The 62390-nt window shown below is 44.2% G+C and overlaps 1 protein-coding gene and 2 pseudogenes across 1 annotated transcript; all 3 read left to right on the forward strand.

Annotated features, from left to right (window-relative positions):
- Positions 1 to 15346: 15346 nt before the first annotated feature.
- Positions 15347 to 22605, forward strand: LOC146347546 (protocadherin alpha-3 pseudogene; annotated as a pseudogene).
- A 20705-nt stretch (positions 22606 to 43310) lies between these two features.
- Positions 43311 to 48905, forward strand: LOC146347547 (protocadherin alpha-3-like). Its single transcript, XM_084851542.1, has 2 exons — positions 43311 to 45686; positions 48828 to 48905. The coding sequence occupies exons 1-2, from the start codon at positions 43311 to 43313 to the stop codon at positions 48903 to 48905; spliced, it is 2454 nt and encodes an 817-aa protein (XP_084707668.1).
- Positions 48906 to 51497: 2592 nt separating this feature from the next.
- Positions 51498 to 60508, forward strand: LOC146347548 (protocadherin alpha-3 pseudogene; annotated as a pseudogene).
- The last annotated feature ends 1882 nt before the right edge of the window (positions 60509 to 62390 follow it).

Consider the following 62390-nt stretch of genomic DNA (forward strand, 5'->3'; position numbering starts at 1 on the left):
GTGTTGCTGTTGTCCATGACTAGAAAGGAATAATAATAACTAAGTAGCTCTAGCAAATTGAATCTTCCAGTGGCTCAGAATTCAAGTGGAAAGAAAAGCAAAATAATTGTATTTTTGTGGAATTTGACTACGGATTCAGTCTTCTTATGTTATGCCAGAGTGCAGTGCTAGTGAACAAAAGCTGCAACAGAAGGAAATGATTTTGCTGCAAAGCTTTTTACTGCTGCTATGAAGAAACAAGCAACCTAATATGTCAGGCTCAGGGCTGTCATACTACAATCCTGAGTTCTTTCTCTTGCCTTTAGCCAGAGAAGCTTCCTGGTTGATCCCAGAAGTTTTGGAACCTGATATTGGTACTGAGTCCATTGTACAGGATAGACCTCAGAAACCTGACAGCTCACAGCCTGTCTATTGTGTTGCTAAATGCAAGAAAATGTCTGGATTTACAGCATAGTGCATGATAGCGGACAATGGAGGAGCTGCATGGGCAGACAGTAAGTTCAGTACTAACATTTGAGTTTGGGATTGAAAATCCCCTTGCATTATGTTAGTTGGATGTAGGAAACCTCAATATTAATGATAATTTACCAATTTTCCCTCTAGAGGAGATACTGTTTCTAAGATCTGAATTGGTAATGGTGAGTCACCTATTTCCAGATGTTGATATAAAAAATTTGCCACTTTGAGTTATCTTTGATAAGATAAAGCAGGATTCAAATTGTTAAACTAATAATAATAAATTTGAAGGTTGAAAACTATGGTGGACAAAGTAAGATACTATGTTTAGCTTTTGAAAAGCAATTAGAGAGAAAGATTACATCCAAATTTCTGATAAACAACGAAGGACAACATGTCTCCTCAGAGGTCTGAGACACTCAGTATCAGCATTATTGTACTGGATTCCAGTGTCAAGGCTCTAGCATTGGATTAGACTATCTGCCTTGTCAGTTTACTTGAGAACTTGGGCAAATACATTTTACTTGGGCAAAGGTCCTTGTCAGGTAAATGCAACAGATATGGACAAAGAATACTGAAGTGATTAGGGGAATAACGCTGCAATGGAGTTTGTACATATTTCCTATAGACCAGAATGCTACAGTTGTAAAGATTGAAGGTGCTCTGGATTTTGAAGAACGTAAGCATTTCAGACTGGAAACAGAGCAAGCGATGCAGTTGGGCTTCCAGTACTGTGCACCTAAAGATGGATGATGTGAATGAGAGTATTCATCAGAGTAAATGTCCTAACAAATTTGTGGAGTTCATCCTTGTTGGGACCACTGTAGGTCTAATAAGGCTGAAAGACTGGGGAGAATAGCAGGCTGAGATGCCACATCCGCAAAGGTACGTTTACTGATAAACTATATTCCACCAATTCTACCCAGGAAGCATCCTTTCAACTTCTTTTGTTGACGTATGGTTATGTTCAGGCTAGTAGCAGAGTGTCTTCCCATTGGTTTCTGAATGTTGCCATTCAGAACTGGGCTGAATGGCAGAACATGGCTACCTCTCTGGAAGGTGAAGATGTACTGTTTCAGATTAAGACAATGGACAAAAAGACTCCTCCAATGCAGGCTCATGGCTCTTTTAGACAGGGAATCCACCACCAAGTGCAATCTCATGGTCAGCACCACTATAAGAATCTGAGTTACAATCTCCACACCAGGGACAACATTCTGACTTTTGATCTGGGCTCCTACAAAGGTCTGGTTTGCATGTACATGTTCATATTTCTATCATATTGTCTTCACATCATCGAAAAAATGTCATCTTCTCCCCATCTCAGATTGAAACTCCTGCCCAGTCGTGAAGCTCATCATATATTGCCACCAGTACAGTTCATTCATATAGTTGTTGGTGTCATTGATCAAGCAACTTGAACACTATGCTCCCAAAGTGAAGAAATGACACCTAAAGTGTATATGGGCCAACTAAGGACAGCGTGTGATTGTGAAATCATTGATTTCCGGAGAAGAAAAAAGCAAAGAGCAAAGAACAGCATCTTGGCTCTACAACTCTCTTCTCTTATTTGCCAACACCCTTTAACTGAGTGCCAAAGAGCATTAGTCCTGAGCTGGTCAGCACTAAGGTCGATGACGCCATCAGGTCGAAAGGTTAGCATAACTTTTCAGTTCTCCTCAAGCTGGTTAGCCTTGAGGGTTGCTTTGACAAGCCTCTTTTCACCACTCCAGTGTTTCAGGATGCTCACAATAGAACTCTTGTGCCTCTTTTCTCCTTTCCATCCTGCAAGGATCACACAGTTTTGATAAAAATGTCGTTGGAAAGTCTGGTGTGACTTATAGCAGAGTTGCCTTAATATAGAGAAAGCATGGCAATACAGCATTTTGATATTGGGGCAATAAATGCAGGCTAGAGCCAGTTTAAAAGAAGTTCAAATCAACTTACTTTATTAGTGCTTTTATACACATAATCAGAGAAGGCTCTCTAACACTGTTTAACTACAAGCACCCCGTAAAACTGGGTGTGGGAATATAAGTGAGCAAAGGCATGATGAGATATCATTACTTGCTCCTTTCCTGGAGAGGCTGCAAGGCACGTGTTGTAGAAGCAAGAGGAGAAGTAGGAAGAAGGAAGTGGAAGGGGAGGGAGCAGGAAACAGGAGCTGCTCAAGCTACAGGACATTCTCTATTGCTCCCTAGTGTCTGGAAGCATGCGGAGTGTTCCTATTATGCAACATTCCCCTTCTCAATTCTGCATGCTTCAGAGTCTATGAGACCTCGTTTCTCTCGCAGACCCTAGTAACTACTTTTGGTAAATAGCTTGGTGAGTATATCTGCAGTCATGTTTTCCGTGGGACAATAGTGTAACTCAACAAGCCCCTCTTGTTGCATATCCTTCATTATATGTTTAACATCATTGTGCTTTGTGTAAGTGCCTTATACAACTTCGATTGTCCCCATAAATCTGTACGGGGCTTATCAACTCCCAAGTCCCCAAGCAGTAGCTTATGCCATAAGACCTCTCTGCACGCTTCTGCAGCTGACACATATTCAGCTTTGGTAGATGAGTGGGTGACCATGATCTGGTTGTGGCTTGCCAAATTCACAGTTCTACCCCCATAAAAAAATATGTGTCCACTACTGGATCTGTGGTCTGAAATGTCTTCAGCCCAATCTGCATCTGTGTATCCCACTAGTTTAGGGCTAATGGTGGCTGGCAGTCTTAGAGCTTCTCCACACAGAGGCCTTTTGTCTCATTATTTTACTGTGGCTTCAGCTTTGGAATCTTTCGGGGATAAAGATAGGCCCTTTACATGTGCTTCCCTTCCCCATCCCTTTCCCCCCTTTATCTGCTAGTTATATATGTTTCATTTCTACTGCCACTAGATGGCGCTGTGGTCTGTTGTTGTTGTTCAGTCATTAAGTCATGTCCGACTCTTCGTGACCCCATGGACCATAGCACGCCAGGCCTTCCTGTCCTCCGCTCTCTCCCGGAGCGTGCTCAAGTTCATATTCATTGCATCGGTGATGCTATCTAGCCATCTCATCCTCTGCCGTCCCCTTCTCCTTTTGCCTTCAGTCTTTCCCAGCATCAGGGTCTTTTCCAGGGAGTTTTCTCTTCGCATTAGGTGGCCAAAATATTTGAGCTTCAGTTGCAGTATCTGTCCTTCCAATGAGCACTCAGGGTTGATTTCCTTTAGGACTGACTGATTTGACCTCCTTGCAGTCCAGGGCACTTGTAAGGGTCTTCTCCAGCACCACAGTTCGAAAGCATCGATTCTTCGGCACTCAGCCTTCCTTATAGTCCAGCTCTCACAGCCATACGTTGCTACTGGGAAAACCATAGCTTTGATTATGCAGACCTTTGTTGGCAAGGTGATGTCTCTGCTTCTTACTATGCTGTCTAGGTTTGCCATAGCTTTCCTCCCAAGGAGCAAGCGTCTTTTAATTTCATGGCTACAGTCACCATCTGTGATGATCTTGGAGCCCAAGAAAATAAAATCTGTCACTGCTTCCATTTCTTCCCCTTCTATATGCCAGGAAGTGATGGGGCCAGATGCCATGATCTTCGTTTTTTTAATGTTGAGTTTCAAACCAGCTTTTGCACTCTCCACTTTCACCCTCAACAAGAGGCTCTTCAGATCCTCTTCGCTTTCTGCCATTAGGGTGGTATCATCTGCGTATCTGAGGTTGTTGATAATTCTCCTGGCAATTTTAATTCCGACCTGTGATTCATCCAACCTGGCATTTCTCATGATGTACTCTGCATATAAGTTAAATAAGCAGGGTGACAATATGCAGCCTTGTCATACTCCTTTCCCAATTTTGAACCAATTGGTTTTTCCATGTCTGGTTCTTCCTGTTGCTTCTTGACCCTCGTACAGGTTTCTCAGGAGATAGGTAAGGTGGTTCTAGTGAACAGCTACCAAATGCAAATGTAACACTCAGAACCACCTCCAAGATTTTTATCTGCTTGATTGGTCATGGGGTGCCCAGGAAACAGGCCACACCTGGCCATGAAGCTGCTTCTCAGCCATTCGTTCCATTACATAGGAGCCCCCAACGATGGGGTGTGTGTATATGCCACTGGCTGTCCTTCCTGAATGGTTAGTGCCCCACTTTTGTCAAGCCCCTTGAATTACAGCTGAAAGTCCTGACTTCGCTCCCATCTGGGTGTGTTTCCTTTCAACTTCAATGTGGTGGTGTACAGAGGCCAACTGCCAAAACAGTTATCCTTGTTCCAATATTTCTGGCCCTGACTGTACAATGGCAAATACTGGGGATGCCTAACTGAACTACCCAATTGCCTGCCAAAGCAAAGCAGGTGAAAAAAAGGACTCTTCCCTCAGCTAATAAGGAATGGGAAGCTAAAATTTGGCCCTAGATGGCCAACAGTTGGGTGGAAAACTTGCTTCAAACAAGGCCCTGGTGAAGGTGCAGCTTCCTTCGATAGGTGTGCGTGCACCTAGGGCTGGGGCTTCTGAGGCCCTTGGCCAAGACACCCTTACGGGGTCCCTCACTCAGTGAGTCCACCTGCTCACCAACATTGCTGCCAGCTGCTGCTGCTGCTCCTTCATCACTGCTACGAACTGCTTGCTTGAGTAGCAGAGAGCCAATGAGCAAGCAGGCAGTGGCATTTACTGCTCCTCCTTCTATTCACTATTCAGAGCAAGAGGCCAATGAACAAGCAGGTGTCTATGTTGAGGAGTCTGCTGCTGATGACACTGCATAAGGCAGTGTTACCAACACCATTCTGCATTTCTCATTAAGCGAAGGAGGCAAGGATCCCCCTCTGCTCCAGCACAAGAGACTGAAGGAGTACAGCTGTCTCCTGACATAGATTTGTCAAAAACAAATCCTGCCAGACGAGTCTGATCTCATTCTTTGATCAAGTAACCTCCCTTGTGGACTGTGGGAATGCTGTAGGCATAATATACCTCGACTTCAGCAAAGCTTTCGACAAAGTGCCCCATGATATTGTTGCAGAACCCAGAGTCAGAGAGACCACGGAGTGAAGGAAAAAGAGATTCTTTATTTAACGCGCGGGCTTAAGGCTGGAATCATTTCCAAAGAGCCAGAAGCCCCGACTTACATCAGCACATTGGTTTTATAGACATTGTGACACATATGAAACGGCTCCTCCACCCCCTCCCGCGTTTCACATATGAAACGGCTCCCCTTTATAATACAAGAACTGGGTTACAGGGTAGCCATGATAAGGAGAGAACAGAAGAGAACAGCAAAGAACAAGATATACAACTGTATGACCTTTGACAAGATAAGGAATTCCTGTGTCTCATCAGCTTACAATATATTCATTACAATATATTCAAGGGAGAAAGAGCTCAGCAAGAACATGAAGCATGAGACTGCATGAGGCTACTTAGTCTGACCCCCGATATGGCTGCTACATTCCCCCCTTAAATGCATAATTTCATTACAATTATAGCCTTTCTGATAACTATACAAAGCTTTTTGTGACATACATATTACTTAGCCTCTTGTTGGGCTATTAGAGCATAGAGGGCAGCAGTTTTACTAGCTGAGACATAGAACAGATTGGTTAAACAGCGCATAAGACAAGGAACGCAGAGACATAACAGAACTTTTATGAACAACACTGGTAGAATTAGGATGAACAATGCTTTTAAGCTAGCTAAGATCTGGAAGCCAAGGGGTTAACTAATTTAGCTAATTGTTTTGTCTTATTGTTTTGTTAGCTACTATATTGTGCAGCTTGTTGATCTGTTTATCTACAGCATTGCCATTATCAGTTAAGTTAAAACAACAGAGCTTTTGGTGTGTCTCACAACTTAAATGATGAAGAAGGAAGAGGTAATCTATACCAGCTCTGTTTTCTAGAACTGCACCACTTAGATCACGCAACTCTTTATTTAACAATGACAATGCTTGTGAGGTGGCATTTATGCTTTTGGCTAAGCTGCAAGCTAACCGGTTGATTTCCAGACCATCAGCCAAGGCTAAACCTGGAACCTTAACCAGTGACATTGCTAAGGCCAATTTTTCTGAGTCAAAATATAACTGCACATGACTATTACAATTTTTAGTTAGTTGGAGTGCTCGAGGCTGCCGTCGACGGATTTTCTCGGGCTACAGGGGAAGAATTGGCACCAATTTAATTGGCGGCTGAGGCAACATGGGTGGTTATTAGACAAGTTGGCAGGAATGAATGACCAAGTGCGGGAACTACATGTCTAAAACCATCCATGAGGCAAAAGTATGTGGGCATTATTAAAAGATATGTTTTGAATTTTATTACAGTGGAAGGGGGCCAGGGATAGCTTTATATTTTCTGGAAAAATTTTGACAATTAAGCATTCGTGCACACGTAGCATTTGTTTCAGCAACGATGGGGGTGCGTAGAGTGAACTCTGTAGGGGGTAGGATCTTTGCAACCACGCCCCAATTAGCATTTTGGGAATAAGTTAAACTTACACCATAAACTCTTAACATGGTATCTTTTTGAATTTTCCCAGGATGTCTACAGACAGGTATTAGGAAAGAGCTAATAAGCCTGTTTGCAGGTATACCTCTTGGCAAACAAAAATGTTTTACTCTCGTGATGTTAGCCAGGTGAAGCCAGTAATTATCAGCAAATCACTGGGACAAACTTCTTTTTCCAGGGGCAGACCCCCCCTTTTGCACCTTATTAAGGAAACACAATGCAACACTACTAACACTACAACACTACAATACGCATGTTTGATCTTCTTTGGGATATGACCATATGCTGGGCAGCTATTCACCTGGCAAGCTGCAGTAGGGTCTAGTCCCCTTCTTCAATTCTCCAGTTGCAGGTCTGACCGTACGCAGGGGGACAGTTTCCTGGTGTGTCCACAGTAAGATCTAGCCTGAGTCTTCTTACTGCTTTTTCAGAATGATTTTTAAAGGATTTTCAGGATTTCTGTTTATAGTCTACTTTCCCCCTCTCGCTCTCTTGACTCGTGTCCAATGTATCCAGGGTTTAATTCTAGCTGCTTTCATAGCTGCGAGGGTGGAAAGTATGACAGTTTTCAGTCCTCTCCATCTGGGAGTCAAAGGGTTATTTTTCCCTCTTTAACTTATAATTCTTGGTTGGAAAGGATGAGCTTCTGTGATGGGAATGGCTTATTTTTTTAAGACAAAGCGACGCTGGGCTTGAAGAACTTTGCTCAGTGTTTGGACTTCTTGTTTAAGGCTAACATTTGCTTGCTTTTGATGCTGCTCCAGTGTCAATTATGAAGTCAATGTCACGGCCCCTCACAGTCAATGTCACGGCCCTTCTCAAGCTGTCTCCCTCTTCGCCCATTCTGGCCCCTTTGGTTTTTTCCTTTGTGTATTTGATTTATTTTATTTGGGCATTCATGCCACTAATGTCCATCTTGTCCACACTGGGCACACTGGTTCTTTTTTAAGAATCTTCTGCCTCTGCCGGGTCTTCTTCTTTTCTTCTTTCATCCATGTCTTCTTGGGCCTCTGGGTTGAGGGAGGTATACTGGCGATAGGCATTTGAAAGACGCTCCAAGTACGCTCTGGGGCCTCGGTGGCACCTTGCAGCACTTTAAACACTTTGGTCATATTAATTGACTTTTTCATACCTGCTTTCATGGCTTCTAACAGCAGGGTTTGATACTGGGTGAGGCGCTCTAGCACACAGGCGTACTTAATGGTTGGATCAGACAGCTTCTTTGAACTACGAGCTATTGGGCTAAATGGGTTTTTATACCATACATGTTACCCATGAGGCAGCACAACACTAGCAAGCATTTTCAGCATAGGCTACAAGTGTTTGGTTCTCAGGCACAGCTTCCTGTAAACAACTTCGCTTCTCAAAGTGCTTGATAACACTTTTATTCATTAGTATGGGAAGACAAATTTTTTCTCTTTCTTTTGCTTTCTTTTTTTTTGCTGATCTGCCTGTATTGCAGATCATGTTTCAAACTTTTTATATAAAACTTTCTGATCCATGCACCAGCCTTGTCTCTTTATTTATCTTTTTCAAGTTAAACTCACTTAGTTAAACCTTTCTGCCTTACACTAGTCCCAATGACACACATTTGGGATAGGCTCTTCTTCTCCTTCTAGTTACATTTTCTTTATCTTAAAGAACTATTACATTATTGTGGCTACTTTACCCAAGGTAATAAGCTCCAGGCACAAACAGCTGTTTTTAATTTACCCTGGGGGCAACTATGGCCATGCTTGTTTTTTATAAATGTTTTTTCTTTGCCTCTTGCCTTTTCTTTCTTTCTTTTTTTTCTCTCTTCTCTATCTGTCTGCTACTTTCTCTATTCCTTTTTTTTCTACTTGCCTTTGTCTTTCTTTTCTTGTCATCCATTGGGAACCACACTTAGTATTATTTGGAGTTGCAACTAACACTAATTTGCAAATATCACATATATTTTATGATATTTAAGAAATCATAAAATATACACAACAAACTTTTTCTGCAATTTAACACAATGAATGGAAAGCACTTTTTGCATGGTAAGGCATGATGGAGCAGATCCAGCAATTATACTGCTCTTCTTGCTGAAAGCTCAGGGCTCATTAAAATCAAGGGACGGGCATACCCACACACGCAGAGTTCTAGGTCACCATTTTTGCATTGGCAACTCTATGCTGCATGAGTTCTGGCAGAAGGAAATTTAAAAGTTATAGATCGAACTCAGCCTGCTGTACACTGAGCTGACTACAAACATAGACACACGGTCCACAGCGATGAGAGTTCAAGTTTATCAAAAGCTTCATAGCACTGTCCATGGCAAGTCTTTGACAATTTAAAATTTTAGTCCATGTGCAGAGTGTCTCTAAAAAGCCCAGACATTAATGGAAGCAAACAGAGACGGCTCTGGGCAATGAAGATGCGATGTTTCCAGCAAAGGCTCTCTACTTTTGCATCAGTTTAAAAAGGGAAAGTGTGGCCCAACACCCCTTCTGACAGACAAGGGCCTTTAACTTTTTAGCAAGGCCTCTGTCTAAACAGAGCGGCACAGCTCAGCTCTAGCCATGACACTTTAACTTGGGCAACTCCTCTGTAAATTTTATTTTACTTCTGTCAGGTTCTCTCACAGACATTTTAAAAACTTAGTCTTTTTTTTTTTTCTTCTAACCTGGTACACGAAAGCACTGAAACACTGAGTGCTGAAACTCAGGACGCTGGGGGGTGATGGGCATCGCCTTATACTTGCATTTTTCAAGCAGCCATTAATCTTCGGGGAGGCGGTGGGGTGATTTGCAGGACTTTAAAGGCAAGCTTCTCAGTTTGTTTGTATTTGTAAATCCCAAGCTTAAAACAGGACACGATGAGGTACAGGGCAGCCAAATTCTTGCTTTGGCACGGGCAACAAATAACTCGGTTCAGCTTTCTTCGCTGGGGTCTCAAACAGGAAAACAGTCTTAATTTAAAGTTGTAACATCACTGACAGCGTCAGCCAGCCAGCTACACAGATCTCATTGTTTTTTAAGACAGTTGCTCCAATATCTTCTTTTCTTCTCAATCAGGTTGGGTCTCCCAGCTTACACAGTTTATTGCAGCTTCCAGGAGCATGGCAGTAGCGTGATTTTGGCTTGGCCAGGAACATGCTGTCTGGTTTCTCGGTCTCTTTAGCACACACACTTAGGCAGTGTAACACTGGACACTCGAATCAGTGAGATTTCTTCATTGCAGGGAATCCCACGGCAAAAGCTTAATGGTTACGCTCTTCAGAAATCATATAGCTGATCGTCAGTAGCTACAGGCTCTATGCAATTTTAACACAGTTCAAAGCTAAACACGGTTACCTTGACAGAGATCTTCAACGTGGTCTCTCCGCTTCATTCTGCTTTGGGACAGTCTTATGGCTCACTTTTCACTCGAAGAGGAGTCTAGCCTGTGCTCTGGGGGCTGATTCTTCACCTTTATTTTTTATTTTGCCTTCATCTTCTGGGTCTTCATTTTCAGTTTCCATTTCTTAGGGATTTCATCTCAATTAGGCGAGGTGATGATGTTGCACAACTCAGAACGTTGTGGGCAATTTTCCTGCCCCCCCTCTCCCGGCGCGCTAGGCTAACAGCTACTTCTTCGGCCTTACACTCTCACGCTCCCACGCTTTGTTAAAAGCCAGACTGTCCTGCAACATTTTTCTAATAAACAGCCTCAGATCTTGTTCTTTTTTTCCTCTCAGCTCGACCTTGAGCTTTTTGCTGTTTTCTCTCTCTATTCTGAATCTTTTTTTAAAAAAAAAAACTTTTTCCTTCTTTGTTTGACATACATCTCAAGGGGGTGCAAGGTTTGCTTCCCCCACCACCCATAGCCTCCCTCCTAAATTGAAGACAGACACAATTAGGGAATGGGAATTGGTCAGTGAGTAAGGGGTCTCACTGGCCGACACAAGAGGATTTTTCACACCACGCACTTTGCTACTGGCCTGGGCACCCGGACGGTCAACGGTATGCGTCAGAAACCGCAGTAGCCACTCACACAATCATTCTCTCCACTGCATCCATATGTCCCTGCCACCCACTTTTCCCACTTTTTACCAGAGCGGAAAACGGCTTCCCCAGCTTCCTCAGCTTCCTACTGAGTACTGGCGTGCTGGGTACTAGCGCCCACTCGGGGGTGTGATCAGGCCCCCCTTCTACCGGCAAGGAGTAGGTTCTTTTGTATACGTATACCACCAACACTGACCTTCTTCATAAGGCGGGGCCCTCTTTTTTTCTGCCCAGTGGCCTTTCTCCCTAAAGGCGGGGCCCTCTTTTTCCCATATAGTTGCCTTTCTCCTGAAGGCTTCCAATGTGGGTTTCAACTCAATTGCAGCTGTGATACAGGCAGGGCTCAAGTTCCTTCCTCTGCTTCCCAAGGTTCTCTTGCCGCTCGCCGCCATTTGGGCGATCCTGGTGCAGGCTTTCTCCCATTCACTAGACAAAAAGGTCGGTGGCGCCAAGAAAGGGAGGCATGCGCCGAGCTCGTCCTCCTGGTGCGGTGATTAAGAGCAGGCAACTGCCACCTCTCTGTCTCAGAGCCTGCCACATCCGAGTCACGGCACCATTTATGTTGCAGAAGTCAGAGTCAGAGAGACCACGGAGTGAAGGAAAAAGAGATTATTTAACGCGCGGGCTTAAGGCTGGAATCATTTCCAAAGAGCCAGAAGCTCCAAAATACATTAGCACATTGGTTTTATAGATATTGTGACACATATGAAACGGCTCCTCCTCCCCCTCCCGCGTGGGGTTGCAGTCCTCAACATTTCTTCTCCTAGCACTATTGTTTATAATACAAGAACTGGGTTATAGGGTAGCCATGATAAGGAGAGAACAGAAGAGAACAGCAGAGAACAAGATATACAACTGTATGACCTTTGACAAGATAAGGAATTCCTGTGTCTCGTCAGCTTACAACAATATATTCAAGGGAGAAAGAGCTCAGCAAGAACATGAAGCATGAGGCTGCATGAGGCTACTTAGTCTGACCCCCAGTATGGCTGCTACAATATCCTGATGAGCAAACTAGCTCAAAGTGGGCTAGATGAAACAATGATCCAGTGGATCCACAGTTGGCTACAGAATCGGACACAAAGAGTGCTGATCAATGGGATCTTCTCAAACTGGGGAGAGGTAACAAGCAGGGTACCGCAGGGCTCAGTCCTGGGCCCAGTGCTCTTCAACATTTTTAGTAATGACTTGGAGGAGGAGGTGCAGAGAATGCTGATCAAGTTTGCAGATGACACAAAATTGGGTGGGATAGCTTATACTTTGGAACACAGAAACAAAATTCAAAGCAATCTTGATAGACTGGAGCGCTGGGCAGAAAACAACAGAATGACATTTAATAGGGATAAATGCCAAGTTCTGCACCTAGGAAAAAGAAACCAAATGCACAGTTACCAGATGGGGGATACGTGGCTCAACAACACTACAAGCGAGAAGGATCTTGGAATTGTTGTCGATTGCAAGCTGAATATGAGCCAACAATGTGATGTGGCTGCAAAAAAGGCAAATGCTGTTTTGGGCTGCATTAACAGAAGCATAGCTTCCAAATCCTGTGAAGTACTAGTTCCCCTCTACTCAGCACTGGTTAGGCCTCATCTGGAGTGCTGTGTCCAGTTCTTGGCACCACACTTTAAGAAGGATGCAGACAAACTGGAAAGGGTCCAGAGGAGGGCAACAAAGATGATCAGGGGACTGGAAACAAAGCCCTATGAAGAGAGACTGAAAGAACTGGGCATGTTTAGCCTTGAGAAGAGAAGATTGAGGGGAGATATGATAGTGCTCTTTAAGTACTTGAAAGGTTGTCACAGAGTGGAAGACTAGGATCTCTTCTCGATCATCCCAGAAAGCAGGACACGGAATAATGGGCTCAAGTGACAGGAAGCCAGATTCCGGCTGAACATCTGGAAAAACTTCCTGACTGTTAGAACAATACGACAATGGAACCAATTCCCTAGAGAGGTGGAGGGCTCTCCCACACTGGAGGCGTTCAAGATGAGGCTGGCTGGACAGCCATCTGTCAGAGATGCTCTGACTTGGATTCCTGCATTGAGCAGGGGGTTGGACTCGATGGCCTTGTAGGCCCCTTCCAACCCTACTGTTCTATGATTCTATTATTCACTTCCGGAATTCCCATTATTCAAAATATGACCTGGAGCTGATTAAACTGCTGCTTTCTCTAAGTTTAATCTACCTCACAGGGTTGTTGTGAGGATGGGGGCAGGGTGGAGAGAAGAAGCATGTATACTGCTAAAGCTTCTTAGAAGAAGGGAGAAAACAAAAGTAATAAATAAATACATAAGATAGAATGTGTGCCCCCAATTCTTTCAACTATAATGCAAAAATATCTCATTATCCAGAAATACCATATAACCAGGATATTCCTAAAAACAACAACAATCTCTATTGAAAATCCTAGTGGAAAGAGGCTTAGAATATCAGATCCCCACTGGAGCAAGTAACAGAAATACTGAGAAGAAGACAATAACAAGCCTAAGAGATAGAACCGTTCAACACTGAGACAAATATATTGTTACACATTTGGCCTTTGCTGAGTATTGTCAAACTATAGTTCCAGTATTTAGAAGCATTTGGCTGCCAGTTAACTATGAGCCTCGTGTGGCGCAGAATGGTAGGCAGCAGTATTGCAACCGAAACTCTTCCCACGACCTGAGTTCGATCCCAGTGGAAGCTGGGTCCCAGGTAGCCAGCTCAGGTCGACTCAGCCCTCCATCCTTCCGAGGTCGGTAAAATGAGTACCCAGCTTGCTGGGGGAAAGGTAGTCACGACTGGGGAAGGCAATGGCAAACCACTCCGCTATAGTCTGCCATGAAAATGCCAGCGTAAGCAGCGTCCCTCTAGGGGTCAGCAATGACCCGGTGCTTGCACAGGAGGAACCTTTCCTTTTCTTAACTATCTATAGCTGATCAATACACTTCAGACAAAGCATACACCAACAATTGTTTTAGGTGAATTCATTTTTGGTTTTGTAAGGGGAAACTCTTTTGATCCATTTTTAGTTGTGTTAAAAATATATCTTCAAAGCATAACATCAAAATATAACTTGCATAAAATTTAAAAATATATCGTTGTTAAAAATAGCATTGCTACAATTTAGTATTGCTAAAGGTTCTTAGATAGCTTAACAGTAAACAGTATTTCCTAAACATCTCTTGTTCTTAGACTTTTGGTCCTAATAGCATAAAAAGATCTCCTTCTAAGTACCAAGCTCCCCATTCAATTCTGAATAGGTCATTCAGCTCACAGGTACACAGGCCTGATGCTCTCTCATTCCAAAACCAGCACTTGCGTATAACTTTTTTTGTAGAAATTACCTTATAGCTAATACTATTTACTGTCCCACAAATCAGGGTTCACATGCATAGGATTGCCCCCTTCATTATCTTATTGTTACTAAACATTCCTAAAAAAAAATTAAAACATCCAAAAAAAGGCTTATGCATACATCTTTCAGGCTAGATACGATCAATTCTTAATCATACCTTAGATGATAACTCCTTACTCAAAATTTGTAAACCAGTCTATAATTTTTCCTAGACATCTTGTATATCAAGCTTTTTGATGTATATAACTTTTTGTATGTGTATACCTTATTTTTTTCTCATTGATTGATAAGCGAAAACTTTAAATGCAGTTTTGACTCGGAATAATACAGTCTCACACCTGTTAATTACTCAAATAACCTTTTAGCCCATGTGATAGGGCTTTAACTCAGCATTTTCTTTTGGGATACTATCCAGGTCATCTTGACTATTTTTTTTTTTTTTTTTTTTATGCCAGTTACCCAGAATTCATTGTGAACCTGCACATGTCTTATTGTATCTTCCCTTTAGTACAATTACTACTTTTTTTTACTTATTTTTATTTTCAAATTCTTAGTTATTTATAATAAAACATTTGGTATTTGCATTTCATAATGAGACAATCATAATAAATAATAAAACAATCCTATATTGTTTTAAGAGAGGTGGGTTAGCAATTTCACAATAGACTTCACAACAAGTCCAATAAAGCAAAATCAGCTATTTCCTAAAAACTCAGGACAATATATGGAGAATCTACTAAATATGTTTTTCAATAAAGAATTATGTCATGATTATCATTAAATTTAATATGAATTTCCATTCACACAAAAAACTGATGACATCAAACATACTCAAAAGCTCTACAGACTATATAAGGTAACTGTATTTACTTATCTAGTCACATGATGTCGCTCTCTGCTTAAATATCTTGATAAAAATAAAAGGGGACAAGAAACTCTTCTGCTTTGTCATCAGAGATCATTTAGTCCCTGTAATTGGAGGATCAAAAGGGATATCAGCAGGCTGAATTTAGTTTTTTAATTTATTTTGCAAAAACTGCCACAAAATTTGGGAATAATATGAAATATTTCTGAGATGATTGTTCCACATGGAGACTCTTCAATGGGGAGAGGGCTGCTGCTGCAGCTGGTTCTACTCCACACAGCCTGGGAAATGGGGAGCGGCCAGCTCCATTATTCTGTGCCGGAGGAATCCCAGCACGGCACCTTCGTGGGCCGCCTCGCCCAGGATCTGGGGCTGGAGGTGGGAGAGCTGGTGCCTCGGATGTTCCGGATGGAGTCTGAAGTTCATGGGCGCTATTTTGAGGTAAATGTCCAAAATGGGATTTTGTTTGTGAATTCCCAAATAGACAGGGAGATGCTGTGTGCTAAGAGCCCTTTGTGCACCATTCACCTGGAAGTGATTGTGGATAAACCTTTGAGCGTGTTCCACGTGGAGGTGGAAATCAAGGACATAAATGACAATGCTCCTGTTTTCTCAGCAAGTAAACAGTCTCTGAGTGTTGCAGAATCAATATTGCCAGGCGCACGTTTCCCTCTGAAGGGAGCCTCTGATGCAGATGTTGGTTCTAATGCTCAGGTCGGGTACAAGCTTAGTCCCACAGAATATTTTGTTGTTGAAGAAAAAAAAAATGACCAACACAGTGTATCCCTGGTGCTTGTTTTAAATAAAACTCTGGACAGAGAGAAAATATTGGTGCACCATTTATTACTTACAGCTACTGATGGGGGCCAACCAGAACTCACAGGCACAGTCCATCTTGAGATCACTGTGATGGATGCAAATGATAATGCACCTGTATTTAATCAGTCTGTTTATAAGGTGAAATTATTAGAAAATGTAGTGGATGGAACACTGATTATTAATCTCAATGCAACAGACATAGATGAGGGAATGAATAAAGAAATCTCTTACTCCTTCAGTAATAATGTTCCTTCCAATATATTCAGTATACATTCTGATACAGGTGAGATCAGGGTGAAAGGGAAAGTGGATTTTGAAGATATTCACGTGTATAATGTAGAAATTGAGGCAAAGGATAAAGGAAGTCCTCCTTTGTCTGGACACTGCACTATCCTTATTGAAATTTTAGATGTAAATGACAATGCCCCTGAGATGTCATTAAAGTCCATGTTGGTGCCAGTGCCTGAGGACTCCTCACCAGGGGCAGTGGTAGCCCTGATCAGCATCTCAGACAGGGATTCTGGATCCAACGGGCAAGTGAGCTGCTCCCTGTGGCCCATGGGACTTCCATTCAAGCTGGTGTCCACCTTCAAAAATTACTATTCACTGGTGCTGGCTGAGCCTGTGGATCGAGAGCAGGTGGCTGAATTTGGACTGGTGGTTGTGGCCCAGGACCAAGGTTCTCCATCACTATCAGCTAGCAGCACCCTGGTTGTGCCCATCAGTGATGTGAATGACAATGCACCTGCTTTTGCTCAGACTATCTACACTGTCTTCGTGAAGGAGAACAACCCTCCTGGTGCCCACATCTTCACTGTGTCTGCCTCAGACCCAGACATGGCTGAGAATGCCCTGGTCAGCTACTGGATGGATGAGAAGCTCTGGCCCCTGTCAAGCTACATCTCAGTGCACTCGGAGAGTGGGAAACTCTATGCCTTGCAGCCCTTGGACTATGAGGAGTTGAAGCTGCTGGAGTTCCAGGTCAGCGCCAAGGATGCCGGGCTGCCCTCCTTGTGCAGCAGTGTAACAGTGCAGGTCTTCATAGTGGATGAGAATGACAATGCCCCAACAGTGTCTGGACCAAAGGAGACCTCTCTCCTGCTGGGGGTTCCTATCATGGCAGGGCACATAGCGGGCAAGATACATGCTCTGGATGCTGACTCAGGCTACAATGCATGGCTGCGCTATGAGCTGCACGAGTTGACCAGTGGCCCCTGGCAAGTGGGGCTATACAGTGGTGAGATCAGTGCCAGGCGTGCTCTGGATGAGGCAGAGGGCAGTAGTAGCCAGACCCTGCTGGTTCTGGTGAAGGACCATGGGAAGCCACCACAGTCAGCCACAATCACCCTGAGTGTATCACTTGTGATGAACACCCATGTGGTCCATGCTGATGCCTATCTTACCAGGAGAGGAGGTAGTGCGGGACCACTGGTGGACAATGTCAACATCTACCTAATTATTGCCATTTGCTCAGTGTCCAGTTTGTTCCTGCTTGTCATCATCTTGTATGTGGCTCAGCGATGGCAGAGCCAGGCAAAGGAGACCATGGTGTATGGTCCTGGCACAGCCACACTGGTGTGCACTAGTGCAGTGGGCAGCTGGTCATATTCAAATCGCCACAGCCACATCTTGGAAGGAGGGAGTGGTGAGGCTGGTGCCAAAAGTGACCTGATGGTTTTCACCCCCAACGTACCTCTCTTTGCAGAGAATGGGGATGTGGGGAATATGATGGAGCTCGCCCCTGATTCAGCTGGACAGGTGAGTCCCTAATATTCTTCATTTCAGTTTATCATGTGATACAACATTCTTGAGAGCACTTGACATGTTTTGAATACTCATTGGGAGATAATAGCAGAATTTCAATTTGTAAAAATATGTTTTAATTTGAGATCTTATGGTTTGTACTTTTGATAGTAGAAGGGTAACATTGCTTTGGCTGATGGTAGAAGGGTAACATTGCTTTGGTTGTAAATTAGCTAAGGGCGCAATCCTATGGGGATAGGCAGGCACCTCCGAACTTGGCCTATCCAATGCAGGGCAGGAGAAGTGCGGAAGGGATCATCCCCTCTGCACTTCAGCCATCCTGCATTTGTGGCTAGACAGCCAATTTTGGCTGTCTAGCCGTGGGAAGGCAAAGCGGGGAGGCACTGGCCGACGTACAGGAAGCATCAGAACAGCACTTCCGCCCTCCCCGCCCTGGCACACCCCCAGGAACACCCCATTTACACCACTACATGCTCCTCTTCTGAGCGCTGAGCACAGAGCCTATGAGGCAGTGCGGGAGGGGGTGCAGGTCAATTATCAGGGAACTGACCTATCCTATGGCCATCTAGCCGCTGACCCGCGGCCATAGGATAGCACCCTAAGTGAGTTAGTGAATTCCCACACAGAATGTTACTTGATGAAATAATTTCTGCTCATAATAAAACATAATGGACAGACAGACAGACAGACAGACAGACAGACAGATAGATTTGACTAGGAAATAATACTAGTAAAAGAGGTTAAAAGATACTGGGCAATCATTGATTAATTGTAACTTGAAATAATCTGTTAATTATCATGTTTGGGCCGCCGCCATTTGCGTACGCGCGTTGTTTTTTTAAGTCAGCCATGATAGGCTACGTAAACATTTACGTAGCCTATCACGGCTGACTGCAGGGACACAAACGGCGGCAGCTACGGCTGCTGCCATTTGCATCCCTGCTAGCCAGCAGCTGGATGTCCGGCTGCTGGCGGAGCTGTCCGGCGGCTCCGCAGAATCCCTGCGGAGCACAGCCGGCCGGCCAGGATTCCGGGGGGGGGGGGAAGGAACAGAGCGCCTCCCCTCCGGTGAGGATTCCGAGGGGAGGGACGGAACGCCTCCCCCCCAACCATAAACATAATCCACTAAAGGTAAGTGCCTTTCGTACATCCCTAGAAATGGAGTAGCCTTCATAATTAATAATGAAGTGGCTAAAGCAGTGCTTGGATACAATCCAAAAAATGACAGAATGATCTCAATTCGAATTCAGGGTAAGCCATTTAACATCACAGTGATCCAGATATACGCCCCAACCACAGATGCTGAAGAAGCAGAAGTAGATCAGTTCTATGAGGATCTGCAGCACCTACTGGATAGTATGCCCAAAAAAGATGTTATTTTCATTACAGGAGACTGGAATGCTAAGGTGGGTAGTCAAACAACACCTGGAATTACAGGCAAGCATGGTCTGGGAGAACAAAATGAAGCAGGACATAGGCTGATAGAATTTTGCCAAGACAACTCACTGTGCATAACAAACACTCTCTTCCAACAACCTAAGAGATGGCTTTATACATGGACTTCACCAGACGGTCGACACCGAAGTCAGATTGACTACATCCTTTGTAGCCAAAGGTGGCGGACATCGATGCAGTTGGTAAAAACAAGACCTGGAGCTGACTGTAGTTCAGATCACAAACTTCTTATTGCACAATTTAGAATCAAACTAAAGAGAATAGGGAAGACCCACAGATCAGTTAGATATGAGCTCACGAATATTCCTCATGAATATGCAGTGGAGGTGAAGAATAGATTTAAGGGACTAGATTTAGTAGATAGGGTCCCGGAAGAACTATGGACAGAAGTTTGCAACATTGTTCAGGAGGCAGCAAAAAAAAACGTCCCAAAGAAAAAGAAAACCAAGAAGGCAAGAAGGCTGTCTGCTGAGACACTGGAAGCAGCCCAAGAAAGAAGGAAAGCAAAAGGCAACAGTGATAGGGGGAGATATGCCCAATTAAATGCAAAATTCCAGAGGTTAGCCAGAAGAGATAAGGAATTATTTTTAAACAAGCAATGCATGGAGGCAGAAGAAGATAACAGAATAGGAAGGACAAGAGACCTCTTCCAGAAAATTAGAAACATCGGAGGTAAATGCCAGGCAAAAATGGGTATGATCAAAAACAAAGATGGCAAGGACCTAACAGAAGCAGAAGAGATCAAGAAAAGGTGGCAAGAATATACGGAAGATCTGTATAGGAAGGATAATAATATCGGGGATAGATTTGATGGTGTGGTCAGTGAGCTAGAGCCAGACATCCTGAAGAGTGAGGTTGAATGGGCCTTAAGAAGCATTGCTAATAACAAGGCAGCAGGAGATGACGGTATCCCAGCTGAACTGTTTAAAATCTTGCAAGATGATGCATGCCATATGCCAGGAAATTTGGAAAACACAAGAATGGCCAACAGATGGGAAAAAATCAACTTATATCCCCATGCCAAAAAAGGGAAGCACCAAAGAATGTTCAAACTATCGAAAAGTGGCAGTTATTTCACATGCCAGTAAGGTAATGCTCAAGATCTTGCAAGGTAGACTCCAACAATTCATGGAACGAGAATTGCCAGATGTACAAGCTGGGTTTCGAAAAGGCAGAGGAACTAGAGACCAAATTGCCAATTTCCGGTGAATAATGGAGAAAGCCAGGGAGTTTCAGAAAAATATCTATTTCTGTTTTAATGACTATTCTAAAGCCTTTGACTGTGTGGATCACCACAAATTGTGGCAAGTTCTTGGTGGGATGGGGATACCAAGTCATCTTGTCTGCCTCCTGAGGAATCTGTATAACGACCAAGTAGCAATGGTAAGAACAGACCACGGAACAACGGACTGGTTTAAGATTGGGAAAGGAGTACGGCAGGGCTGTATACTCTCACCCTACCTATTCAACCTGTACGCAGAACACATCATGCGACGTGCTGGGCTTGATGAAGCCAAGGCTGGAGTTAAAATTGCTAGAAGAAACATTAACAATCTCTGATATGCAGATGATACCACTTCAATGGCTGAAAGCGAGGAGGAGCTGAGGAACCTCATGGCGAAGGTGAAAGAAGAAAGTGCAAAAGCTGGGTTGCAGTTAAACCTCAAAAAAACCAAGATTATGGCAGCCAGCTTGATTGATAACTGGCAAATAGAGGGAGAAAACGTGGAGGCAGTGACAGACTTTGTCTTTCTAGGTGCAAAGATTACTGCAGATGCTGGCTGCAGCCAGGAAATCAGAAGACGTTTAATTCTTGGGAGGAAAGCAATGACAAATCTTGATAAAATAGTGAAGAGCAGAGACATCACACTGACAACCAAGGTCCGCATAGTTAAAGCAATGGTATTCCCCATAGTAACCTATGGCTGCGAGAGCTGGACCATAAGGAAGGCTGAGCGAAGGAAGATAGATGCTTTTGAACTGTGGTGCTGGAGGAAAATTCTGAGAGTGCCTTGGACTGCCAGAAGATCAAACCAGTCCATACTCCAGGAAATAAAGCCAGACTGCTCACTTGAGGGAATGATATTAAAGGCAAAACTGAAGTACTTTGGCCACATAATGAGAAGACAGGATACCCAGGAGAAGATGCTGATGCTAGGGAAAGTGGAAGGCAAAAGGAAGAGGGGCCGACCAAGAGCAAGATGGATGGATGATATTCTGGAGGTGACGGACTCGACCTTGGGGGAGCTGGAGGTGGCAGCGGCCGACAGGAAGCTCTGGCGTGGGCTGGTCCATGAAGTCACGAAGAGTCGGAATTGACTGGGCGAATGAACAACAACAACACTTGGCTTATCTTGCTTCATGTGTCACTGACGGACCAAAGACGATTCCATGAAAATCTGGGTAATACTCCAATGTGCTTCTCATTCCATTGTCGTGGAGATCCCCCCCTCCCTCAAGCTGTGCAAGTCCCATAGGAATGAATGGATGGTGTGAAAGAAGATGTGTGCTGGAGAATTCCCTAATGAATTGTGTTCCTAATGTGTAGCACTGTAAATACATTCCACTGAAATCCTTTGTTTACTTCAGAGTAAGGTAACCTGTATGACATTTAGCACACTTTTAATTTCTTAACTAACACTGTTTCTCAAGCTCTGGTATCATTAATTGAATTTATTTATTTATTTATTTATTTTTTTATGTAATATATTTCTTAGCCACCTTTCAAGACTGTGGGCTTCCCAAGGGAACTTACAATATAAAAACAGTACAATTCTGCATCAGACAAATTACAAAAGCACCTTATATTGAAACAAGTTTAAAATAAGCCAGTTAAAATAAAACGGATTTATGTGTAGCAGCCATATTGGGGGTCAGACTAAGTAGCCTCATGCAGTCTCATGCTTCATGTTCTTGCTGAGCTCTTTCTTCCTTAAATATATTGTTGTAAGCTGACGAGACACAGGAATTCCTTATCTTGTCAAAGGTCATACAATTGTATATCTTGTTCTCTGCTGTTCTCTTCTGTTCTCTGCTTATCACGGCTACCCTATAACCCAGTTCTTGTATTATAAACAATGGTGCTAGGAGAAGAAATGTTGAGGACTGCAACCCCACATGGGAGGGAGAGGAGAAGCTGTTTCCTATGTGTAACAATATCCATAAAAACAATGTGCTAATGTAAATCGGGGCTTTTGGCTCTTTGGAAATGATTCCAGCCTTAAGCCTGCGCGTTAAATAAAGAATCTCTTTTTCCTTCACTCCGTGGTCTCTCTGACTCTGAGTTCTGCAACATAAATGGTGCCGTGACTTGGATGTGGCAGGCTCTGAGACAGAGAGGTGGCAGTTGCCTGCTCTTAATCGCCGCACCAGGAAGACGAGCTCAGTGCATGCCTCCCTTTCTTGGCGCCACCGACCTTTTTGTTGGGTGAACGGGAGAAAGCCTGCCCTGGGATCGCCCAAACGGCAGCAAGCGGCAAGAGAACCTTGAGAAGTGGAGGAAGGAACTTGAGCCCTGCCTGTATTGCAGCTACAATTGAGTTGAAACCCACATTGGAAGCCTTCAGGAGAAAGGCAAGTATATGGGAAAAAGAGGGCCCCGCCTTTAGGGAGGAAGGCCACTGGGCAGAAAAAAAGAGGGCCCCGCCTTATGAAGAAGGTCAGTGTTAGTATACGTATACGAAAAGAACCTACTCCTTGCCGGTAGAAGGGGGGCCTGATCACACCCCCTAGCGGGCACCAGTACTCAGCACAGCCAGTACCCAGTAGGAAGCTGAGGAAGCTGGGGAAGCTGCTTTCCTCTCTGGTAAAAAGTGGGAAAAGTGGGTGGCAGGGACATATGGATGCAGTGGAGAGATTGATGATTGTGTGAGTGGCTACTGCGGTTTCTGACGCATACCGTTGACCGTCCGGGTGCCCAGGCCAGTAGCAAAGTGCGTGGTGTGTAAAATCCTCTTGTGTCGGCCAGTGAGACCCCTTACTCACTGACCAATTCCCCTTCCCTAATTGTGTCTGTCTTCAATTTAGGAGGGAGGCTATGGGTGGTGGGGGAAGCAAACCTTGCACCCTCTTGGGATGTATGCTAGCGAATTTTAAGAAAGGTTTTAGTAGAGATTATGGGGATCCCCCCATGAATCCTCAACGGTTGTGGACTTTGTGTGAAATAGAGTGGCCGTCTTTTGGTGTAGGATGGCCTACTGAAGGCTCTTTGAAGCCCAGCAAAATCAGCCGTGTATATGCCATTGTGGTTGAGAGACCTGGGCACCCCGACCAATTTCCCTACATAAACTCGTGAGATTCCATAGTCCGCGCTTCTTCTCCATGGCTAAAGAAATGCCTAGAATCCCAGGCAAAAGTTTTGGTGCTCAGAAAAGAAAAATTGGCCAAGAAATTACAACCAGTGTTAGAAGCCCCGTGTGAAGATCTGGCAGAGCTAACGGCGTTTCCACCTGCTTATGCCCCGCTTCCACCATGGGCCCATGTTACTGTAAGACCGCCCAGTCGAGACCCAGATCCGGTGGCTCCTGAGCCCCTGCCATCCCCCCTGCAGAGGCATTGCCCCTTGCTTTAACTTAAAACTGTCACCATCAGTTTCAAGCCCCACCAGCAGTAATTCACCGATTTCAGCTACGGTCCTCAACTCCCAGATATTGCTTGCCGAGACTTTCATCTCTATGGGATCGGGAGGTTCCCCTCTTACACCTCAATCAGCATTAATAAAAGAAACTGAAGAATTGAAGTGTTGGGCAGAAGATTTAATAAAATCGGCGGTAACCCTTAAAAAGATGTGTTCTCACAAAAAAGAGGAGGCGAGCTCGTCTACTGCTCATCAGTCATCGTCTACTGCTCAAGACTTGCACCCCCTTGAGATGTATGTCAAACAAAGAAGGAAAAAGTTTTTTTTTTAAAGATTCAGAATAGAGAGAGAAAACAGCAAAAAGCTCAAGGTCGAGCTGAGAGAAAAAAAAGAACAAGATCTGAGGCTGTTAATTAGAAAAATGTTGTTGCAGGACAGCCTGGCTTTTAACAAAGCGTGGGAGCGTGAGAGTGTAAGGCCGAAGAAGTAGCCTAGCGCGCCAAGAGGGGGGGCAGGAAAATTGCCCACAACGTTCTGAGTTGTGCAACATCATCACCTCGCCTAATTGAGATGAAATCCCTAAGAAACAGAAACTGAAAATGAAGACCCAGAAGATGAAGGCGCAAAATAGAAAATAAAAGTAAAGAATCAGCCCCCAGAGCACAAGCTAGTCCCCTCTTCGAGTGGAAAGTGTGCCATAGGACGGTCCCAAGGCAGAATGAAGCGGAGAGACCACGTTGAAGATCTCTGTCAAGGTAACCATGTTTAGCTTTGAACTGTGTTAGAATTGCATAGAGCCTGTAGCTACTGACCATCAGCTATATGATTTCTGAAGAGCGTAACTATTAAGCTTTTGCTGTGGGATTCCCTGCAATGAAGAAATCTCACTGATTTAAGTGTCCAGTGTTAGACTGCCTGAGTGTGTGTGCTGAAGAGACCAAGAAACCAGACAGCATGTTTCTGGCTAAGCCAAAATCACGCTACTACCATGCTCCTGGAAGCTGCAATAAACTGTGTAAGCTGGGAGACCCAACCTGATTGAGAAGAAAAGAAGATATTGGAGTAACTGTCTTGAAAAACAGTGAAATCTGTGTAGCTGGCTGGCTGACGCTGTCAGTGATGTTACAACTTTAAATTAAGACTGTTTTCCTGTTTGAGACCCCAGCAAAGAAAGCTGACCCGAGTTTTTAGTTGCCCATGCCAAAGCAAAGATTTAGCTGCCCTGTACCTCATCATGGCCTGTTTTGAGCTTGGGATTTACAAATACAAACAAACAGAGAAGCTTGCCTTTGAAGTCCTGCAAATCACCCCACCGCCTCCCCGAAGAAGATTAATGGCTGCCTGAAAAAAATGCAAGTATAAAGCGATGCCCATCACCCCCCAGCGTCCTGAGTTCTGGCACTTTGCTTTCGTGTACCAGGTTAGAAGAGAAAAAAAAAGAGTAAGTTTTTAAAATGTCTGTGAGAACCTGACAGGAGTAGAATAAAATTTACAGAGGAGTTGCCCAGGTTGAAGCGTCACGGCTAGAGAGCTGAGCTGTGCCGCTCTGTTTAGACAGAGGCCTTGCTAAAAAGTTAAAGGCCCTTGTCTGTCAGAAGGGGTGTAGGGCCACACTTCCCCTTTTTAAACTGATGCAAAAGTGGAGAGCCTTTGCTGGAAACATCTCATCTTCATTGCCCAGAGCCTTCTCTGTTTGCCTCCATCATTGTCTAGGCTTTTTAGAGACACTCTGCACATGGACTAAAATTTTAAATTGTCAAAGACTTGCCATGGACAGTGCTGTGAAGCTTTTGATAAACTTGAACTCTCATCGCTGTAGACCGTGTGTCTGTGTTTGTAGTCAGCTCAGTGTATAGCAGGCTGAGTTTGCTCTATGACTTTTAGATTTCCTTCTGCTAAAACTCATGCAGCATAGAGTTGCCGATGCAAAAATGGTGACCTAGAACTCTTTGCGTTTGTGGGTATGCCCGTCCCTTGATTTTGATGGGCCCTGGGCTTTCAGCCAGAAGAGCAGTATGATTGCTGGATCTGCTCCATCATGCCTTACCATGCAAAAAGTGTTTTCCATTCATTGTGTTAAATTGCAGAAAAAGTTTGTTGTGTATATTTTATGATTTCTTAGATATCATAAAATATATGTGATATTTGCAGATTAGTGTTAGTTGCAACTCCAAATGATACTGAGTGTGGTTCCCAATAGATGACAAGGAAGAAAACACAAAAGGCAAGTCGAGAAAGACAGAGGCAAGTAGAAAAGAGGGAATAGAGGAAGTAGCAGACAGATAGAAAAGGAAAAAAAAAAAGAAGAAATAAGAGGCAAGAAGCAAAGAGAAGAAGCATGGCCATAGTTGCCCCCAGGGTAAATTAAAAGCAGCTGATTGTGCCTGGAGCTTATTACCTGGGGTAAAGTAGCCACAATAATGTAATAGTTCTTTAAGATGAAAAAAATGTAACTAGAAAGAGAAGAAGAGCCTATCCCAAATGTGTGTCATTGGGACTAGTGTAAGGCAGAAAGGTTTAACTAAGTGAGTTTAACTTGAAAAAGACAAATAAAGAGACAAGGCTAGTGCGTGGTGCAGAAAGTTTTATGTAAAAAGTTTGAAACATGATCTGCAATACAGGCAGATCAGCAAAGAAAAAGAAAGCAAAAGAAAGAGAAAAAAATTGTCTTCCCATACTAATGAATAAAAGTGTTATCAAGCACTTTGGGAAGCTAAGTTGTTTACAGGAAGCTGTGCCTGAGAACCAAACACTTCTAGCCTATGCTGAAAATGCTTGCTAGTGTTGTGCTGTCTCATGGGTAACATGTATGGTATAAGACCCATTTAGCCCAATAGCTTGTGGTTCAGAGAAGCTGTCTGATCCAACCATTAGGTACGCCTGTGTGCTGTAAGTTACCCAGTAAAGGCTCCTTGTAAATAACCCCCCCCCCTTGCTGGGATCCCAAAACACAAGCGGGGCTAAAGCGCCTCACCCAGTATCAAACCCTGCTGTTAAAAGCCATGAGAGCAAGTATAAAAAAAGTCAGTTAATATGACTAAAGTGTCTGAAGTGCTGCAAGGTGCCACCGAAGCCCCCAGAGCGTACTTGGAGCATCTTTTAAATGCCTATCGCCAGTATACCCCCCTCGACCCAGAGGCCCAAGAAAACGTGGGCGAGGAAAAGAAAATCCGGCAGAGGAAAAAGATTCTTAAGAAAGAACCAGTGTGCCCAGTGCAGACAAGATGGACATTAGTGGCATGAATGCCCAAATAAAATAAATCAAATACAAAAGAGAAAATCAAAGGGGCCAGAATGGGCGAAGAGGGAGACAGCTTGAGAGGGGCCGTGACATTGACTTCATGATTGACACTGGAGTGGCATCAAGAGCAAGCAAACGTTAGCCTTAAACAAGAAGTCCAAACACTGAGCAAAGTTCTTCAAGCCCAGCGTCGCTTTGTCTTAAAAAATAAGCCCCCAATTCCCATCACAGAAGTTCATCCTTTCCAACCAAGAGTTAAAGTATGGGTTAAAGAGGGAAAAATAACCCTTTGACTCCCAGATAGAGAGGACTGAAAACTGTCATACTTTCCACCCCCGCAGCTATGAAAGTAGCTGGAGTTAAACCGTGGATACATTGGACACGAGTCAAGAGAGCGAGAGGGGGAGAGTGGACTGTAGCTGAAAATCCTTTAAAAATCATTCTAAAAAAGCAGTAAGAAGACTCAGGCTAGACCTTACTGTGGGCACCCCAGGAAACTGTCCATCCTACGTACAGTCAGACCTGCAACTGGAGAATTGAAGAAGGGGACTAGACCCTACTGCAGCTTGCCAGGTGAATAGCTGCCCAGCGTACGGTCAGATCCCAAAGAAGATCAAACATGCGTGTTGTAGTGTTAGTAATGTTGCATTGTGTTTCCTTAATAAAGTGCAAAAAAGGGGGTCTGCCCCTAGAAAGGGAAATCTGTCCCAGCAATTCACTGATAATTACTGGCTTCACCTGGCTAACATCACGAGAGTAAATCATTTTTGTTTGCCAAGAGATATACCTGCAAACAGGCTTATTAGCTCTTGTCTAATACCTGTCTGTAGACATCCTGAGAAAATTTAAAAAGATACCATGTTATGCAATTATGGTATAAGCTTGACTTATTCCCAAAATGCTAATTGGGGCGTAGTTGCAAAGATCCTACCCCCTACAGAATTTACTTTACGTACCCCCATCATTGCTGAAACAAATACTACATGTGCACGAATGCTTAATTGTCAAAAACTTTCCAGAAAATGTAAAGCTATCCCTGGCCCCCACTTCCACTGTAATGAAATTCAAAACATATCTTTTAATGATGCCCACATACTTTTGCCTCATGGATGGTTTTAGACATGTGGTTCCCGCACTTGGTCATTCATTCCTGCCAACTTGTCCAATAACCACCCATGTTGCCTCAGCCGCCTGGTGCCAATTCTTCCCCTGTGGCCCGAGAAAATCTGTCGACGGCAGCCTCGAGCACTCCAACTAACTAAAAATTGTAATAGTCATGTGCAGTTATATTCTGACTCAGAAAAATTGGCCTTAGCAATGTCACTGGTTCCAGGTTTATTCCAGGTTTATGGACAATTTATTCCCCTGTCCACCAACAAACAAAAAAACAAAAAAAGGTCACTAACTCAAGGAGCTTTCAATCTAAAGTTTTGCCAGCAGAGGAGACAAGAAAGTGAGGGAAGGAGAGGGATGGTATCATGAAGAGCTGGGATGCCAGAAGTTTGGAATTTCAGATAATTTTAAAGTTCATTTTGATCACCGGAATGATCAAAATCCCCTCAGATCCCAAGCATGTCCCCCCCCCCCGCTCCTTCCTGCCTCCTTTCCTGAGGGGACAATTAGAGTTGACCTTTGTTTCACCCCTGCCAACATCAGGAAGCAGACGAGGAGGCCACTGCATCCATTTCACAGGCAAAGATCTTCAGCTGGAGGCAGCTGGTATGGCTCCATGAAGTCCCATCTGCTCGGAGGATGGAAAGAGAGTTTGCTGATGCCAGACAGCTACTGCTGACCAAAGGAGATCCTCTGCAGCATGCAAGAGAAGTCAACTGCCTACAGTTAGGACAAGTTGAGAACTTAGAACAAACTTTCCTTGTTTATTTAAATTGACTGCAATACCATGTTCTGCATGGTTTGTTAATAAATCCTATGGTCTGGTTAAAGTACAGCTCATGGGGTTTGGTCCAAGGGGATTCTGAATAATGTACTCTACCTCACCCCATACCCTTAGCCACTTCGCCAAGCTACTCTAGAGGCCTACTGCTCTGCGTTTGGTGGGTGGTGGCAGCCAGCAATCCATAGGGCTCTTCTATTGCACCTTTGATTCTGGTAGTGAAGGTGAGGCACTTAGAAGCCCACATAGGCTGACTCTCCTTGAGACTCTCCTTGTGACCAGGAGGTGCCAGGGCACAGAGAGGGGTGAGAGCCAGTGGTGTAGCTGGGACCAAGATCCAGGCCCCCACAGCGCAGGGTCCCCCCAAATGACCACCCAGAGAGCGGCAGGTGATCAAGGCAGCAGAAGCAAAGGCCACTGCCTTCCTTCTGCTATGATCTAAGTGAGTTTAAAATGAACATGCTCACAGTATGTTTTTTTAAACAGGGTTGGCAAACAGTTTGGTTATTTTTCTAACATATCGGATGTAGAAGCAGTTGCAAAGCATGGAATTGTGCTTGAAGGGAGAAGAGAAATGTGTGCTTCACAACTGAAGTGGTACAGGTGGCTATCTAAAGCACACACACACACACACCCGACCATTAAATCCAAGATCTAAAATTACCTAGCTGCACCCCTGGTAAGGACACTCTGAAGGACCACAAAGCACATCAGGGACAGAAGGGCAGAGGCACCAGTAATAGGGGAAGACTATGTGCAAATGCAGCTAGCTACAGAAATTTAGACTGTTTCTGTATAGGGTGAGGAGTGAAGAGTTAAGCCAAAAGCTTTGTGGATGAGGTGGCTTTTGAGGTGAGCTCTGAAGGAAGAAAGAAAGACAGGCACCATGTAGGTGTTCTCCAATTAATGTCCAAGGGGTTATGAGGCAACAACTTTTGATGGCCAACTGAATGGTGTCATTTAAGGAAGCAGAAGCCCTTCAGACATCTGAGGGCAATAGAACTGGAGGAGTGAAGGTCACAGACAAGGATATATCAGGATATGAGGGCAGAGACTTAAGGGGGAGGAAAGCCATGGAAGGCTTTTATCAGACTTTTATCGACGATCAGGCATGGGCTAGAGCTGTATCTTCAGCCTACCACGTGGCGGTGAAGGCAGCAAAAAAGGAATATTATGCAGCCTCTATCGCGTCTGCAGAGTGCTGTCCCAGGAGGCTGTTCCAAGTGATCCGGAGCCTGGTCGGTCCTGTGGCTCCTGAACCACTGGAGCATTCTAAGGCCTCCTGTGAGGCCTTGGCAAGGCACTTTGCAGATAAAATTGATCAGATTAGGAGTGTTACTCCGCACGCTGTGGATACAGTTAGTGAGCCAGAGGCGGCCTGTGGCAAACCGGTTTTGTGGGATCAGTTCCAGCTTCTTCCTCCTGATGAAGAGGACAAGGTGCTTTCATCTGTAAAGCCGACCACCTGCTTACTTGATCCTTGCCCATCTTGGCTCATTATGAGCTGCAGAGAGAGGCTGGGTGAGGGGATCAGGGCGGTGGTGAATGCCTCCCTTGAGGAGGGAGTGATGCCATCACCCCTCAAGGAGACAGTGATAAGACCGCTCTTAAAGAAGCCCTCCTTGGATCCTCAAGTTCTGAACAACTTTCGCCCAGTCTCGAATCTGCCATTTTTGGGCAAGGTGATTGAGCGGGTGGTGGCGATGCAGTTGAAGGCACACTTGGAAGAAATTGATTATCTAGACCCATTTCAGTCGGCTTCAGGCCTGGGCATGGGACAGAAACGGCCTTGGTTGCCTTGGTGGATGATATGAGGAGGGCTCTGGATAGGGGTGAATGCTTCTTCCTTGTTCTCCTCGACCTCTCAGTGGCTTTTGATACCGTTGACCATGGTATCCTCCTGGACCGCCTGGAGGGGTTGGGCATTGGAGACACAGTATTGCGGTGGTTCCAGTTCTTCCTCTCTGGCAGGTACCAGAGGGTAGCACTGGGAGAGGAGGTTTCGGACCCATGGCCACTCACTTGTGGGGTGCCACAGGGTTCCATCCTCTCCCCGATGCTATTTAACATCTATGTGAAGCCACTGGGGGCTATCATGAGGAGGTTTGGGGTAGGGTGTCATCAATATGCGGAAGACACGCAGCTCTACCTCTCGTTCAAATCTTCACCAAGGTTGGCCGTAGAATGAATCCCTGTCCAAATGTCTGGAGACAGTGAGTGGCTGGATGGGGAGGAATAAGCTGAAGCTGAACCCTGACAAGACCAAGGTACTTTTGGTGGGAGACAAGAGGAGGCTGGGGGATGTTGACCTGGTGTTGAATGGGGTACGGCTACCCTTGAAAGACCAGGTCCGCAGCCTGGGGGTCATTTTGGACTCCCAGCTGTCCATGGAGGCTCAGGTGTCAGCTGTGAGCTGGACAGCGCTGTATCAACTCCATCTGATACAATGGCTGCGTCCCTTCCTTCCCGACCATCTGCTCCCATCGGTAGTACATGCCCTGGTCTCCTCTCGTTTAGACTACTGTAATGCACTCTACGTGGGGTTACCCTTGAAGATGGTTCAGAAGCTGCAGCTGGTACAGAATGCGGCGGCTCACCTGATTAAAGGCAGCCGCAGGTGAGATCACATCACTCCAGTGCTGAAGGAGTTGCACTGGTTACCAGTTGTTTTCCGGGCCAAATTCAAGGTGTTGGTTCTGACCTTTAAAACCCTATATGGTTCTGGCCCAGCCTATCTTAAGGAACGCCTCCAGCAACACCAGACAGGCCGCTTAACAAGATAAGCCTCGGATGGCCTTCTCTCTGTCCCATCAGCCAGGACAGCTAGACTGGTGGGGACGAGGAAGAGGGCCTTTTCTGTGGTGGCTGTGGTGGCCCCCACTCTGTGGAACTCCCTCCCTAGGGAACTCCGCCATGCCCCCTCTTTAATGAGCTTCCATTGTGCATTAAAAACATGGTTGTTCAGGCAGGCATTGGGGGTGGGTTAGGGTATTTTAGAAAACGTTTTTATTGTAGAATTTTATTGTTTTAAACTGTTTTATTATACGCTGTACATCGCCCAGAGTGGCTGGATGACCAGCCAGATGGGTGATTAATAAATTTAATAATAATAATAATAATTTTAAAGAAATAACTATCCCAAGAATTGCTATATTGTACCTGGGCATGCATTAGGGCTAAAAGCGAGGGAGAGCAGACACATTCCAACTCATATGAAAAAGAACTCACCAGTACAGCAATACTTGTGGCTAAAATGTGATTCTACAAGTTCCTTCAAATGTGATCTTCAGGCAAAACTTTTCTGGAGTGTCATGTCAAAGGTACTATCTACCTCCTGTTGTTCAGTTAGCTCTAGTTAAGGGTAATGCCCTCAGTCATTGTGAGTGATTGCAGGAAAAGGCCCCGAGTACTGAGTCCAGTACTGGATTTTCAGCACTTTTAAAATGCTGGGCCCTTATCCATGTATTTTGAATAGTATTTCATCAGTTATCCTCTTGTGGCTATTTGAAACTTGTATACCATAACTGTATTATTAAGTATATTATTTTGTACATCACATATTTTGACTCATCACTCCTAGTGTGCCTCCTTTTCTGCATTGTTGTTTTTAAAGCAAGGATGCTCAAATGGGAAGGTTGCCCTACTTCTCTAGAGATTCTGCATCTGGGATCTCTATTTGTGTATCATCTGGCAAGGAGGATAACGGTATGCCAGAGGAAAGGATGATTCAAACTGAGATTACAGATTTTATACAGGAGCATGGGAAACTGGCACTTGTTCCATATCGCAGCTATTTACCCCTCACAGATGTATATATCACCCCTCCCATTGACTTATTAACTATGTCAAATGATCAACTGCTGGGTATCATAGAATAATAGGGTTGGAAGGAGCCTACAATTTCACTGCAGGCAAGCTCCTGACAGTGGGCATGTAAGAGCAGAAAAGAAAAGTAGGGGGAGAGAGGTTTTTTACACCTAAAAAAAAACCTACACCAGAGATTAGGGATAGTGACTTCCTAATGGTCACCTTAAACACCTTCTGATTTGCATCTCTAATCCCCTGAGTGACTTGACAGTTTTTACTTTTTGTTTTAGATTTTGAGAAAAGGAAAATTTACGCATGGCTAGCACAAAAGCCACTGGACCTAACTGTCTGAAATTTGGTAAGTTCAGTCAGCTCCACGGGGCCTGCTAGGTTCCCGAATTCCATGCATTTATGTGGAAACACAAAAAAAGTATAGCTCTTTGACAGATTTTTTTTGAAAAAGCAAATTTTACCTGTGGCTAGCACAAAAGCCACTAGACGTAACTATCTGAACTTTTGCAGGCTCAGTCAGCTCTATGGGGGCTGCCAGGTCCCCAAATTTCATGCACATATATGGAAGCACAAAAGAATTATAGCTCTTTGCTTTGGCAGATTTTATTGAAAGTAGCAAATTTTACCTGTGACTAGCACAAAAGCCACTGGACCTAACTGTCTGAAATTTGGTATGTTCAATTACCTCCATGGGGGCTACGAAGCCTCCAGATTGCATATATTTATTCTACAAACTAAAAAAGTTACAACTGTTTTTGTTTTCCAATGCAAGTCAATGGGAAAATGTAAAAAAATGGCAATTAGGACAGCTCAAAAGATCCGGGGCCCATACCCATGTGGGCCCCTCTTCTAATGATGGCCCTGAAACAAAAGCAGCACATTTTTTTTAAAACCCTCTAAGTTAAAAGCCAGAGACAACAAATTAACTTTTAAATACCTCTTAAAAACAGATTGAGCCAGTGAGACAAGTGTTTCTTGCAACATAATAACAAACGTGAAAGTAGCATGAGCCCTCTTTTAGGAGTGTTTCACAAATCAGATACTCAGCTATAAATACTTTATGTTGTAATATTTTTTTCCAAACCGTTTCATATCAGAAAATGTTTTATGACATTACTAAGGACCAAAAATGGGGGGAAAACTCATGTTTCTTGTTGGATTGTGACAATGGCTTTTGATATTTTCTCAGTGCGTGAATGCTTTAATGAATAAGGCCCATAAAACAGCAAGGGAGATTTGGATCCCTTTATTTTAACTTCCTCCCCTTGCTATACACATACACACACACATACACATATAGAAAAGGAAACATCTTTACTCATGAATAAGCAATCATGTCTTCCTTTTGATGGAAAGGATGTTGGGGGAAAAAGTTTCTGGAAAAGAGTTTATAAAACGGCATCTTAAGACAGAAGAACTGTCAAATTGTAGATTATTATTTGTAAATTGATTTTAATGTATTGATAGATCCTGATATGGTGCATATATTTTGGTATGAATTAATAAATAATAATTAAAAATTGAAGAGATGTAGAACACAAGTCTGAGATCTTACCTGGAGAAGAAACAGGATGCCCCCTCCTCTGATACAGACACCAATGTTGTCTGGACACAGCTTGTCTGAAAGGCCTTCCCAGACACATTGGGTTCAACTTACATTGCTTTTAGTCATTCTGCAGCCCGATCTACATTGCATCTGCTAGCGCATCGAATTCGGTAGACTGGCGAGGTAAATGCCTTCGCATTAAAACATGATTATCCACACTCACCCTGTTTCCCTGTTGCAGTACTTCACTGAATGTGCAAGCATGGATGGTTCACACTCGAGTGCTGTGCAGTTTTCCTGGTTTTAAAGACAGCAGTTCTCACTGGAGGAGCAGAAACTCTTCCTGTTTCTGCTGATTCCTCGCCCACAATCCCTCTCTTCCTCTATCCCTGTGTGTGTGTAGGGATTGCACGAGCATCCTGTTGGGGCTTGAAGCCCTGCAAAAATTTACCACTCCACACACACCCCGCACACCAGTTCCCTCCACAAGAAGAGGGGAAGAAGGCAGCGCCTCTCGTCCTCCCTCTGTCATTGCTACAGCGGCAGTGGTGCGGGAGAGCCTGGTCGTTTTCTGCATGTTTTCCTGGCCTTAGGGAAAATGACCATCTTGTCCCTTGCCGCTGTAGCAGGTGGGGGTGGAGGGAAGAAGGAAGCACCTATCCTCTTCTTCCCCCCCACCTGCTGGAGGCCAGGGCAAGAGGCTTGGCGGTGTCTGCCAATGCCCTTTTCCCTGTGCCAGCCCTTGACAGATGGTGCTAGGAAGAGGGGCAGTGGCAGCAGCACCCAGAACTCATGTTTGGGGGGGGGGGATGCTAGAGTCTTTGAAGCTTTGAAGCTTTGCATCTTCGAAGACAGCCCTGTGTTTGTCCCCTGCTCCTGAGATGATGTTAAAATTGTCAACGGACATTTTTATTGATGTTAGTCCATGGACACTGAGGACTGTCTGCCTGGATATGTGTGTGTTTTTCTTTCTGTGCAGTGAGCATGGATGGGACTGTGAAAACATTTATGCTTGCCTGGGCTTGCCCGGGCAAGTTTGCGGAGAAATCGTGCTGGAGAAGCTATGATTCTTTGAAGATTAACTTCTTTGAAGATTTGAAGATAACGCCTTAATTAACCCCCCTCACCAAACAGGGGATAGAAGGGGGTAAAACTTAGTCCCATTTGAAGGTATAGAACAACCCCCTGCTCAGTGCAGGAATCCTGATTCCCAGGCAGTCTCCCATCCAAGTACTGACCGGGGCTGACCCTGCTGAGCTTCCAAGATCAGACAAGCGCACGCACATCCAGCCCTTTGCTTGTTGCTGAGGAAAAGTTGAGTGCTGAGGAAGCTATGCCATCAGTAGCCGGAAGACGACATGGGGCCATCGAGAGTAGTGATTGGACAGGAGGGAAAAACAAACACCATTGTATATGGACAGGCGGGGGAGGGGACTACGACCAGATACGGTAACGAACATGGAAAATTAGAACACATTAAGGGGAAGTAGTGGGATATCAGGGTATTGAAAGCGGTAGCACAGAAGCGGGAAATTCTGGTTACAATTCGAGGCGGTTACTGCATAGTGTGAAAGATGGGTGGTGAAACCTAATTGGAAGCGAAAAAAATGTAACTGTAGATTGGCCCTGCATGTACTCAGAGGTATCCTTTTTAGTTTTATTTTCCCCAGAAGAACCCTTGCATTTTTTAACCCAAGAGGGGGGAAATCGGCTTGCACTGTGTGATTTGGAGGCCGAAGCTGCAGGCAGGGAAAGGGTAAAGCTGCTTTTCTTTTAACCACCCTCCCCCCATCAATGCTTTCTTAAATATCTTTGCACTTGCACATAGTTTGTAGGTAGCCCCTTACAAGATTACCACTCGTGTTTCTATAGATTTAAAATGTACAGTTCATGCATGTGCAGTAAATAGCAGTAAATGTTATCCACCCAATGGAAAGCTTTTGTCAAGTATGGCCTACTAAAATGAAATAAAATTCACACAAATTCAAAATAGTGATCTTGTTGTATCTTTATGTGTGTTGCTTTTTGTTACCTCTATTTTAAACTTTATTTCAAAATAAAATAACATTCCATGGGATATTCGAAGTTTGGTAGGATTACAGAAATCAGATTCTATTTTTTCCTGAGTTCTGAATACTCACTTCTGAATGTCACCTTTGATGAATAAGCCTGGATAATCTTAAAACTGAAGTTTTGATAAGCAGTAATGTTAAGTATCAATTTACCATTTCGTCCCTTGTTTTCAGCCTACATCCAACACATATATAGTAGAGAATGAGGATGGGAAAATGAATGAGAATATATGTCCAATTTTTAAAAGCAAATTCAAGCTAGAACAATTTGCATTGGATTTTCCTGCCTTCTCCCTCAAAAATTCATATTAGCTTTAGCATGTACATGCAGTGGAATGGGCATATATAGCTTCTTCAGATATGAGGGTGTGTACAAACAATGTATGTGCCCACAAAAGCCCTGTTCAAATGACTCTTCCATGGATTTATCCAGTGTGCATGGGGTAGGGGAGCACAACCTTGGAAAGGGGAATTAATGTGCACATAGCATGCAGGGGGGTCATTTGAACAGGTCTAAAGTATGCTCAACCTGTAACATATGCCTGTGTTTTGTGAGATTTTTTGTGGTCAGAAAGTTGGAAGAAGTGGTGGGAAGACACGGAAGGTTTATAAATGAAGGACAATGACATATGAATCCCTTCTAAATTCCATGTTTGAGGCAATAACAGCCTCATCTGGAAGCAGTCTGAATTTATAAGACTTTCAGTGACCAAATATCCTATTACTTGGTGTTGGCTTAAATTATGGAAAAGCAGGCTTCCACGTACACCACCACCATCATTATCAGTAGTACCAGTACTAATAGCAGCAGCAGCTATATTTATATAGTGCTTTTTAGTGTTCATAGAATCATAGAATAGTAGGGTTGGAAGGGGCCTATAAGACCACCGAGTCCAACCCCCTGTTCAATGCAGGAATCTAAGTCAAAGCTTCCCTCACAGATGGCTGTCCAGCTTTATCTTGAATGCCTCCAGTGTGGGAGAGCCCACCACCTCCCTAGCTGATTGGTTCCATTGTCGTATTGCTCTAACAGTCAGGAGGTTTTTCCTGACATTCAGCCGGAATCTGGCTTCCTGTAACTTGAGCCCGTTATTCCGTGTCCTGCACTCTGGGATGATTGAGAAGAGATTCTGGCCTTCCACTCTGTGACAACCTCTCAAGTACTTGAAGAGCGCTATCATATCTCCCCTCAGTCTTCTCTTCTCAAGGCTAAACATGCCCAGTTCTTTCAGTCTCTCTTCATAGGGCTTTGTTTCCAGCCTCCTTATCATCTTTGTTGCCCTTCTCTGAACCTTCTCCAGCTTGTCTGCATCCTTCTTAAAGTGTGGTGCCCAGAACTGGACACAGTACTCCAGATGAGGCCTAACCAGTGCTGAGTAGAGGGGAACTAGTACTTCCCGGGATTTGGAAGCTATGCTTCTGTTAATGCAGCCCCAAAAAGCATTTGCCTTTTTTTGCAGCCACATCACATTGTTGGCTCATATTCAGCTTGTGATCGACAACATTTCCAAGATCCTTCTCGCTTGTGGTGTTGTTGAGCCATGTATCCCCCATCTTGTAAGTGTGCATTTAGTTTCTTTTTCCTAGGTGCAGAACTTGGCATTGATCCCTATTAAATGTCATTCTGTTGTTTTCTGCCCAGCGCACCAGTCTATCAAGATCATTTTGAATTTTGTTCCTGTCTTCCAAAGTATTAGCTATCCCACCCAATTTTGTGTCATCTGCAAATGTGATCAGCATTCCCTGCACCTCTTCCTCCAAGTCATTAATAAAAATGTTGAAGAGCACTGGGCCCAGGACTGAGCCCTGCGGTACCCTGCTCCTTACCTCTCCCCAGTTTGAGAAGATCCCATTGATCAGCACTCTTGGAGTCCGATTCTGTAGCCAACTGTGGATCCACCTGATCATTGTTTCATCTAGCCCACTTTTCGCTAATTTGCTAATTAGGATATCATGGGACACTTTGTCGAAAGCTTTGCTGAAGTCGAGGTATATTATGTCCACAGCATTCCCACAGTCCACAAGGGAGGTTCCCTGATCAAAAAATGAGATCAGATACGTCTAGCAGGATCTGTTCTGGACAAATCCATGTTGGCTTTGAGTCATCACTGCATTGCTTTCAAGGTGCTTTATCATCTGCTCCAGAATTTTCCCAGGGATTGATGCCAGACTGACTGGTCTGTAGTTCCTAGGTTCTTCCTTTTTACCCTTTTTGAAGATAGGGACAACATTAGCCCTCCCCCAGTCATGTGGTACTTCGCCTGTCCTCCATGATTTCTCAAAGATAATAGACAGTGGTTCTGAGAGGTCTTCTGCCAGTTCCTTTATTACTCTAGGATGCAGTTCATCTGGCCCTGGAGATTTGAACTCATTCAAAGTCATTAGGTGTTCCTTGACCATATGGCTGTCGATCTCAAGCTGCAATGCTGCCCCTTCAGCCTGTACTTCGCCTTTGTGAGGGGGCTCATAGACCCTCTTTTGGGAGAAGACTGAGCCAAAGTAGGAATTGAGCACTTCTGCCTTTTCTTTGTCATCTGTTATCATTTTCCCATCCTTATTTAATAGCTGAACCACCATTTATTTCCTCTGTCTTTTACTATGCATGTATCTGAAGAAAGCCTTTTTGTTGCTTTTAGCATCCCTCACTAACCTCAGCTCATTCTCAGCTTTAGGCTTCCTGATGCCATCCCTGTAATTCTGTGCTATCTGCCTGTACTCTTCCTTTGTCACTTGGCCTTTCTTCCACTTCCTATATGTGTCCTTTTTTGTTTTCAGGTTACCTCTAAGCTTGTTGTGAAGCCACCTTGGCTTGTTCTGTTATCTCCCACCTTTTTTTCTTGTTGGAATTGTTTGTAATTTGGCCTTTAGAATTTCCTTTTTTTAAAAAAACTCCCACCCATCTTGGACTCCTTTTCTCGTTACAATTGCTTGCCATGGGACCTTACTGATCATTGTTCTGAGTTTATTAAAATCGGCTTTCCTAAAATCCAGGGTACATCTACACTCCGCTTTTGCTTCCTTTAGAACCAAGAACTCAAATATAACATGGTCGCTTTCCCCCAGAGTTCCTGTAACTGCTACTTTATCCACTAAGTCATCTCTGTTGATTAGGATCAAGTCAAGGATAGCTGATCCTCTAGTTCCTTCCTCTACTTTCTGTAGGAGGAAGTTATCCACAATTCAAGTCAGGAATCTCTTGGAGGGGCCATGTTTTGCAGAATTTGTCTCCCAACAAATATTGGGGAAATTGAAGTCCCCCATTAATACTACTACTACATCATGCTTCCTTGAAACACTGGCAATTTGCTTTTGAAAAGTTTCATCCTTGTCTTCTCCTTGATTGGGTGGCAGGTAATAAACTCCGACTACTATGTTCCTTTTATTCTTTGCTCCATTTATTTTAACCCAGATGCTCTCAATGGGGCTGCCAAGCCCCCCTCCTGTATTTCTGTGCAGAGATATGTATTTTTTAACATATAGTGCAACCCCACCTCCTTTTCTGTTCCTCTTTTTGAACAAGTTATATCCTTCAATTGCTGTATTCCAGTCATGAGAGTCATCCCAGCAAGTCTCAGTTATACCTACCAAGTCATAATTTCCCTCCTGTATTAAGAGTTCAAGTTCATTTTGTTTGTTTCCCATACTCTGGGCATTAGTATATAGACATCAAAGACCATGTGCTTCATAGTCTGGCTTTCTTCCTACATGTTTGTGAAGACTATTCTTGGACGCTATAAGAGCTGTTCTAACATGCTTCACATGCATTATCTTCTTGTATCCATTACAACAGCCCTGTAAGGTATGTCAGAATGAAGTCCACTTTATAGTGATTCAGAAAACAAGGAGGGGCTACACACTGTACTAATCTTATAGGCCCATTGCACTTATTAATTAGGACAACAAAATATTAATCAATATTAGTGAAAAGGTTTAACAAGATAATCAAAATGTACTCATATGGAGACCAAATAGATTTTTGTTCCATGTAAGCCTCTATCTAACAGTATAAAATGTATGCTTAATATAATCTTTAAGGCAAATTAATCAGATGACTGAGTGACATCTTTGGTGCTGAATACTGTAGAAGTTTTCGATTGGCTGGACTGGACTGATTTGAAATACACTTAATAATGAATATGTGAGCAGTTTTTAAGGCCATCAACACACTATACAACTCACCAATAGTGCAAGTAGCATCAATGGTCCTTTCTCAGAATGCTTTCCAGTAAGGAAAGGCACTATATAAGGCTGACCTCTATCAACTTTGCTGTGTCCTATTGCTGTAGAACATCTTGGAGGAGCTATTAGACAGAGTGCTAACACCCAAGGCATGAATACTGAAGGGATATAGACAATGAATACAGTCTCCTTGCAGATGCTGTGGCGAATTTGGATAAAAATACAGACATATTCCTTCCCAAAACAAAAGAAGGAATTCAAAGACAGCCGAGTTTGGCTACAAAATAGATTTTCAAAAAACAAACAATGAAAGAGTAAATCTTAATCCAAATAAGACATGTAGTGAAGTGGGACGAAAGTATGTGTGTGTGTGTTTGTCTGTGTGGGGTGGATTGCCATGGTATATCTTGCAGCAAATATTATTTTCATTTCAAACTGTTTGCTGACTTCACCTCCTAGTACTCAGAATCAGAGGCAGGATCAGAGGCAGAAGCCATTTGATAACCTTATTTTGCAGAACATTAACCTCAAAGTCAAATGCATGAGGCTAGAAACATGGCAGTTCAAGAGTACTCAATCTAAACCTACACTGTCTTGCAGCCCAAGTGAAATGAATGTTCGATTGGGAGAATACACCCATGGACAACCTTGGGAGACTCAGAGAATAACCTTGTGAGAATTTGTGACAATACTTTTTCTTGGAGCCCACTTAGTGAGACAATGCTGAAACGCTGGAAGGCAAATTAATGCAGGACCTCACATCTCTTGCCCAATTCTACATAAATAATTTCTTTGCACAAGGTAAAGAACTGGTTATGTTTAAAATGGGGTATTAACTTCAGGTAAATATACCTAATGTATCTCATATGACTACTTAATTAGAAAAGCAGAAGAGACTGAAGTAATAATGTCAATACTTGCAAGCGAAGTACTCCCTGACATGCCCCCAATATTTTGCATGAGTAAACAGGGATCTCTCCACTTTTGAAGGTCTCCTGGGATCTGAGGGTTGCCTTTACAAAGGGTTACATTTATCTTTGTTTAAAAAATATGTAATTAAACTCTGTGCAACAAAAAATCACTACTTATGGGTTGTGTAAGAATTCTGTCAAGGCTCTGAAGGAAGACAAATGGGTGAAAATATGGGATGCTGATTCCACATTGTCTGTCTGTGCCCAGACAAAAGAATGTGCCTTCTCTTTAAAGTGGCCTTTATACTTTCATACATTTATATAGATGGTATTCTATTCCTGTCCAAGTCAAACATATATTTAAGGTTGTCTGATAGCTGTGCTAGAAGGGTTGTGCTGGAAAGGTTGTGGGCAATCACATGGACACATATACTACTAGTAGATATGGCACTTTGAGTGTTCAAAGTACTTCACATATATTTTCTTGTAATCCTTACAACAGCCCTGTAAACTAGGTCACTATTATCTCCATACAGCAGCTGGAGAGCTGAAAGTGAGAGAGAGCGGCCTGTAAAAGGCTACCTGCTGAGGTCGTGACAGTGGTGAGATTCAATCCGGGGATTTCCAGATTTCTAGCTTATTCCCTTAGCCATTAAAGTGTTCTATGCATATCTGGAGCTGGGAGAATATAAGCTGGTATGGCGCTGCAAGAGGTCTCATCTTGTATTCCCATGCTGCTTAACACCAACATGAAATCACTGTGGGAGATCAACCACAGTTTACCTTGAAGTGCCACCAATATGCTGAAGATAAGCATCTCTCTCTCTCTCTCTCTCTCTCTCTCTCTCTCTCTCTCTCTCTCATCTTATCCTAGGGGAATGGTGGAAGTTCTGATCAGGTGTCTTGGAGCTGTAATGGACTGGATGATAGTGAACACAGACTGAAGACTAATCCAGACAAGATGAAATATACTGTTTACTGCTGGGGAATATTTTTGGTTCTAGAGTAGTTGTTTTGGATGGGTTTGCAGTCCCACTGAAGTCTCAGGTTTGCAGTTATATAGTCACATAGCAAAAATCAGCCAGTCACATTGGAAAAGTTAGGGAGTGCAATGATATGTTCTCCCCTGTTCTGTGCAACTCTTCTGGCACATCCTAGCATGTGCCTCCTGGGGGTTTCACCAGCTGCCCCCATGCTTGGTGTGAATTTCAGTATGCGATCACATCATGGAAAATGGCTCCCATGCCACTGATGGTAAGTGTGAATCAGACCAAAAGGGTCCCCCACCCCAACAACTCAGAACAATACATCACAGGCAATATGCAGAACATACCATAATTTAGGGCAAAGAAACCTACTGCCCCATTATGGAGTGAAGCAACATTGGAACAGCCATGCCTTCTTGCCAGAGCAAACCACCATTGTGGTCAACAATGAAGAATGAGAGTGGTAGTGATTGAATGGGCATAATATTGACAAGCCTCTTCCACTGCACATGTCAGTGCCATCACTGCACATGTGTCAAAATACAGGGACAAGCAAACCTTTTCAAGGAAAACTGGATGGACAATACATTCAAATACATGGTAATATTTATTGTACTGAATGAGTTCGGTGAACAATCATTAACAAAGAAAGCGTAGGACCATAAGGCTTTTCAAAGTTTTAAATTTCTGTCACATGGTGTCGCTGTTTAATAAAAAATAGTGTCAGAGAGCTGGATAAGTCAGCCCCTCCCTCCTTTGTGCAGACATTTGCAACAAATAAATGGACCATTAGGACTGCCTGACATCGGAACAGTATTGAACATCTAAGGTACACTCAAAGCAATTTCTGTTTGTAGTCCAGAAAGAAACAGAGTGTGCATTCTTTTGTGTTCTGCATGAAAGCTTTTTACAATGGATGTTTGGCAACAAGGCTCCTTGGTGAGGAGGCAGCAGCTGCTGCTGGTCCTGCTCCACACAGCCTGGGAGGTGGGGAGCGGCCAGCTCCATTATTCTGTGCTGGAGGAATCCCAGCATGGCACCGTCGTGGGCCGCATTGCCCAGGATCTGGGGCTGGAGGTGGGAGAGCTGGTGCCTCGGATGTTCCGAATGGAGTCTGAAGATCATGGGCACTATTTTGAGGTAAATGTCCTGAATGGGATTTTGTTTGTGAATTCCCGGATAGACAGGGAGATGCTGTGTGCCAAGAGCCCTGTTTGTACCATTCATCTGGAAGTGATTGTGGATAAACCCCTGAGGATCTTCCATGCAGAGGTGGAAATCAAAGATATAAATGACAATGCCCCCATTTTCACTGTAAACCAGTTGAATCTCTTTATATCAGAATCAACATCATTTGGTTCGCGCTTCTCTCTAGAGAGTGCTTCAGATGCAGATATTGGTAAAAATGGCCTTACTGCATACAGGATAAACCCAAATGAATACTTTGTTCTGGACACTCAGAATAAACATGGTAAAAGCATGTTACCAGAGCTTGTTTTACAAAAGACTCTGGACAGAGAAGATATCCCTTTGCACTATTTATTACTTACAGCAACAGATGCGGGTCAACCAGAACTGACAGGAACAGTACAGCTAGTGATAACTGTGCTGGATGTTAATGATAACAGACCTGTTTTTAATCGTTCAGTTTATGAAGTGAGCTTACTAGAAAGTTCAGCAAATGGGACCCTTCTTGTTACATTAGAAGCAACAGATATTGATGAGGGCATTAACAAGGACATTATCTATGGCTTTAAACCACCTTTGTCTTCAGCTGTTCAAAAAACATTTGAAATTGACCAGAATACAGGAGAGGTCAGGTTGAAAGGAAAACTAGACTTTGAAGAAGTCAATTTATATGAAATTCAAGTACAAGCCACTGACAAAGGCCATGCACCAATGGGGGGAAACTGTAAAATTTTGATAGAAGTGCTGGATGTGAATGACAACAGCCCTGAGATGTCCCTGAAGTCACTATCTGTGCCAGTTTCGGAGGACTCCCCACCAGGGACAGTGGTGGCCCTGATCAGCATCTCAGACAGGGACTCTGGGGCTAACGGGCAGGTCAGCTGCTCTGTGTGGCCCCGCCGGCTCCCCTTCAAGCTACTGCCCACCTTCAAGAACTACTACTCTCTGGTGGTGGCTGAGCCCCTGGATCGGGAGCGGGAAGCAGAATACAAGCTGATAGTGACAGCCCAGGACCAAGGCGCTCCATCGCTATCAACCACCAGTAGCCTAGTGGTGCCCATTGGCGATGTGAATGACAACGCCCCTGCCTTTGCTCAACCCACTTACACGGTCTTTGTGAAGGAGAACAACCCGCCTGGTGCCCACATCTTCACTGTGTCTGCCTCAGACCCAGACATGGCTGAGAATGCCCTGGTCAGCTACTGGATGGACGAGCAGCTCTGGCCCCTGTCCAGCTACATCTCAGTGCACTCAGAGAGTGGGAAGCTCTATGCCTTGCAGCCCTTGGACTACGAGGAGCTGAAGCTGCTGGAGTTCCAGGTGAGCGCCAAGGATGCCGGGCTGCCCTCCTTGTGTGGCAACGTGACGGTGCAGCTCTTTGTGGTGGATGAGAACGACAACATGCCAGCAGTGTCTGTGCCAGTAGAGGAGGCTTCCACCCTGCTGGTGGTCCCCATGACAGCTGGGCACGTGGTGGGCCAGATCCATGCCCTAGACGCGGACTCAGGCTACAATGCGTGGCTGCGCTATGAGCTGCACGAGGGGACCAGTGGGCCTTGGCGTGTGGGGCTCTACAGCGGTGAGATCAGTACAACACGTGCCTTGGATGAGGTGGAGGGCGGCAGCAGCCATCGTTTGCTGGTCCTGGTAAAGGATCACGGCCAGCCAGCGCTCTCAGCCACAGCCACGCTGAGTATTTCACTGGTAGCAAGTGCTCAGGCTGTCCAGGCTGATGCCCGCCTCCCTGGAATGGGCAGGAGCCCAGAGCCCCTGGTGGACAATATCAACATCTACCTCATCATAGCCATCTGCTCAGTGTCCAGCTTGTTTCTGCTGGCCATCATTATGTACGTTGCCCTGCGATGCCATTGCCAGCCGAAGGAGGCCATGATGTATGGTCCTGGCACGGCCACATTGGTATGTGCCAGCGAAGTGGGCAGCTGGTCGTATTCCCAGCGCCACAGTCGCCTCTTAGCGGGTGTGGCAGGGGAGCCCAGTGCCAAAAGCGACCTCATGGTTTTCACCCCCAACATACCTGTTTTTGCAGAGACTGGGGAGATGGGGAATATGAAGGAATTGGTCCCAGATTCATCTGGACAGGTGAGTCTCAAATGTTCTTTTAAGAATTACAGCTTGGGGGAACCAGTTTTTCATGTAATATGTTGATGGTCATATAGTTATGAAAATATTACATTAAGGACTTGTAATTGCCTTTAGCATTGCTTTAATTTTTATTTAAATAAGTAGAAGTAGTGAATTTGATAATTCCTCCCAGCAAACCAATTCAGTGTAATTAATAGGATCTGATTAAATTTGCAGCTGCTGAAGTGTGGTGGTAATAATTAAAGGTAATAATTAACGAAGAACAATATTCCATGGTGGGAATTTGTTATTAGACCACCTGCCCAGGAAGAAAAGGCGATCAAAGGCTTCTGTAAGATGGTTGAAGGGAAACTACAGACTTGTTGAAGGGAGACTACAGACTGTTTGGTTTTTAATGGAACCCCAAGGTACACCAAGAACCAGCTCAGAACGGTGGCTCAGCCTCAGGGATGCAGATGTACCCTAGGAATTCAGGAGCAGACTGCCTCTGAGCACATGCTCAGACCAGTGGTTCACACCCCCCCCCCAGTACCAGAATTAACAGTCCTATTACTCAACAATCCTCTCTTGGTTTCCCTCCAAATGTCTCAGTTGCAGCAGCCTAATTGACATCACAACCTCATACACACTTAAGTGGGAATAAGCTTCATTAAATACAAGGGGGACTGTTTGGGAGTGGTGCCTTTTTACTGCTGGGGAGGAGGAGGAGGAGGGCAGCTTCCAGGGGTTGTTGTTGTTTTGAAAACTGTGAATCAGAAACCACTGCTGATCTACCGCAAATCATCCAGAGATCTACCAGTAGATTCTCATTTTCCTTCTGCTAGAAGAGATATCATGAACACTCAGATCACATTATCTGTCAGTAATAGGGGCATTATCTACCCATATCTGTTCAGAAATATTAACAGAGGAAAGCATATAAAAACAGTTATTTAGATCTCTCTCTCTCTCTCTCTCTCAGAAATTATTATTGGTTCAGCTATCTTTGAATTATACTGAAACAACAGAAGCATTTACTTGAAAAAGTGAAACTTATACAAGCTTAGGGAAGAGGAAATTTAGTCAGAGCATGACCTAGGCAAAGCTAGACATTTCAAAGTCCCATTGATATCTTCGGTGGAAGAGAACTAGTTAAGCAACACAGTTACAGATAATACCAAAACTGAGGGGTTGCAACACAAGGATTTAAATTCAAGGTTTGTCATGAACTGGGGGGGTGTATCCACCAGTGATTTACTCTGAGCTGGCTGCATGTTGAGGTTGTTAGGGATACATGACCTCATGGCTAGCCAGCAGCCACCCCGGAACTTATCAGGGAAAAACTGGATTTCCTGCTTAATAAAATCCAATTCTTTTCCTTATGTCGGGTTCTCTCCAGTATAGTTGCTGTGTGCCCCAACCCCTGCATTGACCTCGGGTATGCTAGCCCTGCCCAGGGATGTGCCTTTCACCGTGACCAAGGGGTGTTTCCCATTCCTGTGTTTCCCAGCATAAACCAATTAGTATCTACTCAGAAGTGACTCCCATCATGCTCAATGAGGCTTGTCCCCTGAATGCACACATCAGAATGTACAAAGATCCTCCTCAATGGAAATAGCAGATTTTAAAGCACTAATTCCCTCAAGGCTGTAAAGTGCTTTATTGAGGGCATTTCTACACCAGCTTAAAATCCTGCAGTTAAAACAGGGCTTTCTGCTTCCAGTTTAAATGCAGGATCACAACTGACTCCCTTTACATGTGCTTCCTCCCCCCCCCCACCTTCTCCCTGTACCTGAGTCTTCCATTATCTTTCATTGACCTTGCTTCTCTTCTTCCTGCTTTAACGTTTTTGATGGAGGAAACTGAAGTGGAACACAATGGGGTAATTTGATAGCTCATTATCTGTGATCTATTTAAAAACAGAACAAAGGGCATTGGTGCAGGAGGGTCACGGCAGGGTCACGGCATCATGTAAAGAGCCTGCAAACTTCCATGAAGGAGCAATCTCAATCGCAGGATAAAAGCCTGGTGTGAAGGAGCCCTGAAGCTGTGATTCTCCAGTGTTTGGTTTATTGCCTTTGGAAGTAGCTAAGTCACACCTCGGTTACAGCGAACCTGCACACCACTGGGTTAAAATGGGAACTGGTTTCCCCATCCCCCTGTGTTTCCTGTCCCTTCCCAGCACAGACCAATTAGTGTCTACTCAGAAGTAACTCCCATTGTGCTCAATGAGGCTTGTTCCTGAAATGCACTCCCAGAATTACTGAGATTCCCATGAATCGAAACAACACATTTAGAAGCCTTAACGTTAAAGCTGTGAAGCTATGAAGCTTCGATTTATTGTGATAGAGCAGGGAGCACACTGTGTCCTTATGACTGTTGTTTTAAGAAAGTAACTAATGCCAGGGGAGAGAAAAAGACAGATTGTTCCCAGCTTCGGCATCTTCAAAGCAGAGAACACTGAGTTCCTGCACTGATTGTTGTTTTAAGGAAATAAGTACTGCGGGGAGGGGGGGAAAGAAGGAGAGTGACTTTTGACACAGGAGGAAGATTCTATTGAAGGACAAAGGGAGGGGGGAGAGCCTGGAAGGGGGGAAGCCTCTCTTACTGATTGAGCAGCCCCTGCCAGTCAGATGATGTTTATTCCAACACACACACACACACGATATATGTTATGTGAAGTGACTTAGAATGGAGCGATGCACTCGCTCGTGGAGCCCTGCCCAGATGGAAACCGGCTCCTTGAAAAATGCAGGTAAGCCACTCCTTCCTTCTCCTTCCATTGTCGTGGAAACACAGTCCTGGAATAAAGTGCCATAAGGAACAAAATGGAATTAAAAGAATACATTTGTGAAATATTACATATTGGGTAGAAAATGTAACATGTAAGTACAAAAGAGGGAGGGGAGGGGACTTACCAGACCCCTTGGCAGATGACAAAAGAACATGCTGGGGCAGGTGGGGGGGGGTAGAGATGCAGGACCAACATGCACTCATTGGAAGGTCAGGGCAGAGCTACACACACAGCAACTGCACACACACATGGTTGTCTCATGATTGAGAATCCAGGTTCTTCATCACATGGAGGGAACCCTGTGCTTGCCATGTGGGTAGAGTCTCACCCCCACCTGCATAATCCCCACCCCCCTGCCCTTTCAGACTACACAGGTTGACTGTGTGAAAAGTGCTTCTGCTATAGCAATTTCCTGCAGATTAAAAATCACCATTAAAACATGAGGAAAGAAAATCATATTAGCAAAAACAGTTAGCACAGCTTTTCCCATGCTGGCTGGGAATTACAAGAGTTGCGGTCCAAGACATCTGGAGCACGCCAGGTTGGAGAAGGCTGGTTGAGCAATATGCTACCTCTTCCCCATGCAGATTGAAGTGTGCTGAAGAGCTCTGGGGAGCAACCCCACCCCTGCCATCATCAGTTTCATGGGCAGTGCACATTATCACTCATAATTAAATGTGGTATAAATGTAAAGAACTTGACATTCATCAGTGACTACTGATCACCCAAACAAGAATTGATGAGTCTGACTTAGAGCAAAAGAGATTCAGCTTTTGGATAGAGATAACACTTCTTAATTATAACAACCTGTTGTGCAATGGAACAGATTGTTCCAAAACCCCAAAGGGATCAATTCAAAAGAGTTGCAAAAATATGCAGAAAAAAAGCAACAGCTTTGTAGGAAAAGCCAGTATACTTAATCCCCAACATGTTTTGAGTTGAAAGGGAGTTATTTTGAATTAAGTAAAGAAGTTGGCAACCCCAAAATGAAGGCACAGGATGTGAAATTGGTTGAAATATGGGTCACAACTTTATTATATGATGTATTATATTATTGTAAACTGCCCCGAGTGCATTTGTCAGTTGGGCAGTATACAAATCCAACAAATAATTTTTTTAAAAAAAAATTACATGTCTGACCTGCAGTTTAAGAATTAGGCAAAGCAACCTCCACCCTCTGCCTCAATGTGGGTCTATGTGCTACCCGGGTGAGAGATTGGAAATCTCCTATCTTTCAGCTCGCCTTGTACGGGCAACCCTATTCAGGCTCCAAGCATGGGATCACTACTGAACCTGGTCTGGTCTGGTCTCTTCTCTCTGCCCACACACCTTAAAGGTATAAAAAGGAGACCCTATTGGCATCATCTGCCCCAAGCCAGTAAATGCTGGCATCCATGCCCTGTCAGGGCCCAAAGGTTGACTCTCTATATGGTGTTTTGGTTTGGGTAAGCCACTCTTCATCGTTCCAGTGCTTCAGAGTGCTCTCCATTGCCCCCTGTGTCTCCCCTTCACTCCAAGTGGCACTGCATCTACCCAGTGGGACTTATTTCAGTGGGGATGATATGAGGCCATTTTTAGCCAAATTTTGAATCCACCTGATCTGACTAGGCAAACAAACAACACAGCACTCTCACTCTGCCACCAAATTGGGATGGGAACCAAAAAATTCCCAACTGCTTAACCATGTCCTAATAAAAGTTGGTTGAGTGGACTGACAACCCTAAGGGGCCACACAGACTAAGAATCAGGGTATCTATGTGGGAGTTTCATATACTGATTTGAATAGCAAGCCAATTCTTGGCCCTCAGTGTTCTAGGATGTATCCATAATCTATATCTATATATTTGGACACTCATGAAAGTTAATTTGGGATTGTCAACATTCACATGTTCAAGTCAACATTGATGATATGTTGGTGAATGTTGAAATTCACATGTGAATGCTGAAGATTCCAAATCAATTTTGTGGAAGTCTTCTCCCACTTCCAGACATTTACTGTTATATATACAGATGGTTTTATTATTGACTTGACAAGATTCTGAAAAGGGAAGGATGTTCTAGGTCTCTAGGGACTTACCTGTCTGGTCCATTTCTCTCTGAATACTACACTCACACGCACATAGAGCACATCCCTCAAAGCAGAACCCTTGGGAACATCTCAGAATGCATTGATTACTTGAACGGTGAGGCCACTCCATGTTCAGAAGTCTATGGATGCATATGGAATTTGGAAACAAGTTTATGAGGTGAGGAAAAATAAGTTGCAATTTCCTTAGAGATTCTCTTTCACGTACCCCAACTTTCTCCCCACTCCTCACTCTTTTGTGTCTAACACGAAGCTGAAGCTGGTTCCAAGTTCTGTATTTGTGGTTCTCAGTTTCCCATTAGATTTATAAGATTCTTGTAGTTTGGTTGAGAAATTCACCAATTAAAGGGAGAAAACAATCCCGGATGGAAAGGGCCTTATCCTCAAAACCTGAATTGGATCCTATTCCCATCAGTGCTTTTCCTTGCATGGAACTCCTGAAACAAAAACAAATGAAAAGATCCCCAAATACGTTTGAGACAATAAATAATAAATAACATTTTATGTAACAGTGACCTTAAAAGATGGAAGCTGTTAAAAGCATAGTACACGTGAAATGAAATGTTCATGATCACCAGCAAATGAAAATATACATGATATAAAGCCATTTTTCAAAGGAAAAAATGCCTTAATTATTATTCATTAAAATATGCATTTCTCTCCATTCAATGGGAAAAGTGAGAACATCAAGCAGACTCAAGCCCCTCCCCCCAAGCCTATATATAAGGTAACTGTATTTATCCATCTAGTCGCATGATGTCGCTCTCTACTTAAATATCACGCTAAGACTGAAAGGTGGACAAAAGGCTCTTTCTCTGCTTTGTCATCAGAGATCATTTAGTTTTTGTAACTGGATGAGCAAAAGGGTATTACCAGGCTGAACTAGGTTTTTAGCATTTATTTTACAAAGATATACAACAAACTACGTTAAATATGAATTATTTCTGAGATGGTTATTCCATGGGGAGACTCCTCAATGGGGAGAAGGCAACTGCTGCAGCTGATTCTGCTCCACACAGCCTGGGAGGTGGGGAGCGGCCAGCTCCATTATTCTGTGCCGGAGGAATCTGAGCACGGCACCTTTGTGGGCCGCATCGCCCAGGATCTGGGGCTGGAGGTGGGAGAGCTGGTGCCTCGGATGTTCCGGATGGAATCCCAAGACGATGGGGACTATTTCAAGGTAAATGAGCAGAATGGGATTTTGTTTGTCAATTTGCGGATAGACAGGGAGGAGCTGTGTGGCAGAAGCCCAATCTGCACCATTCATCTGGAGGTGATTGTGGATAAACCCCTGAGGGTCTTCCATGTGGAAGTGGAGATTGCAGACATAAATGACAATGCCCCTGTTTTCTCCGTTAGAGAGCAGAATTTAGCTATCTTAGAATCAAGAGTCCAAGGCTCCCATTTTCCAATAGAAGAAGCTTCTGATGCAGACATAGGTACCAATGGTCAGGTGACCTACAAGCTCAGTTCCAATTACCATTTCTCTGTGGAAGAGCTCATGAATGATGAGCACAGTAAGACTTTGGTTCTGATGTTAAATAAACCACTGGATCGTGAAGTATCTCCAGAGCATCAGTTGTTACTTTCAGTAATAGACAGTGGACAGCCAGCACTCACTGGCACGGTCCTACTGGTGATTACTGTGGTGGATGTCAATGACAATGCACCTGCATTTAACCAGTCAGTTTACAAAACTGAATTATTGGAAAACGCTGCAAATGGAACATTAGTGATTAAACTGGAAGCAAGAGATATGGATGATGGAATGAATAAGGAGATTTCCTATTCACTTAGCAACCTTGTTGCTCCCAGTATAAAGGAAAAGTTTAGCATAGATCCTAATAATGGAGAAGTTAGGGTGAAAGGAAATGTGAATTTTGAAGAGGGTACAGCATATGATATACAGATCGAAGCAACAGATAAGGGTGCTTATCCCTTGTCTGGACATTGCAAAGTTCTCATAGAGGTTTTGGATGTGAATGACAACAGCCCTGAGATGTCTCTGAAGTCACTGTCTGTGCCAGTTTCGGAGGACTCCCCACCAGGGACAGTGGTGGCCCTGATCAGCATCTTAGACAGGGACTCTGGGGCTAACGGGCAGGTCAGCTGCTCTGTGTGGCCCCGCCGGCTCCCCTTCAAGCTACTGCCCACCTTCAAGAACTACTACTCTCTGGTGGTGGCTGAGCCCCTGGATCGGGAGCGGGAAGCAGAATACAAGCTGATAGTGACAGCCCAGGACCAAGGCGCTCCATCGCTATCAACCACCAGTAGCCTAGTGGTGCCCATTGGCGATGTGAATGACAACGCCCCCGCCTTTGCTCAACCCACTTACACGGTCTTTGTGAAGGAGAACAACCCGCCTGGTGCCCACATCTTCACTGTGTCTGCCTCAGACCCAGACATGGCTGAGAATGCCCTGGTCAGCTACTGGATGGACGAGCAGCTCTGGCCCCTGTCCAGCTACATCTCAGTGCACTCAGAGAGTGGGAAGCTCTATGCCTTGCAGCCCTTGGACTACGAGGAGCTGAAGCTGCTGGAGTTCCAGGTGAGCGCCAAGGATGCCGGGCTGCCCTCCTTGTGTGGCAACATGACGGTGCAGCTCTTTGTGGTGGATGAGAACGACAACATGCCAGCAGTGTCTGTGCCAGTAGAGGAGGCCTCCACCCTGCTGGTGGTCCCCATGACAGCTGGGCACGTGGTGGGCAAGATCCATGCCCTAGACGCGGACTCAGGCTACAATGCGTGGCTGTGCTATGAGCTGCACGAGGGGACCAGTGGGCCTTGGCGTGTGGGGCTCTACAGCGGTGAGATCAGTACAACACATGCCTTGGATGAAGTGGAGGGCGGCAGCAGCCATCGTTTGCTGGTCCTGGTAAAGGACCACGGCCAGCCAGCGCTCTCAGCCACAGCCACGCTGAGTATTTCACTGGTAGCAAGTGCTCAGGCTGTCCAGGCTGATGCCCGCCTCCCTGGAATGGGCAGGAGCCCAGAGCCCCTAGTGGACAATATCAACATCTACCTCATCATAGCCATCTGCTCAGTGTCCAGCTTGTTCCTGCTGGCCATCATTATGTACGTTGCCCTGCGATGCCATTGCCAGCCGAAGGAGGCCGTGATGTATGGTCCTGGCACGGCCACATTGGTATGTGCCAGCGAAGTGGGCAGCTGGTCGTATTCCCAGCGCCACAGTCGCCTCTTAGCGGGTGTGGCAGGGGAGCCCAGTGCCAAAAGCGACCTCATGGTTTTCACCCCCAACGTACCTGTTTTTGCAGAGAAACAGCAGGATCTGCTCTGTGCAACGGTTAGTGAACCCACTTTCAAACGGTATAGTTTGTTCAAAATATTTGTACAGTAATATTTTTTCATTTCGTCATATAATATGATCTTACTGTCATCTTTTTCCAAGTTCAGTATGAACCCTCTTAACAAATAACAGTGCCACTTTCATTCCAATGATTTTACAGGGATTTTGTATTTGTATTTGGTCAGAAAGTTTCTTTGGGAGTTTCCCAAACAATGTTGTGGCCCTTTTTGAATTTCCAAGTAAGAGAATGATGTAAATGGTGCTTGTAATATAGTAGCAATATAACCACAATGTTAACAGCTCAGTTAGTAGGATCAGTGAATTGTACTTTTTTGTGGAGAGTGGGGGAAGGATATTATGTGTCATGTTTCCCATTTCATTTCAGTTACTAATTTTACTATGTATACCATTTCTCAGGAGGAAGGCAACGAGGTATGCTCCCTCCTCTGGGTTTGGTTTAGAAAGTAGCACAAGACTTCTTTTATGAATGTTCACATGGTATACATATCATGAGAAATTTTCCCAAATTGATTCCAAATAGTTTTCCTGACTTTAGTAAGCATCAGCAATAAAGAAACGCTTCCTTCCTTGTCATGAGGTGACTGCTGTTTTTAATATTGTCTCAATACATATCAAGTATTAAGTCACATGTAGGAAGAAAGCCAGACTATGAAGCACATGGTCTTCGATGTCTATATACTAATGCCCAGAGTATGGGAAACAAACAGAATGAACTTGAACTCTTAATACAGGAGGGAAATTATGACTTGATAGGTATAACTGAGACTTGGTGGGATGACTCTCATGACTGGAATACAGCAGTTGAAGGATATAACTTGTTCAAAAAGAACAGGAGGAACAGAAAGGGAGGCGGGGTTGCACTGTATGTGAAAAATACATATCTCTGCACAGAAATACAGGAGGAGGAGCTTGGTAGCCCCATCGAGAGCATCTGGGTTGAAATAAATGGAGCAAAGAATAAAAGGAACCTGGTGGTCGGAGTCTACTACCGGCCACCCAATCAAGGAGAAGCCAAGGATGAAACTTTTGAAAAGCAAATAGCCAATGTTTTAAGGAAGCATGATGTAGTAGTAATGGGGGACTTCAATTTCCCCGATATTTGTTGGGAGACAAATTCTGCAAAACATGGCCCCTCCAGGAAATTCCTGACTTGTGTGGCGGATAACTTCCTCCTACAGAAAGTAGAGGAAGGAACTAGAGGATCGGCTATCCTTGACTTGATCCTAACCAACAGAGATGACTTAGTGGATAAAGTAGCAGTTACAGGAACTCTGGGGGAAAGCGACCATGTTGTACTTGAGTTCTTGGTTCTAAGGGAAGCAAAAGCCGAGTGTACTCAAACGCGTACCCTGGATTTTAGGAAAGCTGATTTTAATAAACTCAGAACAATGATCAGTAAGGTCCCATGGCAAACAATGCTAGCGAGAAAAGGAGTCCAAGATGGGTGGGAACTTTTAAAAAAGGAAATTCTCAAGGCACAATCACAAACAATTCCAACAAGAAGAAAAGGTGGAAGACAACAGAAGAAGCCAATGTGGCTTCACAAAAAGCTTAGGGATGACCTGAAAACAAAAAAGGACACATATAAGAAGTGGAAAGAAGGCCAAGTAACAAAGGAAGAGTACAGGCAGGTAGCACAGAATTGCAGGGATGGCGTCAGGAAGGCTAAAGCGGAGAACGAGGTGAGGTTAGCGAGGGATGCTAAAAACAACAAAAAGGCTTTCTCCAGCTACGTGCATAGTAAAAGGCAGAGGAAAGAAATGGTTGTTCAGCTATTAAATAAGGATGGCAAAATGATAACAGATGACAAAGAAAAGGCAGAAGTGCTCAATTCCTACTTTGGCTCAGTCTTCTCCCAAAAGAGGGTCTATGACCCCCCTGGCAAAGGCGAAGTACAGGCTGAAGGGGCAGGATTGCAGCTTGAGATCGACAGGCATATGGTCAAGGAACACCTCATTACTTTGAATGAGTTCAAATCTCCAGGGCCAGATGAACTGCATCCTAGAGTAATAAAGGAACTGGCAGAAGAACTCTCAGAACCGCTGTCTATTCTCTTTGAGAAATCATGGAGGACCGGGGAAGTGCCAGATGACTGGAGGAGGGCTAACGTTGTCCCTATCTTCAAAAAGGGTAAAAAGGAGGAACCTGGGAACTACAGACCAGTCAGTCTGACATCAATCCCTGGGAAAATTCTGGAGCAGATCATAAAGCAATCCATCTGGAAGCACCTTGACAACAATGCCGTGATTACTCGAAGCCAACATGGATTTGTCAAAAACAAGTCCTGCCAGACAAATCTGATCTCATTTTTTGATCAAGTCACCTCCCTTGTAGACCGTGGGAATGCTGTAGACATCATATACCTCGACTTCAGCAAAGCTTTCGACAAAGTGCCCCATGATATCCTGATGAGCAAACTAGCTCAAAGTGGGCTAGATGAAACAACGATCCGGTGGATCCACAGTTGGCTACAGAATCGGACTCAAAGAGTGCTTATCAATGGGACCTTCTCAAGCTGGGGAGAGGTAACGAGTGGGGTACCGCAGGGCTCAGTCCTGGGCCCAGTGCTCTTCAACATTTTTATTAATGACTTGGAGGAGGAGGTGCAGGGAATGCTGATCAAATTTGCAGATGACACAAAATTGGGAGGGATAGCTAATACTTTGGAAGACAGAAACAAAATTCAAAGTGATCTGGATAGACTGGAGTGCTGGGCAGAAAACAACAGAATGGCATTTAATAGGGACAAATGCCAAGTTCTGCACCTAGGAAAAAGAAACCAAATGCACAGTTACAAGATGGGGGATACGTGGCTCAACCACACTACGAGCAAGAAGGATCTTGGAATTGTCGTCGATCACAAGCTGAATATGAGCCAACAATGTGATGTGGCTGCAAAAAAGGCAAATGCTATTTTGGGCTGCATTAATAGAAGCATCGCTTCCAAATCCCGGGAAGTACTAGTTCCCCTCTACTCAGCACTGGTTAGGCCTCATCTGGAGTACTGTGTCCAGTTCTGGGCACCACACTTTAAGAAGGATGCAGACAAGCTGGAGAGGGTTCAAAGGAGGGCAACAAAGATGATCAGGGGACTGGAAACAAAGCCCTATGAAGAGAGACTGAAAGAACTGGGCATGTTTAGCCTTGAGAAGAGAAGACTGAGGGGAGATATGATAGCACTCTTCAAGTACTTGAAAGGTTGTCACAGAGAAGAAGGCCAGGATCTCTTCTTGATCATCCCAGAGTGCAGGACACGGAATAATGGGCTCAAGTTACAGGAAGCCAGATTCCGGCTGAACATCAGGAAAAACTTCCTGAGTGTCAGAGCAATACGGCAATGGAACCAATTACCTGGGGAGGTGGTGGGCTCTCCCACACTGGAGGCCTTTAAGACGAGGCTGGACAGCCATTTGTCAGGGATGCTCTGACTTGGATTCCTGCATTGAGCAGGGGGTTGGACTCGATGGCCTTGTAGGCCCCTTCCAACCCTACTATTCTATGATTCTAAGTATTAAGTCAGAAGGATGCAAACTTCAAAGACGTCCCCATGCTAAGGACTATGGGGACAGGGCAGTGGTTGAGTAACCCCAGCAGCCCACTCTGTTTCCCAGTTAGAGACTATGTTTGCAGACAAGCCAGACAGGAAAGAATTTGTAAACAGCTGTCGCTTGTTATCAACATCCAGGACTCCGGAGCTTTACATACCAGGCCAACTGGGGCTCCTCGTTTCCACCAGAAGGACTTGACGGACAATGCCAAAACTGGAAACAGGTCAAGTAGAATACTCCTAAGCTTGTGAAGAGTGCCTTTCCCTCACTATGCAGTAACCACATATCCTGATATTGGCGGATGAATTTAAAGGGAGAGTGACTTGCAGGCAGGTGGAAATCTTAGCACATCCCATTTTAGTAATTAAAGCACTGTTTAATTGCCATCTTCCCCTTCCCAACACAGTTTAGAATCCTATTCCACACACATCCTATTCCATACACATCCATGCTTACACATTCCAATGTCTTTTGAGAGAAGACTATAGGTGTGTGTATTAAATCAACTAAGCACTTATAATATGGTGATAAGGAAATCGCTGGATATGCCACGTTACATATATCTGTCTGTCTGTCTGGCTGTCTCTCTCACATCATCATCATCATCATCATCATCATCATCATCAGACAGCTTCACAAGCCCTCATAATTTATTTTGACATTTTGGGGCCAGTGTGCATTGGGGAAGAGTCAGTCCATGTAAGGACGTTGGGGGCTGTGCCAGTGCATGGGACTCCATCTCTCTTAGTCGTGTTCATGTACCTTGTTCAGACTTAATGAATTAACAAGGCTTCTGTTTTGAATGGAGTGACTGGTCAGACTCGATGAGCAGGGACACTTTTTTTAACCTAATTCAATTTATAATAATAAATTAAGTCACTTAAAACATATTGAACATCAGTTTAGGTTTTGCTGTTTCACGGTGACTTCCAATAGTTTCCGTTGTGTTCAGAGGCCTGGGACTGACTCTGGATTCAGTTTAAGCTTAATAGATCTATAAAACTTTGTTTTATTTGTTCCTTTCTTGCATGCAGCCAAAAGAAGACTCCAACCCTTACTTCCAGAACCCCCCTTGACCTGCCAGTGTAGACTAATCTGTTGTTAATCGAGGGCATTCTGAAATCCTGGCCTGGATCACAGAATGGATCTCCCACAAATATTACAGTCATAAAATTTCTGTCTGTGGGGCTTTCCTGTGCAGCCCAAAGGCTCTCAGGGGTCCATATTAAGAACAAAGAATTGCCTTACTAGAACAGACCAAGGCCCACCTGGGGGGAATCTTCATGGAAACACACTGAGAATCGCTTTCAGCTTTTCTCTGCTCTTTCCTGAAATCGGCTTTGGTCCATCAGTGGCACACTAAGTCAAAAAAAGCAGACTCTACCCCTCCCAAACCAAGGGCTTTCACAGGTCACACTGCACTCTCATCCACCTTACTTTGGGCTGGGCTGGGCTGGGCTGGGAGGAGTCAACAGGTAAGAGAGGCTTGGTCCCCACCCCCCTCTTTCCCCTGCTCAGGGACAGGAAATGTATTCCAAGGGATATCAGGCATTCATAGGAAAGGCCCAGAGCTTTTTGACTGGAAGTTTCCCTACATCCCACCTAGTGTGCTTGCCAATCTTTCTCCACAGAAATGAGATTCCCATACCACTAAAGAGTTAAACCCTTAAAGCATTAAAGCAGTGACTCTTTAATATATCCCAGAGCTAGATGAGAGCCTCTGTAAAGCCCCTTCCCCCACCCACTTCTGTGCATGCTTACTGGGAAGTAAGAAATAAATCTCACTCCCCTGCAGTGAATCTTTAACATTTCCCAATGCATATGGTCCCACAGCATATTGCTAAAGCGTTAAAGGGTTAAAACGCTAACGCTCTGTAGCTCCTTAAATGCTTTAGTGCTTTAACCCTTTAATGTTTTAGCAATATGCCTGGCTCCATATGCACTGGGATGTGTTAAAGATTCACTGCAGGCGAGTGAGATTTATTTCTTACTTCTGAGTAAACATGCACAGAAAGGGGGATATGTTAAAGATTAAAAGCAGGCTACTTAAGGTGAGTGAGTGTCCCACTAGGGGTGTATGGACCCCATGACTTCTGGTTGGGGGCCCCCGCAGAGGGGAAATCCAGGCTGCTTGGCCCCCCACAGATTTCCCTGGAGCCTTACCGCATTTGTCGGATTTTGGCTGTGCCAGGACCCTTGTTCCCCATGCGACCTTTAAGGAAGACCTTGACAGCTGGCGGAGGGAGGAAGGGCCTCGGTGGCACCCCAGCACTCTCACCCTGGACTCCTTGAGAGAAGCCAGGGGGAGATTGCTGGGGGCTGGCTGTGCTGGGACCTGTCCTGCCTCTGCCAGCTGTCAAGCGCTTTCTTAATGGCTGGCGCGGGGAGGAAGGGCTTTGGCAGCACCCCAGCGCCCTTCCTTGGACTCCTTAAGAGGAGGCCAGGGTGAGCACGCTGGGGGCTGGCTGCGCTGAGACCCTTCTTCCCTGTGCCGGCTGTGAAGGGCGCCCTTGACAGCTGGCGGAGGGAGGGAGGGCCTCGGCGGTACTCCAGCACTCTCACCCCCGTGCCATTTAGCGTGGAGGAGAGCTGCCCCGCCGGAAATCTGACAGACCCGGAGGTGAGGGGGGTTGGTCCGCTGCGGACTTCACAGGTCCGATTCTTGAGAATCCAGCCTGATTTGAATCCGCAGTGGATTTCTCCGCCATCCCTAGTCCCCATTACTGCATTGTGAGGGGTCGCTGCTCTGCTCCTGGTGGTTTTCTCAATGGGAAAAGCTACTTAGATTGGGAAAACAAAAGGGAATGGGGCATCCCACCCCCTTGACCACAACTCTGCCAGGCCACAGAGGCACGCCCAGGATTTAATGCGGGGAGAGTGGCACATGACATGGCACACTGTAGCAAAACTACACAGGAGCCTCATTTTAGGAAAAAGACACAGTGAAAGGACTTTCAGAAACTGTGTCTTTTCTAGAGGGAAGTGACAGCTTTGCTGTGGATTGGCAACAATGCATGTGCTGCAAATGACCCCAACGTGCTCCCCCTCCACAGTAAATCGCCTGTGAAGATTGGCTTTGTCTAGCATTCTGTTTCGAACAGCAGCTTGCTAAATGATAATGGCCCAATTCCATAGTGTTTGTCCCTAGCACCTAAACATTGATGTGCCTTCCTTTCAATAACCATTTCTTAATTTTATACTCCTGATATTATTGAAACATAGGTCCATGGAACTGAAACCCTGAGGATATAATTATCTCCCTCCCTTTTCCTATGTACCCCCCCCCCCAGGTTCTCTGTACAAGTACATAAAAGTAAATTCTGCTAACATTCTGCACACATCGATACTTTCCTGGTGGGCACTGAAAATCCCGTCTCTCAAACTGATTATTAAAATGGATGACGCAGAAACTCCCAACCTATCAGTTCTGTCCCAAAATTAGATAACTGGGAAACCCACTGCAGCAGGTCTTAGGGCAGTACAGATGCCTGCAGCAGGGGAGGAGAAGGAGAGAGGGAGAAAATTGTGTTGTGCTGCTGGAGTTCTGCTAGTACGACATTGGATTTAGCCTTAAAACTGAAACTAAATCTATCTCATATCCTGCCCATATTTATGTAGAATGACTTAAAACTAGCATTTAAACAAAGGTTACAGATATTAGACTCAGCAATATTATATGAAGAACAAAACTCTCCAGATTTATTCAAGAGTATTTTAACAATAATGTTAACAACAGCATACCACTTTAAAATAGGCTGGGATGCATTTAAAGTACCTATATATGGTTCCTATATTACTGTAACAGCAGCTAAAAAGAAGAAATATGGAGAACAAAGGATGGATCTGATCAAAGACATAATTAGGCTTGAAGCTCAACATAAGATTGACCATTTATCCATAATATTAAAAGAATTATTAACAGGAAGAAAGAAAGTAGACTTGGTGGAGACAAGATATACATATAAGGTATTCTTAGACAAAGAATATTATGAGAAAGGTGCCAAACAAAACCAACTGTTAGCATAGCAGCAACTCACAAAAAGACAGAAACAAAACAATCCCTTTAGTGAAGAAGACATCAAGTCAGTCAGCCAAAAGTACTGAACAAGTAAGAGAAGAATGTTTGAAGTTTTATAGTGAGCTCTACGACACAGAAAAACCAATAACGGATATACTGGATTGTTTTTTTAGGTAAACTCCAGTTATCCCAATTTTTGCACCAGAACAGTAATTGAGGGGGAAGTCTAGTCACCTATTCAGGAAATGAAAAGAAATAAAGCACTGGGACTTGATGGTTTAGGAGCGTATTTTATCAATGCTTTGCTTATTGAACAGGGCAGTTCCTGACAGCTGGAGCCATGCAAAAATGGTTTTAATACCTAAAGAAGGTGGAAAAGCTATTAAGTGTAGCATGTTATACAGCAATATCTCTGTTGAATGTAGATGATAAAATTATGACTGGCATTTTTGCAATTTGATCTAAGAATATAATGCCTAATTATATCAAAACAGGTCAAACAGATTTCACAAAAGGCCAATAACTGAATACAAAGATAAGGGAAACTTTAAACATAATTAATCATGCACAGATTAATAAAAAACCAACTATGTTATTATTGTTGGATGCTGCAAAGACTTCCAGATTATAGGAAAATATAGTTTAATCTCAACAGTATAAAATAGATAGATAGTCAGAGTGTATTACAATCAATATACATTTATTAAGAAAACCCTACAAAGAAGTCCATCACATATGGAACACAGGTATCAAACAAACCAGTTAGATACTTGGGTGTAAATATAAATTAACATAAATAGTATTGCAGATATCAATTATAGCCCCTTTATTTGGAAAATGCAGAAAGAGTTAGACAATTGGGAAAGTTTCAGTTATCACATTTAACTAGAAATTAAGCTGTCAATATGACCATACTCCCTACATTACTATTTTTACTGGGCAACATCC

Source organism: Heloderma suspectum, chromosome 4 (genome assembly GCF_057233095.1).
Source record: "Heloderma suspectum isolate Gila_16-S chromosome 4, 16-S_ref, whole genome shotgun sequence".
Classification (NCBI taxonomy): Eukaryota; Metazoa; Chordata; class Lepidosauria; order Squamata; family Helodermatidae; genus Heloderma; species Heloderma suspectum.

Excerpts from the sequence above, each read along its gene's own strand:
- LOC146347547 (XM_084851542.1), top strand. The coding sequence starts at position 43,311 with ATGGATGTTTGGCAACAAGGCTCCTTGGTGAGGAGGCAGCAGCTGCTG. Across the intron at positions 45,687-48,827 it reads TCCCAGATTCATCTGGACAG|ACTACACAGGTTGACTGTGT; the intron begins GTGAGTCTCAAA and ends CTGCCCTTTCAG.